At 39.4% G+C, this 72,089-nt stretch overlaps 3 protein-coding genes and 1 long non-coding RNA gene across 7 annotated transcripts; 3 read left to right on the top strand and 1 right to left on the bottom strand.

Annotated features, from left to right (window-relative positions):
- Window positions 1-429: 429 nt before the first annotated feature.
- LOC115929112 lies at window positions 430-1,678 on the bottom strand. The gene is made up of 2 exons (XM_030997314.1): window positions 1,140-1,678; window positions 430-901 (listed from the first exon to the last, which is right to left on the bottom strand). The coding sequence occupies exons 1-2, from the start codon at window positions 1,676-1,678 to the stop codon at window positions 430-432; spliced, it is 1,011 nt and encodes a 336-aa protein (XP_030853174.1).
- A 17,274-nt stretch (window positions 1,679-18,952) lies between these two features.
- LOC577233 (mediator of RNA polymerase II transcription subunit 12) lies at window positions 18,953-48,666 on the top strand. Of its 4 annotated transcripts, XM_030998239.1 has the most exons (12): window positions 18,953-19,431; window positions 24,332-24,746; window positions 25,461-25,516; window positions 33,545-35,002; window positions 35,407-35,496; window positions 36,192-36,742; window positions 37,622-37,624; window positions 42,965-43,059; window positions 44,351-44,472; window positions 45,696-45,756; window positions 46,577-47,814; window positions 47,875-48,666. In XM_030998239.1, exons 1-12 carry the CDS (start codon window positions 19,396-19,398, stop codon window positions 48,469-48,471), a joined length of 4,722 nt encoding a protein of 1,573 aa, XP_030854099.1. In that variant the 5' UTR covers window positions 18,953-19,395; the 3' UTR covers window positions 48,472-48,666. The 4 variants fall into 4 exon arrangements, with proteins under 4 accessions (XP_030854099.1, XP_030854096.1, XP_030854097.1 ...); XM_030998236.1 differs by having other exon boundaries at window positions 46,577-48,666; XM_030998237.1 differs by having other exon boundaries at window positions 33,548-35,002; window positions 46,577-48,666.
- LOC115929365 lies at window positions 20,444-23,849 on the top strand. The gene is made up of 2 exons (XR_004066444.1): window positions 20,444-20,652; window positions 23,212-23,849. It is a non-coding gene; the product is annotated as an uncharacterized LOC115929365 (long non-coding RNA).
- A 5,877-nt stretch (window positions 48,667-54,543) lies between the features above and the next one.
- LOC105446977 lies at window positions 54,544-64,002 on the top strand. The gene is made up of 5 exons (XM_030997870.1): window positions 54,544-54,820; window positions 60,297-60,439; window positions 60,720-60,850; window positions 61,809-62,003; window positions 62,561-64,002. The coding sequence occupies exons 1-5, from the start codon at window positions 54,662-54,664 to the stop codon at window positions 62,638-62,640; spliced, it is 708 nt and encodes a 235-aa protein (XP_030853730.1). The 5' UTR covers window positions 54,544-54,661; the 3' UTR covers window positions 62,641-64,002.
- The last annotated feature ends 8,087 nt before the right edge of the window (window positions 64,003-72,089 follow it).

Here is a 72,089-nt window from a genome sequence, read left to right on the forward strand (position 1 = left end):
ACAAACAATGTAGCAATGCAAGGTATGACAGAGAAAAAGTGAAAATCAGCAGGTCTTCCAATTATCTATCACTATTGCAAACATTATTTCTCAAAAGTCTTTACAGTTCGTAATCTTGAAACTTGGCGGGTACTTTAACCTGTCGACCAGATCTCGAACGTGCGGAAGAGGACGGCTGAGGTTGGGGTTGGTCAGCAGATGAGGACGGCTGATGTTGGGGTTGGTCAGCGGATGAGGACGGCTGATGTTGGGGTTGGTCAGCGGATGAGGACGGCTGATGTTGGGGTTGGTCAGCGGATGAGGACGGCTGATGTTGGGGTTGGTCAGCTGATGAGGATGGCTGAGGTTGAGGTTGGTCAGCGGATGAGGACGGCTTAGGTTGCTCAGCTGATGAGGATGGCCAAAGTTGGGATTGGTGAGTCGTCGACCTCAGTTGATATTGGGGTCTGAGTTGAAGTTGGCCAACCGGCGAGGACAGCTGATGTTGGGCTTGGGTAGTCGGCAGTGATGGCCTAGATTGTTGCTGAAGTGGGGCTGAGTCAACCAGCCTGGATTGGTGGCTAGAATTGGTTGGCTGGCTTGATGCTTGTTGCCGAACAGACAAACTTGACCGTGATGGTTGGTCATGGTCTGACTGTCGGTGATGGAGGAGGCGTTCTGTTGAACTGGTTGGCTGGTTTGAGGCTTGTTGCCGAACAGACAAACTTGACCGTGATGGTCGGTCATGGTTCGACTGCTCGTGATGGAGGATGCGATCTGGTGGTCGAGATGACCATGTGATATAGGCTGGTCCATGGCTAGTAGGTTGATTTGACTGCACCTTTCTCCTAGTCTCGTCGTCTGCTGGGGGACCTGGTGGGTACTGTGTCGTTGTCCTCTCAGTCCCATGTATTGACGTAGGCTGTGGGGTTGGTGGGGATGGTGGAGTTGACATAACTTGTGGGGCTCTGGCTCGATGTGGTTTCAAACGATTATGATGGACCCGTCGCTTGAACTTTTCATCATGCACATGAACTATGTCATAATTTAGTCCATCGTCTGATGAGGAAGATACTCTGAAAGGACCTTTCCAGTTTGGTTCGAGTTTGTTCCTGATTTTGGTAGGGTCATGTAACCAAACAAAGTCACCTGTGTCATACTTTGAAATGCGTTTCTTCACATCATACTGTCGTTTCTGTTGTTGCTGTTGCTGTCGTGTATTTTGTATGGTGTACTCCCATGCTTTTCTCAATCGCTCAGACAGGTTGGTTGTGTATTCGAGGAGTGTCTTGCCAGATGACGATGGAGGGGGGGTTGAACAGGTGATGTTCGCAGGTGTACGGGCTTCCCTGCCATGCATGATGTAGTATGGCGTCAAACCTGTTGAGGCATGAGTACTTGTGTTGTACGCTAACTGGACTTGATTGATGTGAGTGTCCCATTCTCCTCCTTGATGAGAAATGTACTTCGCAAGTTGATCTTTGATGGTGCGATTACAACGTTCGACTATGCCAGCTCCTTGGGGATGATAGGGTGTCGATCTAGACTTTTTGATGCCCAATTTGCTGCATAGTTCTTGCACTAATCTTGACTCGAACTGTCGACCTTGGTCGGTGTGCAAAGTCTCTGGAATACCATGTTCTTTCACATATTCTTCGAACAAATGTTTGGCGATGGTTGGAGCAGTCTGATCTTTCATTGGGAAGATATTGACATATTTGCTGAAATGATCAGTCACAACGAGTATATAGCGAAATCCTCGTCTTGAACTTGGAAGCTCAGCAATGTCGGCAAAAACCATCTCCAAAGGGCGAGTAGTGGTAATGGGACGTAAGGGTGCTTGATGCTTAGGGGTTGGTAACCGGAAAGACTCACAAGCTGTGCATGTGTTGCAGAAATCAGTGATTTCCTTGTTCATGAAGGGCCAATAGCACATTGACTCTGCTCTCTGTATTGTGCGATGAGCGCCGAAATGTCCGGATGATGGGTCACCGTGTAACTCTTGAAGTACCCTTGGAATGAGGGAGTTTGGTACGACAAGTTGGAATGAGAGATTACCAAGCTTGTCTTTCTTCTTCCTGTAGAGTATACCGTCTTGGAGGATGAATTTGGGATACTGCCACAAGAGACGTCTAACCCGGGGTTGTGTCTACGGATCTGTCGAATGGTTGGCCGCTCACCATTGTTGACGCATTCGATGACTGTACTGATGTCTTGATCTAGTTGCTGTTCATGTTGAACATCTACATCACTGTCAAGGATTACACCACGATAAGGATGAAGGACGTTTGGTGCAGACTGCCTCGTTGCATCTTTGGGAGTAGATGTGTTCATTGATGAACGAGTCTCGACTGCATTACACAGTGGATTGGTCACCATGTGCTTGAGTAGCTGATCCGTCAATCTTGGAGTGACTTGGCTCTCTTGACTCGGGCGTCTAGATAATGCATCTGCATTTCTGTGTGATTGTCCTTTCTTGTGAATAAGGCTGAACGTGTAGGAATTGAGTTCCAATATCCATCGTGTTCTCTTCCCAGTTGCATCGTCTTGAATTGGGAACTTCCTGAGAGCCAAAAGAGGTTTGTGGTCTGTCAGGATAGTGAAGTGTTGGTGTCTCAGATAATGACGAAAATGGCGAACAGCTGTAACAATTGCCCAGAGCTCTCGATCATAGGTAGACCATTTCTTCTGTGTAGCGCTGAGAGTTTGGCTGAAGTAGGAGATTACACGTTCTTTACCATCTTGAGTCTGTGAGAGGACAGCACCAACTGCATGAAGGGATGCATCCGAAGATAGGATGAACTCCTTTTCAAAGTCTGGATAGGCGAGGAGAGGTGGATTGGTTAGAGCTTCTTTCAGATGTTGAAAAGCATTTTCACACTCTGCTGTCCATACAAACTGTTGACCTTTTTGTGTAAGGGTCGACAAGGGAGTTGCAATCTTAGAGAAACTTGGCACAAAACGTCGGTAGAAAGATGCCAGGCCAAGGAAGGATCGGACATCAGTCGGTGTCCTCGGCTGAGGCCAGGACTTGACTTTCTCAACGTTGTTTGGGTCAGGTTTCACTCCGTCGGTGTTGATTATGTGGCCAAGATACGTAACTTCTTTCTTGAAAAAGCCACACTTGGAGGGTTTGAGTTTGAGTCCAGCGTCTCTGAATCGTTGCAATACTTCTTGGAGGTTCTTGCAATGATCATCGAAGTCCTTGCCCATGACTATGCAGTCATCAAGGTATACAAGGCATGTAGACCAGTGGAGGCCATGTAGAACGGCTTCCATGAGGCGCTGAAATGTCATGGGAGCGTTGACCAGTCCGAATGGCATGACAGTGAACTGGTAAAGCCCTGTGCCTGTGGTAAAAGCAGTCTTCTCTGTATCTTGGGGATCGAGCTTGACCTGCCAATATCCACTTGATAAGTCCATGACGCTGAAATATGCTGATGAAGAAAGGGAGTCAATTGAATCATCTTGACGTGGAATAGGGTGAGAATCTCGAACAGTTACTGCATTGAGTTTTCTGTAATCCACGCAAAATCTGTATGTGTTGTCCTTCTTCTTCACCATGACGATTGGGCTCGCCCATGGGCTGAAGCTCTCTTCAATGATGCCTCTTTGCAGAAGTTCATCCACTTGCTCCTGAATTTCCACTCTCATTGCTGGTGAAGTTCGATACGCCCTCTGTCGTATTGGAGTAGCTGTGGTGGTGTCAATGTGGTGATGAATAATGTCAGTCTGACCAATATCCTGAGACGTCGTGCTGAAAATATCACTGTAGGTCTGAAGAAGATGTTCAGCTTTCTCGTACTCTGTCCTCGTGAGTTCTGAAGAAGGGAGAACACCAGCAACTGGTGACTTGTCTGTCACTTGTGGATCAGCGTCAGTAGTTACGCTCATGATCTTGTATTCCTCTTCGGTATCCCCAGTAATGGAGAAGAATTGACCAAGGCAGGTGTCTGCAGGTAGATCGACTGCTTCGTCAGAGGGATTAATGAGGCGTACTAGAATAAGACCATCTTGAGGCTTGAACAGAGATCTGGCACCGATAACAGGAATGTGATCTTGCAATGTAGGTTCAAAGTAGCCATCATAGTCTCTTGGTACGATGTCGAACTGTGGCGACGACAATCTTCCCTGGACATGAGTTTCGCAGCTTGGGGGAATCCGAGCTTGTCCAACAAGAGAAACTTTACATTTCAGCGGGGCTTGGTATTGCTGACGATCGATGAAGGGAATAACATTTCCAGGCATGTTGAACGATGTTGGCGATATGCAGGCATTCTGGCTGTCAACAAAGTCCCATCCAAGGACAACTGAATGAGTGATGTTGCGTGCAACAACGAACTTGTGTTGTGTAGCCTTGTTCCCTAAGTGCAGAGATGGTACGATTGTCCCAATGTTGTCTACCAGCCCACCTGTGATAGTAGATGCCATGGATGTCAACTTTTCCAATGGGCTCCTTTGCGATGCTGGAATGGATGACAAAAATTTGGCACTCAACAGAGAGATGAATGATCCACTATCTACGAGTGCCAATACATAGACATTGTCGATAACGATAGGGATGTAGGGCGATTTCTTTGGCGAAATAGGTGCTATTCGAATTGGGGCCTTGGTGTGTGTAGTTGATGAATGGCCCTCTTCCTCAACTACCAGAAGTTTCCCTGCTGCTGGTCTTCAAAACGAACTTGACGATAGGGAGCCTGTCTATGGGAGTCAACTTGATAACCTGCAGTGGAAGGATGCTGCTGATTTCGGCTGCTAGACGATTCATAGGGCCGCCTAGATTGATATGCGTAGCTCCGATTAGGGCTTGGAGATATGCGTCTTGCATATTCAGGAGATCTGCGTCCTGCATATTCCGGAGATCTGTGTCTTGAATATCCTGGAGATCGGTGTCTTGCATATTCTGGAGATCTCTGTCTTGTATATTCTGGCGACCTGTGTCTTCGGTAGTCACGGCTTGGTGACGGAGACCCACGACGTTCCATGTGTCTTCCCTCATGGGCACGTCCTGAAGGGCTTCCACCACGTTGCTGAGATCTGCTAGGCCTTTCAACTGTCTCTAACTTTAAGGACATCCTGTCCAGCTTCTTTTCTAACTCGTTGAGTCTTGGCAGTAGTAGTCGTAAGACCGATGCTTCTGCAGGCGTCTTGTCCTGGACCCGATCATCTACAGCTGCTACTATACCAAAATCGTGTGCTTGTTGTGCTCTTTCTACACGAAGTGCAATCTTCAAGGCCTCGTCAAAATCAAAGCCTCCGAGCTCGTGAATCTTAACTTGAAGCGGTTTGTCTACCCCGGCAACAAATCGTCGAAATCTCTCACCACCTTTTGCATTGTCATCATAAGACGGGAAAGCCTCTTCTACTAAGGAAGCAATGGCTGATGCAAACACTTCTAAAGGCTCACCTGGTTGGCGAGTTCGGGCAGTAATACAAGACTTGAATGTGTCAATAAACTGTGTCTGGCCGAAAACCCAATGAAAGATGGGATATTTTGTCATCGACAGAAACAGGAAGAAGAATTGACCAAGGCAGGTGTCTGCAGGTAGATCGACTGCTTCGTCAGAGGGATTAATGAGGCGTACTAGAATAAGACCATCTTGAGGCTTGAACAGCGGTTTGTCTACCCCGGCAACAAATCGTCGAAATCTCTCACCACCTTTTGCATTGTCATCATAAGACGGGAAAGCCTCTTCTACTAAGGAAGCAATGGCTGATGCAAACACTTCTAAAGGCTCACCTGGTTGGCGAGTTCGGGCAGTAATACAAGACTTGAATGTGTCAATAAACTGTGTCTGGCCGAAAACCCAATGAAAGATGGGATATTTTGTCATCGACAGAAACAGGAAGAAGAATTGACCAAGGCAGGTGTCTGCAGGTAGATCGACTGCTTCGTCAGAGGGATTAATGAGGCGTACTAGAATAAGACCATCTTGAGGCTTGAACAGAGATCTGTCAATGAAAAAAATATAACTAAACAAAATAATAATAATGGACCTCTTTACCCAAGGCTGTGTGTCTTTGTCGAGCACAAAATGATTCTGCTCGGGTATGCAGGCCAGTTGTTAGCCCATATTGGGCTTGAATAGACTTGAATTGAAAGACCCTTTGTTTCACCTCGCGAAGTTTGGGCGTTTTCATATGAGGAGTAAAACCTTGCCCATCATTGAATTCATTTTGTAAAGTTGTTTACAGACTGGAAAAGGATAGCATGGGAGTGTACAAATTGAATAAATGGATGTAAGTAGTACTGAAAATGTAAAAAACTTGTTTAACCAGGCAATAAGGGACTCTTGAATGTAGTTTAAAAATTGGACATGGCTTTGGGGCTAACGCTACCGGCCACCGGCTACGCTGACGACCGCCAGCTAGCTGACGACCGCCGGCTACGCTGACGACCGCCGGCTACGCTGACGACCGCCGGCTACGCTGACGACCGCCGGCTACGCTGACGACCGCCGGCTACGCTGACGACCGCCGGCTACGCTGACGACCGCCGGCTACGCTGACGACCGCCGGCTAGCTGACGACCGCCGGCTAGCTGACGACCGCCAGCTAAAAAAAGACCCCCCCCCAAAAAAAAAAGACGCCCCCCAAAAAGACCCCCCCCCCCAAAAAAAAAGACCCCCCCCCCCCAAGGGGCTCCATTACAGTTTTTTCCTACACTCAGCTGCTCCCCCTCACCATAGGCCCTTTTTCAAGTTTTTTTTGAGGAATCCATTGACATATTGTGGTTTGGAACCCTTTCCCATACATCAACAACACCAACAATAATTATTTTATCACACCAAACTATGAGTGAGATGAAAATGGGTTCTAACATCAGTTTTTCTTTTTCAAAGATTTATAAAAAAAAATAAAAAAAAGCACTAGCTGGGAGTCGAACCCGATACCTTCCAGTTGCCAGGCGTTTGCCTATCCACTAGACTAATGTGTCACACTGGTAATCTTTATGTATTTTTTCATATTGATACTTATTTTTGTAGATGTAGCAAAAAACGTATTCTAACTAATTCAGAGAGTCGCTTGTTAAAAAAAGAGTATCAAATGTTATTTTCTCCTTTGTTGAGGAGGTGGGGGGGGGTGTCCCCTTTAAAAAAGGAGATGGACACGTCAATATCATGGGGTAAAGAAAAAAAATTAAAAAATAACATGAGGTATAAAGAAGAAGCTGGGAGTCGAACCCGAGTACATACATACATTGCGTTGTGAAGCGATCAGTCTTATCCGCAAGACCACTTTGCCTCACTGCTACTAAGTGGCTCACTTCTTGGTCTTATAGCACTTTCTGCATGTTAACGACTTTAATATGTTGATTTACTGATTTAACGATTTCGGGATGCATAATTATTCATATTTTTGCAGTCCGATGTTGTCAAGATTGCCCGTAAATGTTTTCTTTCAGTTACTGATATTTCTGATATAATAGTGAGGTTTTATGTTATTTTCATTTATTTTGCAATCTGCTGACTTAAACTTCAAGTGATATGACAATAGGCCACTGCCCTGACATAGCATAATGAACAGAACACGGATCTATTCAATTTAGGATATGCTACGAATTCTGTAACAGGGCACAAATGAATAGGGAAGCTTGGCTATTCGATTCTGTGTTCAATAGCTTGCACCTGCAGCATCAATTAATGAATTGAAGAAAAAAAACCGACCCTCCCTTCATTGACGGAATATTTTTGTCAGTTGCGAGGATTACATAAGAGGTAATAATAGCATTCATGACATTGCAACAATGACCGCATTATGTTGATGTATTGTCCATAAAGGTACTGAGAAAGTCTTTCTCCTTGTCTGCATGGAGGACACGCACTTTAAATATCCCAATAGAAAAAGGATAGAATGGGGCTGTAGTCTCATTTAAAAAAAGGAAAGCGATTTCGGGACAGTTCAAAATAATGCTGGGAAATGGAAATTAAAATGATACCGTTTTAAAAACCAGTTAGATATGGTTTAAGGACAAGAAGCATGAGATAATTCATTGCTCGGCAATCTGGACTGTATTTGAAACAGAGCATCCAATATTCCTGATATTTAATAGTATACTGTCAATGAAAAAAATAAACTAAACTAAATAATAATAATGGACCTCTTTACCCAAGGCTGTGTGTCTTTGTCGAGCACAAAATGATTCTGCTCGGGTATGCAGGCCAGTTGTTAGCCCATATTGGGCTTGAATAGACTTGAATTGAAAGACCCTTTGTTTCACCTCGCGAAGTTTGGGCGTTTTCATATGAGGAGTAAAACCTTGCCCATCATTGAATTCATTTTGTAAAGTTGTTTACAGACTGGAAAAGGATAGCATGGGAGTGTACAAATTGAATAAATGGATGTAAGTAGTACTGAAAATGTAAAAAACTTGTTTAACCTGGCAATAAGGGACTCTTGAATGTAGTTTAAAAATTGGACATGGCTTTGGGGCTAACGCTACCGGCCACCGGCTACGCTGACGACCGCCAGCTGGCTGACGACCGCCAGCTAAAAAAAGACCCCCCCCCCCAAAAAAGACGCCCCCCAAAAGACCCCCCCAAAAAAAAAAAAGACCCCCCCCCCCCCAAGGGGCTCCATTACAGTTTTTTCCTACACTCAGCTGCTCCCCCTCACCATAGGCCCTTTTTCAAGTTTTTTTTGAGGAATCCATTGACATATTGTGGTTTGGAACCCTTTCCCATACATCAACAACACCAACAATAATTATTTTATCACACCAAACTATGAGTGAGATGAAAATGGGTTCTAACATCAGTTTTTCTTTTTCAAAGATTTATAAAAAAAAATAAAAAAAGCACTAGCTGGGAGTCGAACCCGATACCTTCCAGTTGCCAGGCGTTTGCCTATCCACTAGACTAATGTGTCACACTGGTAATCTTTATGTATTTTTTCATATTGATACTTATTTTTGTAGATGTAGCAAAAAACGTATTCTAATTCAGAGAGTCGCTTGTTAAAAAAAGAGTATCAAATGTTATTTTCTCCTTTGTTGAGGAGGTGGGGGGGGGTGTCCCCTTTAAAAAAAGGAGATGGACACGTCAATATCATGGGGTAAAGAAAAAAAAATTAAAAAATAACATGAGGTATAAAGAAGAAGCTGGGAGTCGAACCCGAGTACATACATACATTGCGTTGTGAAGCGATCAGTCTTATCCGCAAGACCACTTTGCCTCACTGCTACTAAGTGGCTCACTTCTTGGTCTTATAGCACTTTCTGCATGTTAACGACTTTAATATGTTGATTTACTGATTTAACGATTTCGGGATGCATAATTATTCATATTTTTGCAGTCCGATGTTGTCAAGATTGCCCGTAAATGTTTTCTTTCAGTTACTGATATTTCTGATATAATAGTGAGGTTTTATGTTATTTTCATTTATTTTGCAATCTGCTGACTTAAACTTCAAGTGATATGACAATAGGCCACTGCCCTGACATAGCATAATGAACAGAACACGGATCTATTCAATTTAGGATATGCTACGAATTCTGTAACAGGGCACAAATGAATAGGGAAGCTTGGCTATTCGATTCTGTGTTCAATAGCTTGCACCTGCAGCATCAATTAATGAATTGAAGAAAAAAACCCGACCCTCCCTTCATTGACGGAATATTTTTGTCAGTTGCGAGGATTACATAAGAGGTAATAATAGCATTCATGACATTGCAACAATGACCGCATTATGTTGATGTATTGTCCATAAAGGTACTGAGAAAGTCTTTCTCCTTGTCTGCATGGAGGACACGCACTTTAAATATCCCAATAGAAAAAGGATAGAATGGGGCTGTAGTCTCATTTAAAAAAAGGAAAGCGATTTCGGGACAGTTCAAAATAATGCTGGGAAATGGAAATTAAAATGATACCGTTTTAAAAACCAGTTAGATATGGTTTAAGGACAAGAAGCATGAGATAATTCATTGCTCGGCAATCTGGACTGTATTTGAAACAGAGCATCCAATATTCCTGATATTTAATAGTATACTGTCAATGAAAAAATATAACTAAACAAAATAATAATAATGGACCTCTTTACCCAAGGCTGTGTGTCTTTGTCGAGCACAAAATGATTCTGCTCGGGTATGCAGGCCAGTTGTTAGCCCATATTGGGCTTGAATAGACTTGAATTGAAAGACCCTTTGTTTCACCTCGCGAAGTTTGGGCGTTTTCATATGAGGAGTAAAACCTTGCCCATCATTGAATTCATTTTGTAAAGTTGTTTACAGACTGGAAAAGGATAGCATGGGAGTGTACAAATTGAATAAATGGATGTAAGTAGTACTGAAAATGTAAAAAACTTGTTTAACCTGGCAATAAGGGACTCTTGAATGTAGTTTAAAAATTGGACATGGCTTTGGGGCTAACGCTACCGGCCGCCGGCTACGCTGACGACCGCCGGCTACGCTGACGACCGCCAGCTAGCTGACGACCGCCAGCTAGCTGACGACCGCCAGCTAAAAAAAGACCCCCCCCCAAAAAAAAAAAAGACCCCCCCAAAAAAAGACCCCCCCCCCCAATAAAAAGACTCCCCCCCCCCCAAAAAAAAAAAATAAAAAATAAAAGACCTCCCAAAGGGGCTCCCTAACAGCTTTTTCCTACACTCAGCTGCTCCCCCTTCACCATAGGCCCTTTTTCAAGTTTTTTTGAGGAATCCATTGACATATTGTGCATTGGAACCCTTTCCCATACATCAACAATCAACAACACCAACAATAATTATTTTATCACACCAAAATTGGAAAAATGATTAACTTTTAATATCTGGCTTTTGGGCTTTAAAACAAAATACACTAGCTGGGGATCGAACCCGATACCTTCCACTTACTAGGCGGTTGCCAGGCGTTTGCTTATCCACGAGACCACTTTGCCTCACTACGATTACCTGGTTCACTTTTAGTATTTAACACTGTGCTTTTAGTTGTTAACACTTTCAGCTAGCTGACGGCAGGCGCAGCTATACCCCCTAAAGGCAGACGCAGATCCAGGGCGCCGGGAGGGCCTTGCCCCCCCCCCCCGCAAAAAAAGAGAGAGAGAGAAGGAAAAGAAGGGAAAGGGAAAGAGGAGAGAAAGGGAAAGAAAGAAGAGAAAGAGGAAGAAGAAGGGAAAAAGGGGGGGAAGAAGCAGATCAAGGGCCGAAAGGGTCTTGGATCCCAGCTGTCACCCCCCCCCCCCCCCCCATTACAAAATAAGAGAGAATGATGAAAAGGGTAAGAAAAAGGAAAAGAAGAGATAAAGGGAGGTAAAAACGGAAGAAGAAAAGAAAAGAAGCGGGATATCAGTTTTTGCCGCCAACAAGTTGTAGTTCAGAGGGTTAAAGCCCTAGACCCTACGCCAATAAACGCTACGCTCTGCCTTATCGTAAATACCACTCCCCCAACCTACTTAGAGAAACGTTCAGCGAGGCCTGCATAAAAAGTGGTGGTGCGGTTTTTTTTTCTACCCCCCCCCCAAACGTTTTTGCTCATTTCGCCACTGCCGGTGTCACCATTACGTACCAATATTTGGCTAGCATAATTTCAAATACATTGACATATTGTGCATTGGAACCCCATTGGAACCCTTTCCCATACATCAACAATCAACAACACCAACAATAATTATTTTGTCACACCTAAATTGGAAAAAATGATTAACTTTTGATATCTGGCTTTTTTTGCTTTAAAGAAAAATTGTAACTGATCTCCCCTACCTTCATCAACTTTTAATATCTGGCTTTTTTGCTTTAAAGAAAAATTGTAACTGATCTCCCCTACCTTTCTTCTTCCTCTTCCCCCCCCCCCCATACTTCTCTCACCCTCTCTCATTTAAGTTTGGTGAGGGAGGCAGGGGCCTTTCGCCCCCTCCCCCGATCCACACGATGTTGATGGGATTAATCGCAACTGATCTCTGCTTCTTTTCACCCTTTTCTTTTTTCTACCTCTTTTGTGTTCCATTTTAGCTCTCCTCTTTCCCTTTCCTTTCTCTCTTTTTTTTTTTTGGCGAGAAGGGGGGGGGTTGGTCTGGGGGGGGGGCAGAGGCAAAGGCCTTTTTCCGCGATCTTGGGGGGGGGTAGTGAGCACCTTTTTTTTTTTGGGGGGCCCTCGAAATTTTAACAATTTGCACCCCCCCCCCCCCCCCCCCCCCCATCCCCCTACTAGATCCGCCACTGCCTGTAGTTTCATCCCTGGCTAGCTGGTTAAGCTGAATATGGGTTATCTAGTCGTTTCATTCATTAAGTATAATTATAATTATACTTAATATACTTGTATCAGGGATATGAGAGTACATCCCTGTTTGTTTTGACTATGTATACGTGTGGACTAGAGTACGGACATTCGGTGCGGCAGGAGGACTACAGGCGCGGATCCAGGATTTTCCGATAGGGGGGCCGGAAATTTGAAAATTGCGCAGACAGTTTTTCAACTCAACACACCAATACTGACAAGGTCATATTAGAAGCACCATACCGGTATTTTTTTTGACATTTTCATCGGGGGGGGGCTGAAGCCTCTTGCCCGAAAAAGTAATTTTCTGGTTTCACAATTCGGCTAGTGAGCGAAGCGAGCGAGCAAAAATTTGAGGATAATATGTATTTTGTGAAAGTGTTATTTATCACCAAAATATACGAGAAAAGATATAACAAATTCATATTCGGGCAGCTCGCTGTCACCTCCCCCCCCCCCCCCCCCAATTACGCGCGAAGCGCAGAAGCTTTAATGTTCATGAATTATTAGAGAAAGAAGACGATTCGTTGTACCGTTCTCGGTTGTTAATCATTGTCTGAATTCAGTTTCCATACCCCCTCCCGCGCGAAGCGCGGAAGCTTTGACGTTTCATTAAATCATTAGAGAAAGAGTACCGTTCTCGACTCTTAATCCTTGTCTGAATTAAGTCCCCCCCCCCCCCCCCTCCCTCTCCCGCGCGGAGCGCGGAAGCTTTGACATTTCATTAAATTATTAGAGAAAGAAGACGATTCATGTACCGTTCTCGATTCTTAATCATTGTCTGAATTCAGTTTCTATACCCCCTCCCAGTGGCGGATCCAGGGGGGGGGGCCAGGGGCCCGGGCCCCCCCCCCCCTTGAGAAAAAAATCATGTAAAATCACGTGATTTTTACCTTTTTTGGGGTTGGGCCCCCCCCCCCCCTGGCGCTCAAGGGGGGGGGTGCAAATTGAAAAAAATTTGAGGATCAAAAAAAAAAAAATGTGCGTTACGCTTGTTCACTATGCGATAAGACCTATAGTCGCAAGTTCGACATGAAGAGGCACGCACAGAATGTACATCCTGATATGAAAGATCATGGGTACGAGACTGAAAATTCCAACGCTGGTGAAGAAACTAGTGAAGATGATTACTCCGAACCACCCTCTAAAAAGCAAAGAGTTGTAGAATCTAGCGATGAATCTGAAACAAGTGATTCAGAAAGTGAAGGAGAGGATGAATCGTCAAAGTCAGAGACACCTGACATGAAAGAACCTGAGGACAACCCTGCTTATCAAGAATGGTTAGAACAGGCCATGACAAACACCGAGGACCTCAGGGACGAAAAATATCAAAAATATATCTCCGATGGTATGGATGAAGAAGAAGCTAAAGAAAAGGCTCACGTGAAAGTTCTATGGGCTGTCAAACGCAGCTTTTTCGATCTTTACTCCAACTTCTTGCAGCAGAATGTGTACCTTGGAAGCGCTGACATCAATGATGAAATTATGTCTGATCTCACGGAAAAAGTAGAAAATGGCATGAATCTTCGGAAAGCCGTGAAAAGAGTCTTAGCAAGACACGGTGCACAATTCGAGGGGTTATTCCAGTATCAGGATGAGAATGAAGATGATAGTGAAGAAGAGACGGAGACGGAGGGTGCAGATGGAAGCGACAACTAAGGCTTGACATCACCCTGAAAAGAACACTTCGTAGACAACCCTAATAATAGATGACAAATTTACTCTATTTCAACATGTTGTACATCAATCGACCTTTCTGAGAAAAAAAAACACTTTCTATTGTGTTTTATGTTTTTAAAGATATTTATTTATAAACACTAATTGTTTGTTGTACAATTGTGTTAACAGTTTTTACATATTCACGATGAAGTAATACAATAATCTGACTTGGGTCCTATTTCTCTAGTTAAAAATGTTTTGTATATTTTATCTCTGTTCCCTAGTAACATGACTAAATAGCAATTCTTATCTTTGTATTCAAATCTGGTTTTGCATAAAGTTGTCCACATTGAAACGGAAACAAATATAGTAAAATAAGTAAAATATAATTATGTACTACATAGTGTTTTATTTCATGGATGTGTGTATTCTACGTCACAATAGTCGTACAACATACAAAGTATGTCCAGAATGAATAGAGTCGAGATGTTGAAAGTATGAAATAGAGTCGAGATGGTGAAAGTATGAAATAGAGTCGAGGTGGTGAAAGTATGAAATAGAGTCGAGATGTTGAAAGTATGGAAATAGAGTCGAGATGGTGAAAGTATGGAAAGAGAGTCGAGATTAATGAAAGTATGGAATAAAGTCGAGATGGTGAACGTGTGATATAGAGTCGAAATGGTGAAAGTGTGAAATAGAGTCGAGATGTTGAAAGTATGGAAATAGAGTCGAGATTGAAATAGAGTCGAGATGGTGAACGTATGAAATAGATTTACGGAGTTCATAATAGAGTGTTAAACCTCAACAGGATAGTGGGTGCTCTAGAAAACTTGGTGATTTAGCATAGAGATGAATGATCCGTCAAATGCGTTGTGGATATAACGATACGGCGTTACGGCGTTATATACGGCGTTACGGCATGTTACGACGCTAAACTACGGATTTACGGCGTGTATGTTTGCTGTACAATTGTGTTAACTTTTTGTTTACCGATGAAAAAATACAATAATGTGACTTGGGTTCTATTTCTCTAGTTAAAAATGTTTTGTATATTTTATCTCTGTTCTCTGGTAACATGACTAAATTGCAATTGTTATCTGTGTATTCAAATCTGTTTTGATGATGTTTTGAGAGAGTCCAAACATAGCCCTGAACTATAAGTATCAAAGTGTTGTGTGAAAGTCCAAAGAACTCGACGGAACGAACAGGGCGGAATAAAACGAGCTTCATTTGTCGAAAAGCTGTTGAGAGGTTCATAAACTCAATACACGATCAATAAGAAACACCGGTTCTATTGTTGAAAAGAGGTAATTCAAATACAAAGAAACTAGACCTATACAAAGTCCAGGCGCGTACGCAGGGGGGGGGGGGGGTTTGGGGGGGGTTAAACCCCCCCCCCCCCCCTTTGGAAATTTTTTGTGTGTAAACCCCCCTAAAAAAAACCTAAAACCCCCCCCCCCCCTTTTGGATTTTTTTATTTTATTTTTATTTTTTTTTTTTTAATTATTAAAAAAAAATAAAAAATAAAAATTATTCCCATGGCCGACCTAAAAAAGGTGACCTTACCCCCCCCCCCCCCAACGGAGCAAAATGTCAAATTTCCAAATTTCGAGACCAAAAAAAAAAAAAAAAAGTGTCCTCTTACCCTAACCCCCCCCCCCCCCCCCCCCCCCCCCCCCCCCCCCCCCCGCTTATTCAGCGGCTGGCTGAGTCGTTGCGAAATTTTCGGACCGATTTATAAATGTTAAAACCCCCCCCTTGAAAAATCCTGCGTACGCGCCTGACAAAGTCAATACCTTTTATACACATAGACTGCAATACGCTTCCCCGTGTTGCCGAATACACGTTCCTTTATTTAGTTGATCGAACAATAGATATTGATCCAAACTACAACGGCGTTGTAAACGTTCCTTAAAGTAAACACAAATTATCCCGTAGAAAGAAAGTCAAAAAGTCAAAATTACACAGGCACTCGTGTTAAAAGTCAGTTCCACAAATAAATACCTATCCACTATTCAAAACGTCAATAATTCCTAAAGATCTTTAAGTAAAATTTAAAATGTCAAAATTCACATAGAAACACGTGTTGTAATTCACTTTTTGCTTGAAAAAAAACTAAGTCCAACAGAGAAAATCACTAAGTAAAATTCATAAAGTCACAATCCCATTGACACACGTGTTATAAGTCAGTTTTTATCGAAAAAATTTACAAGTCCAAAATGACAAATCCCTAATTAAATTCAAAAAGTCAGGACCTCGTCAAAACCCCAAAGACATGCGTGTTATAAGTCCGTTTTTTCTCGAAAATAGACTATGTCAAAGTTAATGTACACGAGTCAATTAGAAATAGTATAAGTACGAAAAAATTCGTGTACAAAACCTATGGCCGTCCCGGTACTCACTGCTATAACTACTCTCGATACTTAATCATTGTCTGAATTCAGTTTCCATACCCCCTCCAGCGCGAAGCGCGGAAGCTTTGACGTTTCATTAAATCATTAGAGAAAGAGTAACGTTCTCGACTCTTAAACCTTGTCTGAATTGAGTTCCCCCCTCTCTCTCGCGCGAAGCGCAGAAGCTTTGACGTTTCATTAAATTATTAGAGAAAGAAGACGATTCGTTGTTCTGTTCTCGGTTCTTTATCGTTGTCTGAATTTAGTTCCCCCCCTCCGCGCAAAGCGCGGAAGCTTTGACGTTTAATTGAATTATTAGAGAAAGAAGATGATTTGTTGTACCATTCTCGACTCTTATTCCTTGTCTGAATTCATTTTTCCCCCTCCCGCGCGAAGCGCGGAAGCTTTGACCTTTCATAGATTAATGAAATTATTAGAGAAAGAAGATAATTCGTTGTTCCATTCTCGACCCTCAATCCTTCTCTGAATTCAGATTACCCCCTCTAGCGCAAAGCGCAGAAGCTTAACGTTTCATTAAATTATTAGAGAAAGAAGACGATTCGTTGTACCGTTCTCGATTCTTATCATTCTTATCCTTGTCTGAATTGAGTCCCCCCCCCCCCTCTCCCTCGCGAAGCGCGGAAGCTTTGACGTTTCATTGAATTATTAGAGAAAGAAGATGATTCGTTGTTTCATTCTCGACTCTAAATCCTTGTCTGAATTCAGTTTTCCTCCCCCCGCGCGTAGCGCGTAAGCTTCTGACGCTTCATTAAATTATGAGAGAAAGAAGATGATTTGTTGTCCCGTTTTAGACTTGTCAAAAATGTTTCTTTGTCTGCTCCTTTTTTCGTCCTATGTCCTCTTACTGCCCCTACCGCCCCTAGCTACGCATGCTTTAAAGGGAAAATGAAACAATCGTGATTGTGATAGCATACAATTAGGTCAGTTCAACCATGAAATAATCGCGACCGGGAGCGTCATATCTTAGTTTTGTGTTATCGGGCGAGGGCCGGAGCGGAGCGACCAAGCGAGATTTTGCAATGTAGAATGCTGAAATTATGCATTCTAGAAAATCCTTTAGTCCAATATTTACGTTCTTTCCGCTACATGTATATTTATTTCTAGCTGTATATCTAAATTTCCGGGGGGACGTGTCTCTCTATCGGGCCCAGGATCGCCGCCGCTGTCCATTATCACTACCTACATGAGTTCAAATATAAGCACAAGCGAGTTGGTATGAGCTGAATCCAAATGAAGGGCAAAATAAGAGTTGTGAAGCGGCCCTACCGTTAATCTAAAAATTGACTGTTTAGTATATAGCTTCTATTTGAAAGACATCCAAAACATTGTGCCCTTTTCATTTTTTTCTTCAAAAGCAGGGGCTGTTTGTAACGTTTAACTTTGAATCCGTGGCTCGAGATTTTATGCGGCCGGCCCGGCCCCCTCTATTCAATAACGTTTCCTAAGCCTTCTGGAATGACCCCAAATCTCCCGATTACAGTTTTTCCCTTATTCGTCGTTACTGTCACTTAGCGCCATTTCCTTGTCTTTCCCCATTTCTCACCCGACTTTTCTTTTCCCCCACCCCCACCCCCCCCCCCCCCCCCCCCCCACCCCCCCCCACTCAGTATTATCTAGGGTATGCGCATGTATGTTCCCTCTCTTAGTTTAAAAGCAACCCTTTATCTTCGGTGTGTAGAGTCAGTGCGGGCCGGCTTTGTGTGTATTACGGGCCGGACTTTGTTGCGTGAAAAGTAACCCTTTATCGGAAATTTTGGGAACACAAAATCGGTCCCTCCGACCCCGGAGTGGGAGTGAGGTGGGGGGGGGATCTTCTTCTTTTTTTTTTCTTTCTCTCTCTCTCTTTTTCTTTCTTTTCTCTTCTCTTTTCTTTTCTCTTCTCCTTTTTTCTTCTCTTCTCCTTTCTTTTTTTTTTCTCTTTTTTTTTGCGCCGCCAATAGGGGGGGCCGCGGCCGTTTCGGCCCCCCCTGGATCCGCCACTGGGACTATTGGTGCGAGACCTCTTCAGCACAGATTGTCCGTCAGACATTTGAGGCGCGCACGGAATGTCCGACACGGACATTCTGCGCGGATAAAATCCGCACCTTTTTTGTTTTGTAATATTCTTTATTGTATTCACTCAATAAATAATATTAATTCATACAAATTGTAATATATAACATATTGAAACCAATTACAGAGTACAAAATACAGTAATCTCAATTATATTGAATGAATTCATATTGTTATAACCCCCCCCCCCCCCCCCCCCCCCCCCCTCTATATTGTTCTGTGTTACTAGTATCCCTATTACATATTATAATTTATAACATATTGGAACAAAGTACAGACTACAATCAACTTAGTTATATCGAATGAATAAAGTTTGTTAAATCCCCTACCCCCGTTAAAAACAAAACCAACAACAACAAACACAAAAAAAAAAAAAAAAAAAAAAACAAAAAACAAAAAAAAAAAAAAAAAAAAAAAAAAAAAAAAAAAAAAAAAAAAAAAAACAATCGATCTCTAATAGTCGGACGATCGGTGCGGGTGTTACATTCTACGCGGTCACAACGGCCCCTTCTCCAGAAAAGTAATCGAGGACAACACATATTTGTTTTAATTTTTTTTTGGGGGGGGGGGCCTTAGCTGGGGGCAAAAGGTCAGATATTTTTAGTTGTGTGTCACTGATTTTTTTCCGTAGAGATCAGTGTTGTGTGTGCATATGTTTCAAAGACACCGTAATTTAAATGGCAAACCACAAAAAACGGGCGCGAGATAGATCGAGAGCGCATGCAGGCTAGCTAGGCGCTAGGCGGCAGGCTTAGCTTATAGCTGCAGCACTGCACTCGGCTATTTGCATGCACTATGCACGTTCAGCTCAGTTCCGAAACAAAACGAAACAAAACCTGATGATCGCATTGTCTATTACCCAAATAAGCACAGACCGATTTGCATAATTAGCCTGTTTACTTCATACTGAATATATAGATTTCTACAGATAAATGTATCACTGAATGCAGCAATTTTCCCGTGCTGGGTCCGGCTAGGCGTCAACAAAAACCCATTCGATCGCTCTAACTGTTAGATCTGATTGGATCTGGAGTCGGTGTACAACTTTACAAGTTACAACAAGACTGCGGGAAGGACAACGCAATGCAACGGCCACCTCACCCTTCACAAATGCAGCCGGTATGTCAACTTCTACTTCTAGACCTTATTAATATTCATCGAAACTCGAAAGCCTTTTCAGCAACTAAAATGGAATCATGTAATTTTGTAGTCATTTCACGCATCAGATATATCATTATGAAAATGAAAATTTAAATGTGATGATGTGCACAGTGCAGTAGGGGCGCTGGTCCGAGAATGAGGATTGTCTTAAATTAATACTAGAGTCTAGACGACGATATCCTTGTAAACACTGAGAAATTGTGTCCTTAAAAACAAAGATCGTTCCCATTTTCGCAGACTGTTCTGCTGGGTTTTTTTTTTTTTTTGGGGGGGGGGTATACGGTACGGTTTGGCGGGACATTTTCATAAACCGGGAAAGCGGGAGGAAGGCGTGGTGGTGGGAATCTCCCGCGACAAGCTTTTGGGGCAGCGGGAGAATGAGCGTGGTGGCGTGAGACTCCCTCCAAATGAGGGAGCTAGGGTTGACAGCCCTGCTTATCCATTTTCCTCCAAGTCTAAAAAGAAATCCGGACATTTGGTCCCAGTTTCTGAGTTTTGAGTTGACAGTGATTTGGGCTGGGAAACATTTGTACTGACGGTACCATGCCGGTGGCCGCCGCTCTCCCTGGCACGGGTAAGCGTTGGCCTGGACAATGCCAGGCGCGGGCAAAAAACAAAAACCAAAACGGCCGATTATTCGAGTACGAGGAATTGTAATCGAGTAGACTTTCTAGGTGTCAACAGTGCGAGTACTCAAGTATTCGAGTACTCCTTAAACTCCTTAAAACAAACTTATTTCCTACTTGATACGCTATTATTTTGTTTGTTCAATGCTATGTTATGATATGTTAATTACAAGCCTTAAATTTCAATATTTTTAGGGCAAGGCCACTTTTCTGTAGGGCACATTCCTATAGTACAGCACAAATACGAAGAATTGGAAAGGGCACACAAAATCTCCTAGGCCAATGAGAGGGGCATTGAGGCCAATCAAAGGGGCAGCCAAGGCCTGACCTTGGATGACCTTAGATTAATGTAATGATATGGATATTCTCGTGTTTACGTTTTCCTCAAAGGTTCATTGACGTACATGTACAAGGCAAATTCCTGGTAGATTTCGCTAGAACTATGTTTACAAACATACATGGTGAATTCCTTGTATGCTATTTTTAACACCTGTTCCGAGACGTTGCGCTCTTAATTTTGGCTCTACTTTTTCGGCTTGGCCGATTGGATTAGGTGTAAACGAGAACAGTAGTGAAGGTGTGTTTTTTTCATATATACATATGGTAACTAAGAATATGGTTCTGGTTTCACTCTGGCTCGCCTACATGTAGTATACATCTCTTCCAAAAATTAAGGTAAGCAGTATTTAGGGGTTTTATACTATATATGGTAACCCGAGGTTGCACCCCTTGCCTTAATGTTCATATTAGACTAAGTATTTAATAATATTTACATTAGATAATAATTATGGCGGAAGAGTTGGTTAAAGATTTGGTAACGGGTTTTACCGAAGCTCTACAGGGTATCCGGATTACACCTACTGGTAGGACAACCGCTACGTTGGATAGATTTTCAGGGCAGGGTGGTATGTTATTAGAAGATTGGTTAGAAGAGGTGGACCTTTATTGTGAACAGTCACAAATTTCAGAGACCCAAAAGGTCAGTGTGATCAAGGCTCATTTGGAGGGGCCGGCACGTAAAGAGTTGCGATGTTATTCTGAAACACTAGATACAAATCAAATAGTTACTATTTTGCAGAACCACTTTGGTAAGAGACAGACTGTACAGTCTCTGCAACAGGCCTTTTACGATCGTAATAATATCAATCCTCATCTGTTAAAGTACAATTAAATATTTGTAGTTCCCCTGTACGTGTGCATAGTGACAATCCTGACCAACAGTCGTTTGCAGAGCCTAGCTCTTCTGGCATATTTCCATCTTACACAAAAGATCAGTTAATCCAAATGCAGAAAGAAGACCCCGAACTGAAGTTTGTATGGGAGCGGTGGTCCCAAAATTGGGCACCCGGTGATGAATACTTCAAACATCCTTCAGAACCTGATAATGTTAAATCATGGTTGACTCATTGGTCTCGCCTTTCATTGAAAGATGGTTTGTTAGTAAGAAGAGTGCTAGACCCTGTATTTGGGGAGATATTCCAAGTTTTACTTCCTCAATGTTTACGTAAGAATGTGTTGGTAGGATGTCATGATGAATGGGGACATCAAGGTAGAAATAGACCTATGAATTAATAAGATCTAGGGCCTTTTAGTATATATGTTGTATATGTTGGTTCCTAATTTTGATAAAGTAGGTATAGATCCAGTAGGGGAGAGTATATGTTGGTTCCTAATTTTGATAAAGTAGGTATAGATCCAGTAGGGGAGGATGTAGCAGGGCGAGCTGGAGATGATAATGTTAATGTTCCAGGGAATCAGGATGGTGCCATCCCAAGAAGGTCGCAAAGACAAACTAAGGGTAGACATTCTAACCCTTTTAATTTACCAAAATCAGTTTTGCGCTGATTATCTACAAATTTTGAGATATTCTATGAACAGTCGGATATTTCGTATTTTTATTGAAGGGACCGTAATATTGACGGTTAATTATCACGGTAATTAGTCGTTTACATCAAATTGGGGAGTTAATAATTTTAATTATCAAACTTTTACTGTTTTGGGGCTGGGCACCCGTCCTGATTTTATTTGGGGTCATTTATGGTTATGGTGATTTTTGCCTAATTACGTGTTGAGATTGGTTGTATATTCCATAGGTCTGCATATTACAAATTTTTATATTTTTCCGGTTACACGTATCGTTGTCTATTCCAGTGTTCGGAGAATGTGCATGTATTATCACTAGTATATTTCAATTTTTAAGTAATTTCTGATTACATATGGATGTTTACAAGTGGCAGGAGAAGTCCCAACAACCGGTTGGAGGAGGTCTGGGGTATCCGGCTCTGACCGCCGGGGTTGTGACACTTCCCTAAGCTTCGCAAACAGTTTCAGGCTATAATTACAAGTAGTTGGAGACATGATAGTGGTAGGTTTCATAGTCTGCTGTAGGGAAATTTGGGCGTTTTTGTTAACCATGCAGGAATAGGACACTCGAGGAATTTATAATAGGTTTTTGGATTAAAATTTTAATTTTGTTATTGCCTCTTTAGGCAGGACCACATAATTGGTTAATTATGTGGATGAAGAGAGGAGGGAAAAAAAAGGAAAATTTTGGAGTTTGAGGGTTTGTTTAATTGACTATTGCGTTAAGGTTGTGCATTTACTTGCAAAATATTGTCATGCTGTTTTAATATGCAAAGGGTGTCATTAATGGGAGGTGATATTTCTAAGTATGTTTGAACTAGTGGGTATTTTTGTGAGTTGGATTACCAGTTTGATATGTGTGTTTATATATTGTAATTTGGAAGCCATGTTGGCTTTATATGATGTATATGAAGTTATTGTAGATGTTTTAGGGCTGGGCAGCCATGTACGTGTGTGTAACTTGGAGGGGAACGTATATATGACGAGAATTTCTATTTTTTTTTGTTGCGATCTTATGGGACAGATCGTTTCAGTAGGGGAGTTTGTAATGATATGGATATTCTCGTGTTTACGTTTTCCTCAAAGGTTCATTGACGTACATGTACAAGGCAAATTCCTGGTAGATTTCGCTAGAACTATGTTTACAAACATACATGGTGAATTCCTTGTATGCTATTTTTAACACCTGTTCCGAGACGTTGCGCTCTTAATTTTGGCTCTACTTTTTCGGCTTGGCCGATTGGATTAGGTGTCGCTGGGCGTGTCGCCACAGTTGACTTAAATTTAATTAGGCAAATTTAGGAAATAGATTTGTATTACAATTGGAAGGGTTTTTCCTTGTTGCCGGGTCTGTTCACACTATCGAAATAGTATGAGAGGGGAAGTGAGGATTACAGGTGTGTAATAGCCAGAAGCATGTGGGCTCGCTAGTGTGGACGGACATAGCAACATTTATCCCTTGTTATATTCCAGGGTTGTTGGGTCTCCGGGTGATTTGCATCTCTTGTTTGAGAGATTAGAATGTAAGAGACACAGGTGGGTGCGTGAAAGAAGTATGTGAGGAATAGAGATGCGGATCATCCGGAGCGCCTTATATCCGAGGGGGGTAAATTCGCCAAGAAATATAGGACCTTTTAATACGGAAACTAATTATAAGTGGATTGATATTACGCAAAGCGTCTGTGTGACACGCCTCAATTTTTGGAAGGACGAGGCGTGTCAGTTCGGGGGATAAAAACCGAGTTGCGTCTCTGGAGCGGGACCTCTCTTCCGTTACGATCGACATGAGTTGCTAATCTGTTTCGATTGGGTTGCCCAGCCCCAAAACATGAACTTCGTGATTTATTAATTCTTCGTTTATTTTAATAAATCTTCAACTCCAATCAAGAATTTGTTTCAGTGACTTTGATTTATCTTCGTTTTCTACACTTCAAGAACTAAAGCTATACTTTAACATTTTCTGAGTCGGTACTAGGCGGGGCGGTTTTGGCCACCGGGCCGTCTCGCCGTGGATCGCTTCATTAATTTAAGCCCTGTAATTATATTGCACTAACACCAAGAATTTCTTATTTTCGCATCACTGATTTCAGAAGTAGGCCTACATGTACATTTGATTTGTGTGTGGATTATAACAAAATCTTACAAAAAGTAAATTAAATGGGGAAGTTTTGAAGTAGACAGTAACATTTAAAAAGGTGTATTTTTCATAAGAGCTCCACCATCACATTTTCAATTTGAGTTGAGGTAATCCCTTTGCAGCAAATGTAACAAATAAAACAAAATGTGTAGAAGTGAGAGACTGTTTTCCAAAGTTCCAAAGAAGCTACAAAAAAACTTAATTTTCTTTCATTTTCTCTTTTGATGAACAGGGTTTCATGCCTGGAGGTGGCAATGCTCCTATGCTACAGCAGTCACAGGGGTTTGCCATGCACGGTATGGGCATGCCTGCTCCCAACCAGGTCCCTCCGAATCAACCAATGCTGAACCACCACCAGCCCATGCCCAACCAACCAATGGGAGGGGGGCAACAACATAGGGAGTATGGAGCACCTCCGCTGCAGTACGGTCAGCAGCATCAGCAGCAGCAGCACATGCAGGTTCCGAATCAGCAGCAACCGCAACAAATGCATTATCCACAGCAGCAGCAGCAGCAGCAGCACCAGGGTGTTTATCCACCGTTTCACCAACAGCAGGGTCAGAATCAGTTTCCACCTCAACAGCAGGCACCGATGCAGCAACCACACCAGCAGCAGTTTCATCCACATGCTTCTAGTTCATCCAATGGTAAGCTCTCTTCCAGCCATCTCTAAAACTGGCTAGATATCTTTCAGCTTCCTTCAAAGTACTATTGGGGTGGGGGTGGAGCATACAGTAAGGGGCAAACTTGCACCCAAGAAATGATCCACAGTCTATGGAATAAAATTCAAGATCTGTTTGTAGGCCTCCAGAGCTTCAGGAGGTATTTGTCCTAGGAAGTGATGTCCGGGGGTAGGTGTCCAGGGACGGATTTTTAGAATTGCTTCCAAGTGGGGGGGGGGGGGGGGGGGGGGGTCACATTCCAGTACCCCCTTCCCCCCCCCCAGACAACTACCCCCTTACAACAACCGCCCTCTAGGACAAGTATCCCTGGGACAACTTTCCTAGGGAGTAGTTGTCCAGGGGGGTAGTCGTTCTAGGGGGTGGTTCCTCTAGGGGGTAGTTGACTGGGGATGGTTATCCGGGGGTAGGATGTCTGGATTTTCAGAATTGCTTCCGGGGGGGGGGGGGGGGGGGGGGGGGGGGGTCACACTCCAGTTTGTTTACGTGCTTGTGATTGTGTTGGTCATATACTTCATTCCCATGTTTTAAAACACATTTGTAGGGAAAAAGTATTTGCTGGAAATTGTTGTGCTAACACACGATATGTTTGTTTTCATAAAATTTAAGATTAATGCACAAATCCACCACTGTCATAGAATCTCTATTAATTAATCAATGTTTGGCCATTTCTTTATACAGCTAATGTTACACCTGGCTGGAAAGTGGGACTCTATGCAAGCGAGAAAGACAAGATGGTAAAAAAGAATCCCCATTCCTCTTTATTTACCTATTTATGACATTTAATCTATTATTAATTTCTTTAATATATTGTAATATTGTAAAAGTGCTTTTCATTGGGCTTATGATAGTTTCTTGCAACAGGCAGTTTCTTAATCATTAATGACACATGCATGCAAAATTGTATTGCTGATTACCTTTTACTAACTGATCGTTTTATCCATTTGAAGAATTTTTGCTGAAAGATTGAAAAGGACATAAAAGTTGAATTCTGAGAAAAAGGTGACAATGGGCAAAGGAAGAGGTGCAAAAATGATGAATGAAAGTAGGACTACATGTACTTACATTTGTTGTGTTTCATCTGCTGTTACTGCTGTATATCTGTATATTTTAGATGGAATGTATCAACGAGCTACATCTGCTATATATCTGTAGGTTGTATCTGTTGGTATATATCTGAAGGTTTTATCATCTGCTTTATATCTGTAGGTTTTCAGGTGACATGAACCGACGAGCTTCATCCTCGAATTGAAAAGTCTAGGATAGAATAAAGTGGATGATTTATTTATCCATTATTCATCCTTCCTTTTACGTTCAGTTCTTTGCATATACATGTATGCAGAGATGCCTACTGTTACGGTTTCGTCGTATCTGTTCTGGTTTTATTGCCTTGTTACAGCCTTACGTTAAACAACCAAAAGGTTACGGGAAACGATAAATAAGTACATTATAGCGTATGTCGCCTATTTACACATAGACTCCGTACACAGCTCTGTACATTGCTTCATGTCACATGCATTTACTCACAAGTTCACTAAATTTGACTACATTAGATGGGCTCTTTTGCTCGCTACACGCTAATGTGCACATGGTCTATGATCAGTATGATGCTACCAGCAGACCATCCGACGCCATCTCGTTTAATTCCGAAACAACGCGGTGCCGTCGTTGTTTTGATACTAGTATTCTATGCGCGGTTGTGCGTTTTTGGGGAGCGTGATGGTGGATGATCATGTGCGCGGCGTGAAGACTTCAGCAGGCGCATTTCAAGTGCGATACGGTATGTTGTGTTCATGAACGCCGGGCCTGGGCTTGTACTGGCGGTGTTTTATTTCTGGATATTATCATGGATTCACGCAAAAAAGGAGGAGATCCTATGACTGCAAACAGATTTGTTATAACGTTTTGATGCACATCTTTATTTGAAACTTAAAAATGGAAGATTCAAAATGCAGTTATAAGAGTGATTGGGTGTTCGTGTGCGTTTTTGCGCAAAAAAGATATGCTGCTTTGTCCTGTGTTCCGGAAAGACCCCCATTTGTAACAACATGTGGTAAATGTTCCTGACAACCATCCTATAGGGTTTGCATCTCTGTGTATGTATCAGGATGGACCACAAGAGTTAAACATGTACATGTAACAGCAACTCAAGCTTAGTATTCAATAGGTCAAGTACCGGTACTATAAGTTTGACATTTATTTGCATGACTCTTGACCAATCTTAAGATTGGTTTGAGAGTCAACCTTCAATATTTGTCTTTGGAAGTTGACGCCCATACCAGCTTTGCACTCTGTTTATTTTTTTTGTCTGTTTGTTTTTTTTCTGCTGACCTTTCAGATTTATATAAGTATGTTTGCCCCAAACTAAGCTTAAATAATTACCCATGAAATTCAAATTCCTTAAGAGTGGTTTTAAGGGTCCTTTTGTTCATTGGTCTATATGATTATACCCCCCCCCCCAAACAAAACAACAACAACAACAAAAAATCAGCATTTCACTCTTTACCAAAAGAACCCTGTTGAAGGTGACTTACTAAAGAAAGAAAAAAATTGAAGAAAGAAAGAAAGAATATGACACCTTGCAAGGCAAACCCTATGGCCCGAATTCACAAAGGAGGTTTGTCGACAAACCTTGGTTTTCGTACGTCATATGACGCGTTTTACGCGTTTTTTACAAACCTGGTTTGTAAAGAACAAAAGGAGGTTTGAGCTCAAACCTTGGTCTGAGCTCAAACCTTGCTTTGTGAATTCGGGCCTCTATGTGTAGCCAGTTTCTAGTCTACCATTTCAGACTCAAATTTGATGTACCGTACATTGTTCAAGATATGGCTGTATTTACATCATGGTTAATTAAATTTTTTGTTTAAGCATACCGTATTTGCCGGCAATAAGGCCGCATAGGCCGCACCCCCAACTTTGACATTTCGTAGAGGGAAAAAAAAAAAAAAACGGACCAAACAAAACAGTCGTAATTTTCTTGTAGAACGCTCTTTTTTTTTACAAACTGATACCAAATTCATCAATATTCTTATAAATTTACAAGAAGTTTACCTCGTTTCTTTCACAATGCAATCGCATGACCATAACTGGTCTTTATCTTTAACTATCGTTTAACCAAATCAATATAGCACTAGTTCATGCTACATTTTATTACAGTGTACATAGTACATTATAAATGTACCTTAGCCTAGCTAGAAGATTCATGCTGAAGACAATAGTCTACATCAGTCCAGACCCTATCTCACAAGTCCTGTTTGAACCAGGCCAACTTCAGTGGTACCGACCGATCATGAAATTGAATGGAATGCCTGGATGGTAATGACCTGCTGGGCCAGCATTGCAGGCATTCCTGCACTGTATCATCTCACAGGGATCCTACGGTCAAGGGGATGGACATTGTCCGTGGGGCAACAAGAATAGAATTCTCTCAAATTTTATATTTGATTGTGACCTGCACGTGGGAGAATAACATATTTTCATATTTTGGCAATAGAAATTTATTCACTTTGGTAGAACCTGGTTTTAAAAGTGTTTGATTCATGTATTTATTGAATTGTGATAATTCACATTTTCTGCGGAATAGAATGTATCAATTATTTTTAGCTCATATATATGAATGTAAGCTTCTGGTCTGTAAGTCCAAAACCGATTTGAGAATCTCAGTAAGTCTTCTGTGTGAACACCCCTCCTGTCTCTGTCTACTGGCTACAGTATTGTGAGCATGCTGAGCTGCCTGCAGTGTTAATAGTTCATTAGCGATAGACGTCATCTCAAACATTTATTTTGTCAGGATCTCTGAACGTCATTAGGAGGATGGTTACCGATTGACCCGTATCAGTTTCTTCTCTGACCAACGGTCTGCTTCTCAGCATCTCCGTGGCACATGTTATGGAGTGTAAAGTAAAGTAATGTACTTTCTAGTCTTCCTCTTTCAACATTTTTACCCAATGTGCCTGTGGATTTAAGGTACACATTGTTAATTTATTGATTTACTCGATTAGATCAACTTTTTTTTCTTCCTGATCACCTATCATGGATACATTTAGGTAATTGTTGGGATTTTTGTGCCGGGGGGGGGGGGGGGGAGGAGGGGGGCAGGGAGGGGTACATTTTCATTATCAACTTTGAGAAATTGTGGAAGAGACACCCCCCCCCCCCCCCTTCAAATCATTTAGAAAGTGAAAGCAAAATTTCACGAGTTAGCATTCAAAGCCTATGCAATTCAGTTAAGGTTTTGTTGTCGATGGCATTTTAATCCATTTATTGTCCTCTCACATGTTCAAGTCCATGTAAACATACTTGTACATCTACCCACACACACAACCCACACATTCTCAAAGGTACTGTATGTTAGTCTACAAGCACAGACTATAATTTGACAACTAAACAATGCATTGTGTCTGGAGTCTAGATTATGCTAGCTTGATAATCTATTGTGTAAGATACATGTAGACGAAGAACATATACCGTAGCTACAGCTTGGGGTCTATGTATGATAGTCTTTAGCTCAGATAGTCCAGACACTGATTTATAATGTATCATACTAGACAAAGGGTCTGAAATGGTAAACCACACATACACACAGAGCTGGGGTAAGTGAAGAGATGATGACTCTTGCAGATGCGATCCAAGAGGGTTAGAGATAGAGAACGTGAGGAGGGAGCTCTGGAAAAGATAAGAGGAGTATAATCTTAACTCTATATTTGGATATAATCATGTTAATTTTGGTAAGCCTCTTAATTCTTCTTTTCGCCTATTAATCTGCATCAATGAAAGATTTTATGTTTTAATTTAGAGTTGAATTTTCAAAAAATATTTATTTTTCTCTTTTTAATCACAAAAATGATGGCATTTCATTTTTTAAACACATATATCGCACATTGATAATATTATTTTCTTCTTCGTAGTAGTAGATGTAGTAGTAGTAATAGTAATAGTAGTAGTAGTAGTAGTAGTAGTACATGTAGAAGTAGTAGTAGTAATACATGTATTTTAAAATAATAAAAAGTATTACACCATGGAGATGGGGTTCAACACTAGTAGGGGTCCAAAGGCATGAAATGAATCCCCCCCCCCCCACCAAACAAAATGTTGAAAGGTGTTCAATCGAGTTGAGCCTTTCAAGTTGTTAAATTGTGCGATAGTGTGACACCATGATATTGGGTACTTCTTGTGACAATGTGACATCAATGTACATGTAAGGGTCTGAGAATATATCTTCTCAAGCAATTATGCATATCGCCGACACTACCTTTGATGGTCTACAGAGATGCCAACCCTCCCTGAAAATTTGTGTCTTTGATATGTCACTCCAAACAAAATTTTAGGCCTCCTTGGTTTCTTGAAAGATTATTCCTATTATGCTGTATGCAATTGATAGAAACTTCCCTGATTTCTGAATGAATCCTCTCTGATTTATGAATGAATCCTCTCTGAAAGCTGAATGTAAAGGTTGGCATATCTGTGTCTATCTGTGTCTTATGTGACCTGATGATAGGTTGAGGCGCCTTGTAATAGACACTGCTAATGATCATTTGGTCAAGTAATTATCCGGAGCATTGATACCACAAGTGATAATGGATTCATCGTTAATCTATCTCATGCCTGGCTGGCTGCATCCAGGTTGAATCACCGTTCATGGTCTTTCATCTTTCTTTCTTTGCATATATCCTCTCTCTCTCTCTATAACCCTTTCCCATCTTCTCACCATCTTTGGTTTATTCTCTGTACTCCATTCTTTCTCCCTCATTCCCTCTCTTGCACTATCCAAATCCCCCCCCCCCCCCCCCTACATTGCATTTTGTCTAATACCCTTTTCATATTTAGGGGTCGAATGGGGGGGGGGGGATCTGGATTCAATCCAGACTTTACTAGTTGGGAACCAAACATAAATCTGAATGTTATCATCTTCACTTCATCCCCACTTGATGCAGACATCTTTACCCGCTTTGGGTTCACTTTCGGCAGTGAATATACAAACAGTATTATTCTTTTTCTCTCCTTTTCCATACATGCCAACTGTTCAGATTAAAGAGGAACATTCCTCTTTTTGGGAGAAGATAATTATCATTTTAATGCAGGTGTTCCTCTTCCTGTACAAATTTGTCTGTAGTATTGAATAGGAGCGTTAGGATTGTTCCTCTTTTTTTTTAAATAGCATAATTTGTACAGATTTCTGATTTTCAAATGTTGGCATGTATGCTTTTCCCTATATCTGTAACATTTAATTTCCATCAATAGTAAATAGACCCTTAGCTGTGTAGTTGTATTACTGTCTGTAGACAGTTAATAAAAAAAATGGGCATTGAAAAGAGAGAACAAGTTATAAGATGCGATACAGAGCAAAAGGGGAAGGAAAAGTGAAAGGAGAAGAGAGGCAGACGATGGGATGGATAGATGACTGGCATCAATGAAAACTTGAATAGGTATACATATTCTAGTTATTTAATTTACCTGTAGATTTATGTGGAAAAGAGTATAACAAAGACAGACCCTCCCCCCTTCCTTCAAAAATTATGGTGATGAGAATGAATGAATACAGTCTAAACATTAATCAGTTATTATTGATGACACATTTTATGAAACGGCCCTGATGTGGTGAGTTTGCAAGTCAGATACCGTGGACTTTTATGTCTATGCTCTTCCAAATGCCTGCACTAGATGCTTTGTCTTAGTTCCGTTGTACCAGTCTTTCTATCACATCACCCTCGGTAATTAACTCCGATGACATTCTATGGCTGTCACATAAATTTGACTGCAAGACGATGATTTATCAAACAGCCAGAGACAAGGGACTGGATTAGTGCGCTGTATCATTTTTGTTATCTCTTAAAGCAATGTTTGAAAGTTCACTAACACTCCATGTGCATATATGTATATACAGCGTACATTCATATTCCTGTCTGGTGGCGACTTTTGAAGTACTGGTATAAATTATAATGGCCCCCATCTTATACAGAGTTGATATCAATCCCAATTGTTTGCGATTGATATCAATCGCAACTATGTACATAAGAGATAGGAGACGGCAAAGTTGCCATTAATTGGAGGACTTGCGATTGAGTTGATTTACATGTATAAGAAGAAGCCCAGTATGAGCAATAAGCTATTGTACCGATGCCCCACGTATACATGTACATCCCTCATTCTTGCTAAAGCATCACCAATCCTGAAACAAATTTTTAACCTAAATCGTAGAATTTTATAAAACTGCCTGACCTTTTTCTCCACATTAACATTTCCTTCATTTCAGGAAACAGCATTATTTCAAACTGTACAGCAAGGCTGTATTGTGTCTCTGAATGTACATTAACATGATCAAAGCATTGCCTTAATATTATGCTCAATTATTATTATTTTCATTTCAGTTCATTTCTGTGGCAGCAGTAGCTTCAAGATCCTTGAATTTATTCCTTTGTATTTACTAGCACAAGTAGCAGCATTACTTCAGGGATTCCAGTGGTGCAAGGATTGCACTGGTTTTACAATTTAGTATACAAATAATACATGTTTGTGAGTGCATTAGTGAATATGCACTGCACGCAGGTTAAAGTCACTGTACATGTAGGATAATGAACAAGACCTGTCAAGTTCATTGTCCGTCTCATTGTGACTAAAACAAGTTGCAGTTCATAATATCACTAATGAACGAGCTAAAAACATGTATTATTTGTTTTTTAAGATGTGTCTACAATACGAGTATAAAGTCGAGAAGTTGACGGTTGTCATCACCAAAATGTACTCCCTGTGCATGTGGTAAAAACTAATCCACGTAAATGTGATCCATTTCAACACTTCTCAATGGCTACATTCTTGAACCCATTTTATTGTAGATATTCAATGTTGGTGCAGTGCATAAGCGTTGGCGCACCGGCTTGTTTGTGAAAGCAGTGGCATTTACGAAAGAACAAAGACACACTAACCAGAGGATCATCTGACATGGAAAGTAGTGGTGGTTATTTTACCTGACTGCTAAGAAAGCATAAATGCTTGTTGGTAAGCAACCAGAGGACTGATGGCTCTAGGTCCTCTCCGAGAGACCTGGTAATGTGGATTAATGCCTTACCAAAGGGCACTAGCGCATCGCCTTGGTTTCGAACCCGGGTTGCCGGATTACGAGACCACTGCTCTACCAGACCCCTTAATAGCAAACTGAAGACCACACTCTGAGTGAGTGGATGGGCTTCAGTGGCGGTCGTGGGGGCCGCACTAAATTGTATTTCTTTATTTTCAGTACTTTTTAAGTACTGGAAAAAGCTTTTTGTTTACATATTTGTTTAATTCAGAAGAAAACAAAGCTGATGCAGGAGAAAATGCAACTAGAGGAGGAGGAGAACACATCAGACAAAAAATGGCCAAAAGCTTTGGATATTCCCATTTGTCAGCTGTCTACATGTATATCTGTAGAAAGAAATGTGTGTTTGAGAATTTGTCTACAATGGCTATTTTCTGATGTGGCTTCAATAGACAGGTTGACTTTGAAAGAATGATGAATTTGTTCTGAAGTTTTAATGCATGCACATGTTCTTTCATTGACTATTTTTAATCGGGATATATGTATGTGGTTTATATATATTTGTGTGCTCATTTTTACCATTTTTATCCACTGGTAATTTTATTTATTTTACATATAGAAGAGTTTTGTATAATGTCTGATGATAGCTGTCTTTAATTTGGATTCTGTCAGAAGCGTACATATGATACCAACATTTTGCCAAGAATAATGAAAAAACCTAACCCTTCAATTCTCCATGCTTGATCCACAGCAGCATAGTTCAGAGCCACGTCCTCCTGGAGAAGATGGAATAAATGATTCCCGTACGCCACGTTATAAGGATAGATCTGGTCCTAACGAGAGTGGGAGGCGAAAAGAGTCCAAGGACAGAAGGAGAGACAGGCGAAGGCGAGATTCTCCGGATAGTGATAATAAAGAATCTGCCTTATGGGATGTTGTATCATCCATCGTTAGTTTCCCTGATGCTAATGATAAACAGGGAGGGGACTCCTGGAATATGAAACGAGGATCAAATGAACGAGACTCGAGGGAGCAAAACTCAAAAGATCAAGATTCAAGAGAACGAGGTTCCAGAGACCAGGAGTCGAGAGAACGAGAATTGAGATTACGAGAATTGAGAGAACGAGAATTGAGGGAACATGTTTTGAGAGAGCATGCATTGAAGGAACGTAAATTGAGAGAAAAGAGAGACCAAGAAATTGTAAAACTTGACTTGAGGAAACTAGGCTCGAGAGAACAACAATTGATAGAACTTGACACGAAAAAACAAAGCCTGAGAGAACGAGAATTAAGAGAGCGAGCCTCAATAGCCTTAGGCGACAGGCCTCCAAGAGAAGAAACCCAGGGACATGGAAGAGGCAGAGACAGAGACAGAGAGGAACGTAGACCAGGAGGCTATCAAGACGATAAACAAAGAAGTGGTGGCAATGGTCGAAGAAGGGATGGTAACGATCGGAGAAGGGATGACGATGGTGATGATCGGAGGAGGGATGAAAGCAATCAAAAGAGGGATGAGGTAGACCAAAGGAGAGATGAGAGCAGAAGTAGAGGACAGAACGAGAGTATCCACAGTTCAAGAGAGAGTCGTCGTGGCGGCGCCAGAAGTCAGGAGAGGTATAAAGATGATCAGAAGGGTTCCCGTTCTAGCACAGGAGATCAAAAGAATTCAGATGCCGGTAAATACCCAGACAAAGGATCTTCACAGCAAGGCCCATCAAAAGATCGAGAGGGGGGAAGTGCACAGAATGCCTCACAGAGAAGTTCCGATGCCCAACATGGTAAACAGGCTTTCAAAGGCAGCGAGAGGTGGCAGGACAACCAAGCTCAACTGAGCTGGAACCGAGCAGTTGGGCAATCTCAAGAAGATCGGTCACACAACAAGAAGAAGGAGCAGTGGGGAAAAGGTCAAAACCTAGCTACGTCCAGAAATTCCACCGGTCAGAAGGATGATGTCACTGAACAACCCATGGATATTGAAGATGATGAATCTGCAGGTTCCTCTCTTCAGAATGCCTACATCCAACAGAAGGCTATGGAAGAGATGGCCAATAAGAATGCGCAGGAAGCTGTGGCAAGACTTCGTGGCCTCCTGCGGACAGTTGACCAGAAAGCGAGACAAAACAAAGGAGGAAACCAGAAGGGAGAAAACCAGAAGGGAGGAAACCAAAAGGGAGGAAACCAGAAGGGAGGAAACCAAAAGGGAGACAAGGTGAGTCACCACCTCCACCATTTGTCATTGCTTAGTTTTACAACAACAATAACAACAACAGAATGAAAAGATTAAGTAGCTTTTGGAGAGGGGGTATTCTGTACCAGTAAGAAAGTACATTTGACAACAGTTTCCTGGTTACTTATTGGCTCTTCCCCGTATTTGAATTGGAAAGTAGGAAAGAACCAAGCCGCTTATTTCATTGTAGGAAAAAAAATGTGTGACTTTAAACGTTGCTATTTTGATACACATGCTAAAATGTATCTGTTCCTTTAAACTGCATTTGTGTACCGATCTCTTTCAGTACCACTATTGACCACTTTTGAAAGGGGGTACTGGCAATCATTTTCTCCATTTATGACCTTTTGTTTACAAATTTATCATCTTTATATATGTCCTTTCAGAAGAACATTCCCTTTCAGTGGACCGACAATTCTAAAACAAAGGGTGAATTTAGGTGCACTATCTGCATGCTTAACTTCACGACCCAAGCGGTGAGTTTTTTTAATTTTTTCAAAATTCTCTCTGCAGCTGTTCTTTGTGGTAAAATGTTCTATGTATTTACAGCCAAGTCACCATATACATGTACAATCTCTTCAAGTTCAGTTTGAGCTTAACCTCATCATCTATCTCCTATATCTTACTCAAGCATATTCAAGGATAACAAACAAAAATCTACCATGTGTATCAAAGCAAATTTAGCACATTATAAAGTATGACACTCTTCAATTTTATGAGACCTTTTTTTGGAGTTTGAGTAAGGTATGTTGTTTTTTAATGAAGAGAATGTTATTACTATTCTAAGCATATTTCTGGAGCTGATGGTCCCCTTGAAGTTTGTCAGAGGCCTGCCAGACATGGCAATGATGAATATATGTAAAGTAGATTTCTTACATTACAATTGTGAATTTGATATTTGATAATTTGTGGCTGTGGGATGAATCATCTATATGTACATGTATAAGTAAAACTACGTTATCAAACAGATCTTTTGAAGGATAAGTTGTATATTGATTGTATTATTTCTTGCAGAGACTTCATGTTGGCTGAGACTTTGTGTAAATACTGTACAAGAACAAGATTTTTACCCCAAAATATTGATGTACCCTCTTTTATCTAATACATGTATGTACTCAGTGCTGCCCTTAAAAATTAAAATGTATTTGGTCTGTGTTTCACTTTTATTCAGCTTTTCATAAAACACTGCTTGACCAGTGATCATCTTGAGAGGTTGAAGGTTAGTAGGATGAAAGATGAAGCTTTGCTGGAAGGGTACAACCGCTCCAAAGATCCTCCCAAGGATAAGGCCATTGTAGAGACAAGGGGAAGAGGAGGCACTGAGAACTTCCCACCAGGAGGGAAAGATGGCTCAACCAATAGAGCGTCTGGAGAAGTAGGGGGTGGAGCCTATCAGGGGTCAGGTAGGAAAGAGAGAGGGTCCAATCAGCAAAGGGCTTCGACAGGAAGTGTGTCAAGTCCACAGGCGGGTGGACGAACAGGATCGGTTCAGCCGCCATCTGAAGCTCCGGAGACGTTGTCCAATCAAGAGCTGTCAATGATTGAGGCCATGGCCTATCATGAGAGAGAACAGGCTGATATGATGACCACTGAGCAATCCGGCACTGACTTTTGGATGAAGCAGCAAGAGGCATCACTGGGAAGCTTGGACAATGCACAGCTTTCTGCAATGGCAATAGCAAACATTCAGCAACAGGCAGAAACAAACGTATCGGCTGGCAGGTAAGTTCCGAAGGAGAGCTTTCAAGAGTAGCTAGATACTTGAGTATCTTCAGTTAACTTTGATTACTCCATAATGGCTGGAGTTTGAGTAAATAAAACAAATATATTTATTCAAGACATTTTCAAACTTTAACATTACTGATAGACTTCAATATTTAGATGCATGGACAATTCTAATTATCTTCCAAGCTGGAACAAAATATATAACACAATGAAGTTTAGAATGAATTTACTGTAAGATGAGGAAGATAAAGGTTTTCTGCCTTTTCTTACCTTGAGTGGCAATGCCATTGTGAGAGTTTTCTTTACAAGCTGAAGCAAGAAGATTTGACTATACCCATTTCCCCTGAACTAATACAGGGGCATTACCGTAGGTGTTTAGTTCTGGATGGACTGTTGACTGGACAAGGCCATAAGTGATATCAACAGATGGGTACACTTTACAGGTCATTATGGATGATTAAGGATGGATGCAGATATGTACTAGGATTAGTCTTGCTTGACAGTTATCATATAGCTTTGGTTACTATTGGACTTCAGAATTACAGAATTCATTGTCTTGCATTTTGAACAGCAGTGAGCAGTTGTTGAAAATTGCTGTTGGTGTTGTGTTACAGAAGTACAATAATCCAGTACTGCCATGGACATACATGAATGGGCTGGTACCACATGCTCTGCTCTTACTGTGTACATGTACTGTACATTTTGAATGCTTTTCCTAAAGCACATACATGTGAGTTCTGTGAGTTGCCAGACCTCACTTTAGCGAGCATCAAGGACTCATCAAATAGTTATTTTCCAGTTCTAGCCACTGTTACTCTGCAGCTCCTATACAGGACTGATCAGTTTTCCTTCACTTCTACAGTTATGGCAAATAAGTGGGTGTTGGTGAACAATCAAGGTCCAGAGAATGAGAGCTGACTGAAGTAAGAAGTAGTTCATCCAACAGATTGTCACCTAATATTTCCTGCCTTGTTCAGAAGAGAGTAAAGCTGAAGATGTATGTTCAAAAGAATTTGTACTGACATCATGATAATCAGTTAAACCAGATGTGAATGTGTTTTAAAAATCTAAAACTGAAATATTGTCTGTTGGCAAGACAATATACGTGCATGTTCCTTAACCTGGGGAGACTGTGTGTCCTCTTTCAAGGAGAGAGAGTGACCTTTCGAATGCATGGACTAATGATGGTGTCATGTTCGTCTTACTCTCAGTACACTCTTCGGGAAGCACAAGTAAAACCATCTTGAGATGCGTTTTCACATGTACCTGTAAACGCACCAGGCTCCAACTAATCAAACTAAAGAAAGTGAAAGTGTGGGGAATAATGTGAGAAAGCATTTTTTAATGCTTGGTTCACTCTCGATGTGGAGGTGTCGTATAGTGGGTCATTCACTTGAATCTCAAACCAAGGTTGAATCTTGAATCTCGGCCCACCACAAACATCCTTTTACAAGAGATCAATCAACATTTGCCACTCTCCACCCAGGTGTAAATAGGTACCTGGTAATCGCTGGGGCTGAAAATAATTACAGGGCTCTCGGAAAGAACAGCATTGTAGCTGATGAGGCTCCCCTGTGCAAACAAAAACATTATCAATCTTTAATCGACATGATAATCACTGGGTATATTTGCTGCTGATGAATGTTTGGTGAGCTTGAATGAATGTGATAGAACTGTGTTTTCCAGATTTGTAATCCTTCCAATTAAGAAGGTCTGTGCGCTGAAAACATGGCAGTGCTACTTGGTAGGAATAAAGAGTCATTCTTGCTGTCATTCTTGGCACCAATGCCAACGGTTTGGATAGTGGTCTGACAACTCTGTCAAAATATCTTGAAGGAACGTTTTATGAGGGCTCTGTCCTTTGCAGGAGCTGAAAATTTCGCAAAGAGTTCCTCTTTCAGGCTTTGTGTCTACTCTAGATATTGTACATCATGTCCATGAGCATGGTTACAGACACAAAAAAAGGTCAATGTCTTAAACTGAGGAAATCATTCACCTGTGCTCATGATGCACCGGTGTTGCTTACTGTATCCTTCTACGACAACAGGTGGGAAACTCTAAAGAATGGGCCATGATTGACAAGGACAAAACTCTACAACTTGGATCATTTCTGCTGATAGATAGTGCCAATACATCGGTACTTTCTACCTCAAGGGTGCTTATGGCTTGGATTAGGCAAAGCCACTTTTACATCGGATGGCTGAAGAATTGTACATGTAAAAATGCCCTCTTATTGCAGGATGAATATAGAAGTATTTTCTTGTGCATTGTAATCTGTTATCACAGGACGGAACAATGGACGGCAAATTTTAAAGCGAAAAACAAGAGCTAAATGTAGAAAAGGGTTTCACCAATTGCGTAAGTGGTCAACCATGGGACTGTCTGATTGATAGCACTTGCAGAAGAAAGTGATAAACACCAGCCAGCCAGTCAAGTATTGAATACGCATGGTTGATGTCTCTGTGCATCAGCCAACGTTACCTCTCTGTTGCCGAAGGGGACAATGAATGGTTTCCAGAAACCTATTAACAACTCAAGAATGTCATGAACTGGAGTGAACTAAAAGTGCAAGAGTGCACCAGAATGACAGAAGATAGAGTGAAATGGAGAGATGTTGCAATCAACCTCCGAACCGGGAGAAGATACTTAGATAGATAGATTGTTGCACCAGTGTCCTGAAAAGAAAGAAGCTCTTACATCTGGGTAGACACTGCAGAACACAGACCTATCCACTCAATGATACATAATCACTTATGGCTCAGAGAGATGTAGTGGACTTGGGCAGCATCGCTTCAATCACTTGGCTAATGATCTTCAAGTTTATTTGAACATTCATAAAAATTGCTGCAATGTAGGTGATGATCAAGGCAGAAATGCTTTGACTGAACTTGAGGATGATGATTAGGTATACATTGGAATGGACATCCTCCCTGTGTTTTGTTCCTGGCCAAGGTAATGTTCATGGACCTTTGTGAAGGAAAGGTGGCACGTGTAAACACATTTACTTACATGAACATGTTACTCATTGCAATCCTCTACGTACTTGGTAGAGCCGCAGAGCATCTGGTGATTAACCCAGTGACTACCGAATTGTTGCATCCCAAAGAGGCTTCTATTACAGGAGACACCTGCCTCCTTTAGCCAATAGGTCAAGTCCTTAAGAAATGGATGAGAATAATAGCACCAAAGATGTCCTCTTAATGTTTGAAAGATGACCTGTGAAGAATTTAGATACGAGACCCATTTTAATCCTGATGATGTGAAAGACATCTACTGCTAACATACATGTATGGAACTATTTGTAAAAGGAACGACCAGTCAGGACTGCAGGAGCTCTTTGAATCCTGGTGATGGCAAAGACTACTGAGGATACCATGAGCTGCTTGAAGGAGAAGCAACCAGTCAGTAGTGGGCAAGGGTGGAGTTTGAATTGTGATGATGACAAAGAACTCTGAGGATATAATGAAGAGCTACTTGAAGGAGGATCAACTATTTATGATAGAAGGAGCCCTTTGGATCCTGGTGATTGCAAAGAACTCATGAGGATACCATGAAGAGCTACTTGAAGGAGGATCAACCAGTTATTATGGAAGGAGCCCTTTAAATGCTGGTCAGAAGATACCAAAAGGAGCTACTCATAGGAGCAAAAACATTCAGGACTCAGGGACCTCTTTGAATCTTGATGACGGCAAAGACTGCTGAGGATACCATGAAGAGCTGCTTGAAGGAGAAACTTCCAGTCACTATTGGAGGAGCCCTTTGTATGCTGGCAACAAACGGCGAAGATTTACCAGCTTAGACAGCAGAAGATACCAAAAGGAGCTACTCAAGGGCAAGGAGGAAAAACCTGTCAGCACTAGGGGAGCTTTTTAATTATGGTAACAGCTAAGACTGATGAGGAGACCATGAGGAGCTACTTGAACGAGAAACAACCAGTCAGTGCCAGATGAGCCTGTTGAATTCTGGTTGTGTTAAAGATGGCTGGATATCGTTTGTGGAGGAGTAAGAACTAGTCGGTCCAGGAGATGCATCCCAATTGCTCCCTGGAAGCTGAGACTGGTCTACCTTAGTAATATGATGAGAGTGAAAGGATCATTCAAAGACATGATTGGTTTCTTCAAGAGCTTTATGAAGCAGCCAGATACAGGTTCCTTTACGATATATGTCAAGAAGATCCTGGAAATGTCAGTAACATTTCCATTTCTTCTCACTGCATTTCTTATTGCTACCTTGGCTTCTCCTCAAGGCTTCTGGTACAGTCAAACCTGTCTATAGCAACATCCCAAGGGAAACACAAAAAGGGGCCTTTGTAGACAGGTTCCTTAAGTACATGTTTCATTGAGAAACCATTTTCAAGGGAAACAAAAAATGTGGTCCTTGTAGACAGGTGGTCTTCGTAGACAGGTGGTAACTAAAGTAGGTTTGACTGTTTGACTTTTGAGTGGTTTATCCAAAAGGGTTCCCATGGTTTATCCATAACTCTTCTGGTGTTGTATCTACACATTTTTGGTACTGTATGCACAACATTTCAAGGTGTGTATCAATAACACTTCTCGTGCTGTATACTCAAGTCTTATGGTATATCCACTACATGTTCAGTATGCTTCCAAAGATGTTTCCTCAAAGGTCTTATGGTATATCCATGGTGCGTCAAAAAACGCTTTCGGTTTTGTACCCACAAGACCTGGCATATCAACCAGGAACCTGGGACCCGTTTCACTACGCCTTTTTTCAATGACAAATGACAAAAATCAGTGACAAACCTGCTGATCACCAATCAGAAGCAAGGATTTCAGTAGCTTATAACAAAAACTATCATTTGTCACTGATGACAAGTTTTGTGAAATGCCCCCCTGGTGATGTAACTCGAATGCTTCTGGAGGTGCTTCCATGAACTCCTGTTCATGTATCCACAAGGCTTCCATGTGTTGAACTGCAATGCTTGTGTTGGGAGTATGCACAATGCTACCAGAGGTTGCATCACCAATGCTTCCACAAGGGATCCGATGGTATATTCACACTTCCAGGGGTTTAAGGTATTCCACAAGGCTTCCAATGGTGTATCCACAGTGCTTCCTGAGCTTTAGCCAAAATGCTTCAGGTGGTGTATCCACTAGGCTTCCTGATGTGTACCCACGATGCTTCTTGGGATGTATCTGCAAGGCTTCGTGTGGTGCATCTGGTAGGCACCTTGTGGTGTAGGTTTCCAGGGATGTATCGCAACGCTACCGGATATGTATCCACAATGCTTCCACGTCATGTTACTTAATATGAAACAAACTCAGGACATAAAAACTTTGTCTCTTTCAAAGGAACAACCCTCTACTGACAAGAATTAACTTTAATAATATCTCTTCTATCCTCTAAAATATCTTAAAGAGGTTTTTTCCCCCATAATTTTAGCAAATTTTAATATTGTTTATTGAAAATCATTCCTCATAATTCTGACAGATTCAACTGGGACAAACTAGATCAATCTCCAATATGATAATGTAATCTTTCTGCATTTTTTTCCCCTCAATTGCCAACTTCTTTTTTGCTCCCATTGTGCAATCACTAACGTCTTTTTGCAGGAACACACATCATCAATCACGGTCCTTGTGATCTACTATACTGAAGATTTTGACCCGGAAGTGATGCTGATGTCTCTTGACCTTACCTTGTGACATGCTTTACTTAAATACCCGCATCAATATTTTACTTGCTTTTCAAAATTATATAGCATAATATGTCATATTATAACTTCATCATTATTCTGAATTCATGTTGAGCTGAGCTTTAGTAATATTTTATGAAAATATCAATTGAAATTGTAATCGAATCCTTTTTTATTTACACTCATTGTTGGTGCATGGTGGATAAGTATGCACATAGATCACCAGGGCATCTGCAGGAATTGCTGTCTTTGCTTACTCGTATGAAAAGTGCCCATTCTTACGTGATTATGTTTGTTGCTGCAACTTTAGTCAACTAATATGCTCTCTCAAAAACAACAAAAAACACATAAAACTTGGAACAGCAACAACAGACAACAGCCCCATGCCTTTAAATGTTTTATTGCAATTTAACTGAATATTTGTCCGTCGATTTAGCTTCCCTTGATCCATACATCTTATTCCTCTGCATATTTATTCTACAATTTATCTAATCTTTACATTTGCCCATCTTTCTATTCCTTTTCACCTCCTCCTCCTCCCCTTCCCCAATCACTCTCTGCAGTGCTGGATCCCTAGCCAGTGAAAGCAACACGTTGACAGACGATGACTTGGTTCAGCACTCTAATATTCCAGGGCAGGCAGAAAATGAGATGATCGGTAGGTTTGCTATAGAGTACTGTAAACACTGTTATTTTCGCGTGATTAATTCTTCGTGCTGAGCGACCCCAAAACATATTCGCTGGTTCTTAAATTCGCGCTGCCCGCAATTCAGCCTATTCAAAACATGCGTAAGAAGTCATGCTTATATTTTTGCGAGTTCTAAAATTCGCGCTTGCCATTTTTAGTCTATTAGAATATTTCTACTTTTAGAGTAGGAGCAAATGAGACTTTGGTATGTCTCAAATGGTGACCCCACATTTGCTCCTGGGACAATTTCTCTGGGCTTTATTTTGGCAAAGGTTATAGGATCAGGGTTTCAGTTGAGTTTTAGTATTGGTTTGTGTTAAGGTTCAAGGGTGGATAAAGTGTTGAGTCCAGGTTCAAGTTCAGAATTTGGTTAGTGTAGGAAATCGACACAGGGTGATTGTCGCAGGAGCAAGTGTCCAACTGCCCTCACAAAACAGAAGCATTTTGGCTCTTTAGGAAGAGCCTCCTGTCTTTCCAAAGAGCATGGGTTTCTATCCAAGCTAGGTGATGAATGGAACTTTCACTGTATTAAGAACCCACTGGATTGTTTGTACAGTAGGGTGAAACTCTGGTGCAGTGGACCACCTGCACATCCAGTGGTCCACTGCATACCTGTAGGAGAGATCCAAGGGTTAAAGTGATTACCTGAGGCTAAGGGTGACAAGTAACCATTAGTTTGGACCTTCAACTGGGAAAGCTTATATAGTCGCATGGCAAAGTTAACCCTGTTACTTCCACCATGCAGTTATTTTCCTAATTTCGCATGCTGTAAATACTATCCTGAAACAAAGTATAGTTGGTCTTCTTTACAACATCAACATGTTAAAAATCAACCTGATTTAACAAATTGTTGAATTTGACATACTGAAATGGAATTTATGAAGATGAATTATGAGGAAAGACACTGTACTGGGTGTAATTGAAAATTTGTGTCTGAGATGGAATTTGTAATTATGTTTGTGAACATTGTTGCATCATAAGGATGGGCCAACATTTATTCCAGTGGCAATTGCTTTGGGCTTTCAATCCCTCAAAGATGTAAGTTTAGGACAGGTAGCACTTTGCTTCCAGGTTAGGTTAGATAAGGTCATCTTCAGGGGAACGTAGATACAGCATTTGACCTAGGGTTGAATTGAGGATGTGCCTAGTGTAGGAAATTTACCACTGGGCTATTGTCACTGGAGCTATGGCATAGCACCACAACTTGAGTTTAAAAAAAAATTATCTAACATCGGTGTTCCCGTCATTTTAATATTTTCAGGCCAGAACTACATCATTCCAGTGACAGGCTTCTTCTGCAAGGTCTGTTCAAAGTTCTTTAACACCAAGAGACTGGCCTTTGAAGTGCACTGTAGAAGCAACAAACATCATACCAGGTCCATTGTAAGTAGTCAGCTCTTGATTGCGTAAAGACTTTGGTTGCTTTCTTCACCTCTTTGCGGCACAGGAAATTTTGCACAAAACCACGTTCCAACAATTGACAGAAGGATTATTTTGTGCAACACAGTGGTTTAGCAGAAGTACCCAATCCCGGTCATGATTAGCTCCATGACAACCCGTTAAAGGACTTGGTAACAATGTTCAGATGAGAGAAAATGGTGCTTATGTGTACAATTAAAGATAATCTGAAAGTTTGAGTGGAAACAGACCTTGGGAAAAAGTGATCTGATTGATTCTTATTTCTCCCAACTATATTAGAAAAATTTAATAACATTTTAGGTGCATGTAAATTTTCACAAAGCAATGAATTGGCTCTATAAACCATTCCAGACATATTAAAGGGTGAAAGATTTTCAAAAGCCTGTCATATGTCTTATTTTCATGGAAAAACAATTGTGAAAATTCAAAATGGTTGGGAGAATTTACTGTTAGAGGGTGTTGCACAGTGACGCCTTCAAAGAAAACCATATAAATATTTGTGGTTTGAGAATTTTTCAGGATTTTTTGCCTTTTAGAGGGTTAGTATAGTAGAAGGAACATAAAAAGTAACATTTCATTAACAAATTACACAGTTTTATCATCAACCTTCAACAATGTTACTGATTTACTTTAAAACATTGGGATGGATTAGCCTTGCACTGAAAACGGTTAAATAAACTCAAAGCCTATTGTATCTATCCCATGGTAAATACCATGTGGTATAGGGAGATTAATTTTGTGGCATATAAAGAGTTGGACTGTAATAAGGCTCATTACCATATGCCTTGGTAAACCGCTGCAGATTGTTTTTATGTGTGTGTTTAAAAAATGAATGGCAAATGGGGATAACAAAGGTAGCTACAGTTAACAACTAAGTTATTCATACCCTTACCAAGTTGTGTAATTTGTTAAGTATGTAACAAATTGATTTGCCCCAATCTATGTTTCTTGAGAACGTGAGGTGTTGAAGCTTGCATCTATAAGTATTCAATATCGGCCCTAATTCAACCAGTCCATCTTTCATACTTGAGTTACAAAAAAACAACAACAGAAACATGAAATTTACAAGGTGTATGAAAGTTGTTATTGTGTTATAATAACATCTTATTAAAATTTAGATTACGTTTACCACTTGTACTCATCATATTATTTGACTTCTTGCCCTTTTATTCATTTCTCATTTTCAGACTCGTAATCGCCATGAGAATCTCCAAATGCAAAATGAGGCAGCCAAAGCGAACAGAACAGGTGACTGAGCCAACTATTATACAAATGTCCATGCACATGGGTTTATTATACAATATTATCCGCAGTTGGGTTAAGGCGGTCAGGCAGAATACAAAAGATGCATAAGCAGCTTCAACAAGAGCGGATAGATCCTGTAATGAACGAAACAAACCATGCATCATTGGTTTTTATACAATGAATCTAAGATCTGTATTATTTGATGTAAAAAGAATTTATTTCAAGATTGTTTTGTGTCATTATCGGAAGGAATGAATCCAAAGTTTGATATCCCTTGTTTAGCGCACACACAGAGATAAACACACTTGCCTCTATAGAGATCAACGCACAGTCATACTCGTGTATAAACCCATGCAGAGTGTATGCAGAGTGTAAGAGCTCTAACTTCTACATACACTACATATATACGCAACTTCCGCATAGAACAATCTTGTGTGGTGCGCCGCAATTCAGCGGCCCTCGTACTCATTGCCTTAGCGTTATATTTTCAAATTTTCTAAAACTCTGCGATGTCTTTAAATAATTGAATCTTCTGATAAAATAGGTACCGGGTAAATAAATATAACAAATTATTTTTATTTTTTTAATGACAGGTCGGCAGCTGTCAATGATTGAACGCGTTTTTATTCAAAGAAATATAATTGCAATAGCATTTTGTATGGAAAATAATGAAAACCGTAAAACCAGGAAAATCATGTTTTTTCACCTAAAAATATGTTTTTTTAAGCTGAATAATATGTATTTTGAAAGTGACAGGGTTGGCAGCTCTGGTTACATGTTATCGATCAAAACCAGTGACACTTTATCTTTTTCTTTGTTGTAGCAATGATGGAAAAAATGAACAGAGGCATTTTGGGACTCCCAAATCCAGGACAAGAGAATGAAAAAATGCAGCCTGGATGGGGTGACAACAAACAAAGTTCTTCCAACTCCATGGCACCAAGTGGAGGCAGTCAGGTGACCCTCGGTGGAACTCAGATAACGATCCCTGAACGACCAAGAGATAATCACTTGATGGAGGTCTTGATGAAAGAAGAGTTGATAAAGAAGATCACCACCTGCCAGGAAGAGGCGCAGCAGATGGGGGTGACACCGGCGCGGCTACTGGAGATTGAGCAGATGAAGGACGAGCTTAGGAAGCACCAGGTCCATGAAGAGCAAGACCGGCAAGACAGAGAGATCAAGCTTCAGCAGAGGCTGCTGGAAGAGAAACAGAAGAGCGAGAAGAAAGGTAGAGAGATGCAAATCTTGGAGATGAGGATGAGAGAGGAGCAGCGGAAGATTGAACAGCTTAAAGCGGAGGAGATGCAGCTTGAAGCGCTGGCAGTGAGGGAACGTCAGAGGGAAGCACTGATGCAACAGAAGTTGCATCAGGAGAGACTACTTCAAGAGCAATTGCAGATAGAGCTGCAGCATGAGGAGCAACTAAGAGTAGAGCTCCTTCTTCAGGATGAGTTGAGGGCAGGGGAGGCATTGTTCAGGGAAAGGTTTGCAGAACAGCAGAGGCTCCACGATGAAGCGCTTTTGGCAAAGCAAAAGCAGGCGCAGAAGGTGATGGAAGCTCAAGCACAACAGGAGAGAATACGTATACAGTTAGCGAAGGAGGAAGAGCTTAACCGTCATAAGGCAAGGAAGATAGCCATTGAAACCAGACTGGCTAATGAACAGAGAATCAAAAAAGAGCAAGAAAAAAGAGCTGAAGAAGAAAAGAAAGAAAGAGAGAGGAAACTTGCTCTTCAGAACAAAATAAAAGAACAAGAAAGAATTCGAGCTGAAGCAGAGAAGAAAGATGCAGAGGAGAAGAGACTAGCTCATGAAAAGAAAATGAAGGAACAAGCACAGAAGAAAGCGGAACATGAAAAGAGACTAGCTCATGAAAAGAAAATGAAAGAACAAGCACAGAAGAAAGCTGAACAGGAAAAGAGACTTGCTCAAGAAAAGAAAATGAAGGAGCAAGCGCAGAAGAAAGCTGAACAGGAAAGGAAAATGAAAGAACAAGCACAGAAGAAAGCTGAAGAGGCAAAGAGACTAGCTCATGAAAAGAAAATGAAAGAACAAGCACAGAAGAAAGCTGAACAGGAAAAGAGACTAGCTCTTGAAAAGGAAATGAAGGAACAAGCGCAGAAGAAAGCTGAACAGGAAAGGAAAATGAAGGAACAAGCACAGAAGAAAGCTGAACAGGCTAAGAGACTAGCTCATGAAAAGAAAATGAAAGAACAAGCACAGAAGAAAGCTGAACAGGAAAAGAGACTCGCTCAAGAAAAGAAAATGAAGGAACAAGCGCAGAAGAAAGCTGAACAGGAAAAGAGGGACAGAGAGTTAAGGGAACAGGCTAAAGCAGCCAGTCAAAAGAGCCGGGAGATCAATTCATCCAGAAACACAAGGGAATCCTCCAACAAAGCTAGAGGAGAATCTAGTCGACACACCCAGAGCAGGGAGTCAAGGAGCAGCAGCAGCAAGGAATCACGTTTAAGGGAACGTAGCAGGAGCAGAGAGCCAAGGAAAAGCTCTCGGATGAGCCCTTCTTCAAAGTCCTCCAGCTCGTCCAAGCGTAGCACTCCGACTCCTACCCGAAGCAGCTCAACTGAACAGTCGTCAACTCAACAAAAATCTTCACTAGAGAGTGAGATAGGTGATGATTTCGAGGGGGACATAGGAGAAGAAGATTTCTTTGATTTGGGTGAGGGGTTTGACGTCATTGATGAAATCATCTGCTGATTTTATTCCATGTTGCTACCTTGATAATGCAAGTATCATTACTTTTATACACATATGATAAACAAATCAAAATACAGTAGACTTTAGATGCTGTTGTAAATGATATCAAACTAGACAAACAAATTGGTACCTAGAAAAAAAATTAGTCTTTATATAAGATGCTTAAACAATGTAAATTCCTTGCAGTTCAATTGATACTAATTGTTCATGCTTAAAAATGTGAACAGGTGTCTTTACATGCGTAGGACATTATTCTGTACATTGATAAGTGCTTTGTCCACACACTAATTTAGCACTTCATGGCACTCCTTGCAGTACTCTCACCTACCATCCCAGTATAACTTCCTGGGTGAGCTGCTGACGGATTACTCCATTAAGTACATGCCCAGAACAAATATTTACACTTTTAGTTGTTAATTGGACAAGTGTTCATATATGTGTATTTTTCAAGTTACTTCCATATCTACAGAGGTGTTGTGGTCTAGTGGATAAGTCGTTGGACTGTGGATCACAGGGTCTGCGGTTTGAGTCCTGTCACGACACTAATGTCCTTTGGCAAGATATTAATCTACATTTGGCACTCTCCACTCAGGTGTTAAATGGGTACAGGTAGGAAGGAATTCCTTGAATGCTGTGAGCGCTGTAATCGGCTGCCTAGCAGACCCGGGGTAAAAGTTGAAGCGCCTTGAACACCATACATGGTGGATATGTACGCTATATAAAAAAATATAAATCATTATTACATGTTCACACAATTTTGTATCCACAAACGTGCATGGTTATTATCAGGTCTCCTTCAGATATGAAGAGATATTTAAACCATGGTGGTTATTTATAAAACTGTACACGAATGGCAAATGGGCCCAAAATGGTCCTACACGCATTCACTTAGCCTGTGTTTAGATACAGAAATGTGATTTGTATTACAATAAGGGAGTTTCCAGATAGCACATGGTACAAATGACCTCAAATATCCACAGATCTTTTACACATGGAGAAGTTCCACTTTGAGCATCTTAGAATAATAACTGCCAAAGTCCTAGATGTGCTTCATGAATACCTTTTGTTTGACCTCTTGAAAAGAATACTTCCACCTGCGTATCATAGAATGTACCGTTGGTGCATAAATGAATAATGTTACATAACTTTCATGATCGCATATCTAGTATTCATCTCTGTGGGTTTTACCATTTTGGTACAAATGACCTTCATCTGCCCATGCACAGATTGTATCTGTGAACTGGCTTATTGGATCATCGTTTAAAAAAACAAATGCTGGGGTTTACCGTGTCATATCTGAACGAGTTTGAGAGCGATACTTTCCGAGGAAGTCTAGAGAAAGCCAAAGCTACTTATTCTCTATATCTTGAACCTGACATTCATCATAAGGAAAGAAAAATCTATTTGACCCCCTTTCAACTCTGTGACCTTTGCATGACCTTTGACATTGGACATTTCCATTTTGTTAATTTGTTTCCACATGTAGTATTTGCACTACTCTATGACAGGTGAATGCATTGTTGTGTTGATATCTGTTACCTTTAATGACTATCATGTACATTACAAAGATGAAGATGTTCCGCTGTAGGTGGTATGTTGGGAATGCATATATTGTAAATATTCATTTGTGTACTAGCTATTTGATATAGAATGCTTAGAGCATATTACGTGCTTAATTTTGTTTGGGGGAATTTGGTTTCAAAATCGCTTTAATTTATGTTCTTGTTAAAGCAGTTTACTATCATGCTTTAAAAATACCTGTAGAAGAACATGCAGCAACTTGCAGGTAATTATGTTTCGTAATAAATTGACGTCATTTATCTCTTTGTTTCATGTGTAGGGCTCTAGGGATTTTTTTATTTTTTATTTTCGATAGTTTTGTAAATATTTTGTAAAGACTGTTTTTATGATCACAACCGACTAATCATTTCCCTGTATTTTATGGTAAAATATGTAAATATAATGAATAAGTAATCAGTGTTGCTGATGAAATGACAATCCCAAAACAGTATTATGTTCAGTATATTAGGTGTTTTTTTAGGGTCAGTATGGTCGTTATACTGTACTCAAAATATGAGTTTCAAAATATCACATCCATAAGTAGATATTGCATGTTTCAATGCACAATACGAATGCAACTACTTTTGACGAATCAACACAAGGCTATTGTGCCTCACCTATTGAAATTTGCGAACATGACAATGATGTATTACATAATCCAAAAATGGTATATAATCTGGTATTGAAATCGCCCTTGAGTTGCGATCTTGTTACTCTCCTTTTTTTCCCCTTCCGCCATTATGCATTAGCGCATAGAATGCTGGGTAAAGTTTTTTGAGGTTGATTTTACACCTCTTGCTTTACGGTACTCAAATTGATATTTTAGATGATTGGTACACGTTAAGACTACGGTATGTTTCCACTAGGTTATACTAGTGTTTTTAATTGCTGCAATCTAAGAGGGTTCTTTTTTCTGTGTTGTTTAATTAATTGGTCTGAAATGACACAACCACAGTTCATTTTTTAGAACTCCAGAACATTCAATTTTAATTAGAACGCAGTTTGTTACTCCAGGAGGACTTCAGGACTTATTCTTCCTCTTTATGCAAAATATCACAAACCTTCTAATACTGGTATGTGAAACTGATTTTATTTTGTGGATGAAAATGAAGTTATTTCAAGATGGGGGTCCTCCAAGTAAGCTTGTCAAAGAAAGGCAGGTGTAAAATAATAAGGTACAGGAAAACGGCAAATCCCCTCTCGGCCCAATGGATGTTGATCTCTTACTGCTAACTTGCTAATTTGTTTTTGCAACTTTACTTGGCCTACACATATATCAAATTTATCTAGATTTGCAGTAGATAATACCTGTAAACATGCTTTATATATACATGTACTTGATCAAAGTTTTAAAAAATCTCTTTGGAAGTACTCTTGCCCAGGATTTTCATACCGAGCCACATGCAAGTTGAAATACCTCCCTCTGTGTGTGCTTGTAATGTTTTTTTTTAATATTTACTGTTTTTTTTTTTATCATTGGTTCTTAGATAGCCCCCAAGTCCTGTAAACTCATATGTGGTCATATTTATGAAACGAAATGTACGTGTATATACGTTGTATTTTATGAAAAGGGTAGATTTACCCATCTACTTGTTCCTTATATTTTTACATTGACATACTGTTCTAAGTACGAGTTTGAATGGTATGGTGTTCCTTCATGTGAGGATCTGATTATTTTTAATCAAATGTTTTCCTTGTCTGTACTAAGTAGAAGATATAGGAGCATTGTTTCAGGGGGGGGGGGGGGGGGTCAGGGGCATCCTTGCGTAGTTGATCTCACTTATGGAGTGTTTTACGTCCATCATATGAAGATGGATTGATGCCCCTGGTTGCCGGAAACTTCATTGTCTTCCATGATATAAAGGGCTCTGATGTAACGAGGTAGCTGTTATAACAAGGTTATTTTGCAGGTCCTAGCTCTTTATATTCTGTTGTTTTTTAAACCCTGATATTATAAGATTCCTGATATAACAAGGTAATTTCCTTGGTCCCAAGGACCTCGTTATAATGAGTTTCAACTGTAGAACAAAACTAGATGATGTTAATTCTTGTTTCCTAAACTGCCTATTTTATTGGACGGGGTATTGTGTTCCATAGACACTGAATGTGTGATAAAAGTTAACTAAAGCACTGCGTTGCATGTTCCAAATTTTAACCAAAACGGGCAAGGAGTCCAATGTTAAAATTTAAAAAAATAATATCTCTATAATGCACATACAAAGAAATGCCACACTTTGTGCGTTTTATTTTACCCAAGGTTGCAAGCACTATCATATGAATAACAGGCAGCTGTGTTTTAGTAAACCTGTCCAAAATTATGTGATTTAATGTACATTGTATATAGCGTACAAACTTGAAATGTGTATTATGACTGTACAATGTATACAGCATATAAGCATTGTGTGTCTGTTGAATTCATGGAAATGTAATAAACACTACCCCACATGCACAATAAATGAAATTTTGTGTGTTGCATTTGTCATAGATAACTTTTCAAGTGTGCTTGCAAGTTGCTCATTATAATTCAGGCCTGATAAAAACCTGATTTTTTTTTCAACCCAATTTTATCCAGATTTCCCCCTTATTTTCTCTATTCTTCCCTATTATTTCCCAATTTTTTTCACTCAAAAGGGGGGGGGGGGACTTGTTAGATGCCATTCCCCCCCCCCCTGAATCCTCTTCTGTCTTTTTTATTACTCAAGAGGGGGGTGGGGGGAGTGCTCGCTATCACACCTGATAATTATATCACAACCCCCCCCCCCCCCCCATAAAAAAGGAACAAATCAGAACAAAAAAGAAAAGTCTGTTAGATATGTTTGATCGTAGTGACGCAATTCAACTACATGTACATGTCCTCTTTTTTTTTTAATCGTAAAATCAATTTAATGTAATTTTAACAGCCCAATCTGAACATGAATTCTAAAATATATTCGCCTTCTAAATTGGTTTTGCGAAGGCAGCGAATGATCTATGCCAATGGGTGAAATTTAAAAAAAATTGCTCTTAGTCGCTGTAAATTAAAAGCACACTTTATGGTGAAAATAAAAAGGGGCACTTATCCAAGGGGAAAAGGACACTTATTGGTAAACAAAGGGAACATGTGTCAATGTAAAAAAAAAAAAAAGTGAATTATCAGAGGTGAAAATGAGGCACTTTTAGCACCTGATAAGATGGCACTCGCTAGAGATGAAAAGGCAATTGTGAGAACGGAGAAGGGGCACTTATTACTAAGGAAAAGGAGCAGTTGTCAGAAGGAAAGTGGCACTAATGGTCACTTATTAGAGATGCATGACAAGGGGTTCTCACTACAAAGTTAAAGGGGGCATCACTCACATTTGAATAAGAGCACTCACCGGAGATAAAAAGGAGCACTTATAATTATGAAAAGAGGGCATACAAAGGAAAAGAGACACTTGTCAAAATAAAAGGGACACCTCTGAGATTTGAAAAGAGGCAATTATAAGGCGTGAAGGGGCAATTATCAGAGGTGGTAAGGGGCACTTCTTGTACCTGAAAAGGGGCACTCACCTGATATGAATAGGGGCCCTTGTGAGAATGGAAAGGGGCACTTATTACAAAATAATTGGGCTCTTGTCGAAGGAAAATGGGCACTAGATTTTAATAGCGGCAAAGGGGGCACGTATAAAATAAAAGTGGGCACTTATCAAGGTGAAAAGGGGAACTTGTCAGAAGGAGAAGCGGTACTTATTACAAAAGAACAGTGCACTTGTCTAAGTTAAATGGGTTCCTCTCTAAAAGGGGCAATTATCATAGGTGAAGGAGGCACTTATCAGAGTCGGTAAGAGGCGATAATAAGCATTTGTAAACGTGATCGTGAACCTATTAGAAATTAAAAAGGGGCACTAAGTGAAAAGGAGGTAGGCCTACCTTTCCTATGTTAAAAAGCGCCACGTTAGGGGTACTTTAAAATGTCGGGGGTGCACTGTGCCGCCCCCCCCCCCCCCCCCCACCCCCCGGCTTCGGCGCCTCTGATGAGTAGGTACTCGACTCGCAGGCGAGACTAGACAAGGGGAAGTCCCCTCATTATCGGCGAAAACACCCTTTGTGCTCACCTGGTAGCCGATGTATTTCGTATTCTTGTGTATTCAGAGCCTATCGAAAGTCTAAAGTCCTAACATTTGAGGTAACGAAAGTATAAACGTGATTGTAGAACAATGTAAGTCATACAATGTTTCGAAATTAATGAACTTAGTGAGTATATGACGATATGTTCTCGTAACTAGAAGATATCATTAGCTTTCTGACGTATTTTACCGCTTTATGAGGGGGCCTTAACTTAACAAGCTGTGCTTCAACCAAGGTCTCCTCGTCTTCCTTTGTTCTACATTGTACTGTTATGATTATACTCTATTATATTTTGTCACATGTGTTTTCTGGAAGACAAATAAACTTGAAACTTGAAAACTTGAACTTGAAACTTTAGCCAAAATACGAGCTGCATCAGAGACTAGGTACGCACCATTTAGCGGGTTAGCACAGTGACACTACTAACTTTATTATGACGTCAGGCCCTGTGCTTCAAAGGCGGAAGTTAAAAAGGCTGCCAAATTAACTGCAGTATCACAAGTACGACTCTGTTTATCTACCAGCTGCCAACTAACTCAAGCAAATGAGTACCTTGTCGTCAGGCCAGTATCCCCCTGTTAGAAGAAACACTGGGGACTCGAACCGGGGACATGACAATCGGAACAGAGCGGAAAACACAGGAAGAATGCCGAGAAATCTGCGCCAACTGACGCCCGTACAGAGAGAGCAGGTTTATAAACAGGTACAGATATTGATATACATAGACTAGACTAGATATGGTTTGGTGGAATTCACCATACACCAGTCACTTTTGTCTGGTATGTACGTGTGTATGTGCGTTGAATAGTCTAATATTCATGGCGATCTACTTAGTACATATTTTTTGAACCATTCACACATGCTCCGGGCTACTTCTCCTCCGTACTACAGGCTTTATACTTAGGTCTTAAAATCTTTCCACATGAGTCTGGAAGCATTAATAATTACCCACAATATAATTCGCACGGTTTATAATGCATGAAATAGACTATAAATATATTAATAAATGTATTTTAATGTATTTTTCAAGGGGGGGGGGGGTTTAAAATTTGAAAATCGCGCCGACAGATATTTCGCTCAGCTGGTCAGTGAATAGGGGGGGGGGTAAGAGCACATATATTTTGTTTTTGTTTTTGTCCCGGAAATTATGCCGACAGATATTTCATTCAGTGGAGGAGGGGGGGGGGGGGGGGGGGAGGTAAGGTTTTTTTTTTTTTTTTACCCTTCAGTAACAACAAAAAAGAGGCTTTTTTAATTTAATTTTTTTTTTAACACTTAAAACAAATTTGAGGGGGGGGGGGGGTTAACCCCCGAAAACTCCCCCCTGGGTATGCGTCTGAAAACAACTATACCTTGAATATTAAAGCAGTCATAACTTTTATATACCGAAAAGGGTCATAGAATACATGTACGATTTACCAATCATGGTATTTAAGTTTGTTAACACTATCGAGAGTCTTAATAGGGTCTCTGGACGCGCACCACTCGAGTTTGTGCGCTAAAATCCTTTGACATCCATTAACACGTAAACCAAAGGAACTGAATAAATAAAATTTCTCTGATAATATAACAATTAAAACAGGAATCTTTATGTATCGTTATTAAAAATTTTTGTTACCACCCATGTTTGAAAATTACTTTGTTACAGTTGACAAGAAACATAAAGTTAACACAAGACAAAAAAATTAAATTTTCTTGCCATATGCACGTTTAAAATTACGAAAGGTAAATTCTATTCAACAAAAAGGAGGGGAATCATGGAATAATATTGACAACTCAATCAAACATGTGACCACTCTAAGTTCTTTCTAGTCGAAACTCAAGTTGCGTCTTCTTGCCACATATAAATGACTTCCCTGATGCATACAATTACCATATAAATTATGTCGTTCTGTATTATTGTTGTGTTTTAGTTTGTAATGTTCTGTATACGTCTTGCATTTTTTTTTATTGTGAATTTTAATGTTTTGTATTTTCCACATTTGTCATTTATGTTATGGGTCCACCCACTTCTCTCAAGCCATCGGCTTTATCAGGTGCTAATGGTCGAGTACAATTCTCAATGTATATAATAATGTAAGTGATTTTGTATGAAATATTGCAGTACTCATACCCGCCTACCATGTCAAGTCAGTAGTCTTTTGAAAAGTCCCCCAGGGCGCTTTTCAAAAGACTATTGACTCAGTGTAGGCAGGGCATGGCTAAAATCACCACTCCAATTTCGACCAATCAGATGGCTATATTTATAAATAATATAAAGCGAGGTATATAAATATATATATATATATGAAGAGCTTGATTCCAAAAGGAGCTAAATCCATATTTTATCAAAATGGAGTTATTTGTCTTAAAATAATGATTTCCTACATGGGGACAAAATAAACTATATCACATTTGAAAATTTCACCAGGAAGTATGAAAAAATTTAGGTACAATATCATGTTTCATTCCAAGAGGAGCTAAATCCAAATCGGTTTCATTCCAAAAGGAGCTAAATCCACTTTGGGTACTTCTGAGTAAATCAACTTTTTTATTTCTCCACTTTCCCTTAAGAAATGTACCTTCATGTTGTTGTATATGTTAAAGGTGTCGCCCTGGACCAATAATATGATAAGAAGAAAAAAAATCTACCACTTATTTCTGATTTTTACTAAATTGTTAGATTTTGTGGATTTAGCTCCTTTTGGAATGAAACATGGATTTAGCTCCTTTTGGAATGAAACGGATTTAGCTCCTTTTGGAATGAAAATGTGATATGTTGTTTACTTTCTTTTCAAAAGGTTTTTTTTAGTTGTGATTTCACTATTATTATTTAAAAGGAAAGGTTTGCTACTAAATTTGAATAAATTTCAGTGACTTTATTGAGAAAATATGAAATTTTCCAGGTACAATATCATGTTTCATTCCAAAAGGAGCTAAATCCATGAAAACAAATATTCTAAAAATTTAGTAAAAATCAGGAAAAACTGGTAGATTTCTTCTTATCATATATTATTGGTCCAGGGTGACACCTTTAAAATATATAACAACACTAAGGTCCATGACTAAAGGGAAAGTGGAGAAATAAAAAAGGTGATTTACTCAGAAGTACCCAAAGTGGATTTAGCTCCTTTTGGAATGAAACTCTTCATATATAATAATGTAATAATATGTTCCGCGCCTAGAAACGTAGTATTAGGCGCATTATAAATGTGAGCTATTATTATTATTATTATATGTGTAAGTGGATTTGAAGTAGAACTAGAGGCAGTATATAGAAGTAGTAGTAGTAGTTGGTGTAATAGTAGTAGCAGTACTGGTAGAATAGAAATAGTAGTAGAAGTAGCACCGTCTAGTAGAGAAGTACTAGTATTAATAGTAGTAGTAGTAGTAGTAGTAGTAGTAGTAGTAGTAGTAGTAGTAGTAGTAGTAGTAGGAGTTGGATTAGTAATATAATAATAATGATAATAATAATTATTATTATTAATATAATTTTTATCATTATCATCATATCATCATTATTTTATAAATATTATTATTATATAGGCCTATCTTTATTGCATTTTTTCTTGATGTTGTTATTGTTCTTGTTGCTCTCATCATAGTCATCTTCATCAATATCTTTTCAATTGAAGGTCTATTCATTGATTGATGATCAAGGTACCAACAACTACTGTATGTCAAAAACAGACTATTATAGTTTCAACACAATGTAACCAATACTATTGATTATCTATTATTCTTGGTAATCAGCATCAGTGTACAGAAGAGAGAGGTGATCCTGTTAAAACTTCTGGTCGTTTCATGGTGCTTGGTTTTAACCTGAATTATTATGTGGGCTACTAAAATAAGTACCGGTAACGTACTCGCTATGATTCTGAAACTATGTTTCCTTATTTATTTTGATATGACCGCACGTATTGATATAAGGAACAATTTCTATATTCATACTGCTCATTGCCATTGGGGATATTAATATCCGTCTCCTGGTTTCAGTAGTATTCACTTCCTTCGAGGAAATATTTAATTTATTTATTTTTTCCCTTCCTTTCTTTTTATTTTTTATTTATTTCTTTCATTTCTTCTGTCTGTATGTCTGTCTGTCGTTCGTTCTTTCTTTCTTCCTTATGTACAAAACAGGAAATAGTTTAGTCTGTTTCCCCTTTTATGGGGTCATAATAAACATTTTTAATGCCAACTGTGAGAAAATATGAATATAATTGTTTTTTCTTCACTGAAATGACAATTAATACACGAGTATAGTTCTTGTTTCCTTCGTGTCGATCTCTGTATTGCCATACATGTAAAAACATGTATAAAGAAAATGTACACATTATTGGGGCCTACATTTCCTCGATAATTTTGATTGGTACCATAAGTTCCACTATTTTTTCTCAATCACATGGCTTTTGCGTAATTTGTAGACTATTTTATGTGTACTTTTTAAGAAAACTATAAGATTTCTAGAATATTTGCCTAACAACATTCAGTAGTTGAATATTTTGGTACATTATCATGGTTCGTAACTTCTCATGCCGTTTCTTTGCTGGTGTAAATGTCGTTAGAAATGCATTAATCCGGTTTGTATAATTATCTGCCGAGTATGTAAACAGTGTCATCAATTTTATGCAATTATGAAGGTTGGTATGTTGTTACTTTGTTAGTGTGAAGGTCATTAGAAAGGCATCCGGTTTGTCTATTTGTCTGCCGAGTATGTAAACAGTTGTGTAATGCTCTAGCATTCTGTGAGGAAAGTTCCTTGACCGAAGATAGTGAACTATTTGAGACTTATTTAGGTGGGTTTTTTTTTAATGTCAATGTTTGTTAAAGAAATTCTCTGTTGTCTTTAAAGGGATAACATGTACATTACAAATGGGTAACAAAGATTTGTTTTCCCCCTTTGGTAAAACCATGGACCTTCTTATAGTAGGTCCATGGTTAAACTATGATTTCTATTTTTAACAGTATGCCTACTTTTCCACTTCAGTATAATAGTTTTTCTGCAACATGCAGATCTTATATCTTGCATTATTTAATTGAGAGCGCATTGTATGTTATAATTCTATGTAAAAAATGCTATGTTTACAGACAATGTAGTTAAAAATATGAATAGTATTAACACTGATTTTTTTATAAATTATCCCTCTGACGCGATATGGGATACTGCTTTGTCGGAGTAAAATCCAGAACCAGAACCAGAACCAGAACCAGATTAGTATCTGGTATCTGGTATCTGCAGAACCAAAGCGGGGAGTTGTCCAAGAATGATTGCCCCCGGGGTAGTTCCAAGGGAACAGTATTGTCCTAGGAGATGGTTGTCTGATAGTTTATGTCCTTGGGATGTATAGGTGTCCAGGACGATATTCCAGGATATAGTCGTGGTTGTACACTTTAAAAAGTTGTATAATATTTCAACAACATGAATTTCTTAATTTCTGCAGGTTCTTGAATCGCATCTGCCCTTCCTATGCGGGCATAATGATCCTAGCCATCATTATGCATACCTTAGGTGTAACATTTTCGTTGATAGAACCAAGGGGATAGGTTTTTTTCCAGGGGAAAATAAGTGTCCTGGGCGATAACTTAGTCTGAGGTTTAGTTGTCCAATGTTCATTGCCCGGTGGGGTCACTCCCCTGCAAAGAGTGACACGTATGACCGTTACTACCAATGCATATAACCCCCTTTTGCGGTCAATTTCAAGGACATTTTGTGAAACTTAACCCCCTTTTTTACGTCAAAACAAGGACAAAATCGTACTTTGGAATACCCCTATTTATAAGATTGTAAGGACACTTTCGCAAATTTACCCCTATTTTACCATATTTCAAGGACAAGACTCGGCTCTGAGAATTTTTCTTCCCGGTTTTCTCTTTTCCCTTTTCCTGACCCCTATTTATCAATTACGGGGACACCTGTGCACCCCTATTTTCTTTATTTCGAGGAATATTTTGTCCGCGGACATTGCTTGATTCTGCGATTTTGGTAACGGTCATGCGGTCCGGAAGTCACATTGAGTGACCCCACCGGGGTTCATTGTCCTACAAATTAGTTGCCGCAGTGGTATAGTTATCCAGGATATTGTTCATGGGAGGTAGTTTATGTATGTGTGATACTAGTACAGGGGTATAGGTTTTCTGGAATGGCCAATATATTAAAGGTTCATCAACAAACTCATTAACGGTTAATTTCATTTCTGCAGGTTCTTAATTCGAGCCTCCCGTTCTTATGTGGACATCTTGACCCCAGCCGCCATTACGCGTACCTTAGGAGTAAAGGTTTCTTTGACAGAACAACGGTACAAGTCATCGATAGTCATGTGACCACAGATGAGAAAGTAACACGGTGAGTAAATCTGATTTAAGATAGGGGAGGGTTTAACAATCCCTCCATTTTGTAGGGGAAATGAAAAAATATGCTTTTAAGGGGTTTAAAGAGGCGGTCTATTTTAATTTTTCTGTATTTCAAAAAAAACTACTGGGTGAATTAATGTCTAAACCCCCCCCCCCCCCTTTCCACCCTCTTGAAACAATTCTGAATCCGCCCCTCAAGGTACAAGTGAAGCATAATTATACAAAATTTACAAAATTCACTCATTCATTTGATTCGCTTCTTTTTTTCGCAGCTTCATCGATGAGCTTCTGAGATTAGGTGCCAACGCTGTTTCTGCTTTTCTAGAATCGTTGGAACAGAACAGAGTTGAGCAATTCGTCTTCAGTACACTCGCTGATAAGTTACAATCATTCAGAATTGAAGGTAGGTGACAAAAGTGATATGCTCATTTTAAACAAAAAAACATTATATATATAACACACCTTGAGAAAAAAGAAAAAAGAAATCTGACATACTGAGGGAAGGTCTGTGACTAAATTTTGACCCGACAATTTTGATGAGATCAGTTATCTTGGTAGATTCGTCTCTTGACAGATTTTGATGACAGTCACTCTTTATTACATCAAAAGATCAAAGTTTACCAGGCGCATTTTTAATTTTTTATTTTAATCGTTGCTTATTGATTTGATATATCAACTAGACCATCAGTGACAACATAAAAAACGTCAACATGCTATTTAGTTCATACAAAGATATGATAGATGATAAAAAACATATTTACTTGCTAAACATCCTGATATTCACAGAAATTTAAAGATGATAATGAGCAACATAAGTAAAACCTTTACTAGTTTATTCTAGTCTAGTCCCGTTTATGTTTCCCGCTTTGAACAAGTGGAATAGGTGAGTTGTTATGCAGTCTCTTTTGTGTGATATTCACCAACAAATATTTCTACACTCTAGTAAAAACTTGCAAGTTGTATTCATCGATCAGCAGTTGCACAAAATGTCTGTCCTTTATTGAATGGAACCAGTTCATGGTTAGCACATTACTGCAATGACCCCCAATATCCACAGATCTTTAAAACATAAAGAGGTCCCACTTTGTACAATTTGAAATAATCACTCCTACAGCGATGGAGGTGCTACATAAATAGCCTTTGTTTCCCCTTTTCAAAGAATACTTCCACCTGTGTATCATGGAGTGCACTGCTTGTGCATGAATGAATAATGATTACATAACTTTCATGAGCACGTATTAAGTTTTTCGTCTCTGTGTATTTCAATATTTGTTCTGCAATGACCTTTATCTGCTCATGCTCAGACTGCAACCGTGAACTGGCTTATTCCTATAAACCATTTCATTCTCTTCAATATCCAGATCTTCATGTCCCGTCAAACAATCACAACCATGACAATAGTAATGAACACTTCGATATCAACGATGATGCCACATGTGACGACGAGCGACGATTTCACTCGTCCGCCAGCGACAATACAAGCACCACCGACGGGCACCGATCTGCTCTTCCTCCCATCGATATCAACCTGCTTCGCCAGGCCGAAGGATTACATTGTGAGTCAGTGACATAGCTTAAGGGGTCATGGGGGCATGTGCCACCATCCCCCACTCCCTCCCCCCCCCCAAAAAAAAAAAAAAATAATAATAATAATAATAATAATAATAATTAAAAAATAAATAAATACAAAAATAATAATATATATATATTTGTTAACTATGTGCAACTTCTAACAACTCTCTCGATTTTACCAACGTTGTCATACTTCCTTTAATTATCATGTAACCATCTTTTTTTTAAATCAAATCAAAGCAACAAAGTTTCTGTTATCTATCTGTGTTATCGAAGAAACAGCAAACGTACATATTTTAGGATCAGTAATTGTGTATGTGTATGATGTGGATTTTATTTGTATTTTTCTCATGTACGTATCTCATGACCACAATTATTTCGAATTAATGTTAGCACACTTCTAATATACATGTTTATATATACAGTAGGCTGTATTATATGTTATATATATATATATATATTATTATGTTATTATGTTATTATATATATATATATATATATGTTATATATGTTTAATAACTGTATTTTGGTTTATTTTCAGTACCAGAAGATGAGCATGGTGACGGAGAAGAAGGCTCTGACATCAGTAGTCTAACGAGCCACGCCCCTTATCAACAATGATCCGACTGTTGCTGAGGTTCTGTGTTGTGAAGAATTAGCATATGGATGCTGAAAAATTTGATCCCAAATGAGGGTTTCAAATCAAACACAGATGACAGATCTATACCTGAGCTACATTTCTGTGTACTAACTTTGCCCTTTAGATCAGTAGGAATGTAGTTGTTATTGGGTTGAATATGTAAAGATCTGTACTGTATTAGACAACGGGATTCCTTGACTATAATGTTTACGAACCTGGGATCTTGGAACCCTTATGAGTGTATGCTCTTTGCAAAACTGCATCATTTGTTGATCGCGTCAGCGAATGGCGCAATCTTTTACGTGCCTCATGACAGTTTTATCACACAAACAAATGATTGCAAAGTGAGTGAATACTGTGTTAAAGCCCATCAATACTAATGAACATGACGGATTAGACTACTCTGCAAGGTCACTGGACAGGTGGCTATCTCATCAAATCAGCTCTCAATTAACATAAGAAAAAAAAGGATCATGGGGGACCAATGGTCACCGATTATGCATTGTTTGTTATATAGAGGGAGCAAGTAGCTATAAGTAGTGCACTGTGGCTTTAAATTATTGGCGAGTGCACTATCTTCAATTGATAGGCTGGATTAGCGTAAGTAAAATCGCAATCGAAATGACATGTTCTCACCTATAAGTAGATTAAAGTATATATTCCTCAAGTTACAGAAGTCTGAACATTCCATTTTTGTTTTCAAGGAAAAAACTATGCTCATTTCATAATCACTTTTATGTTGTTGTCTCAAATGTCCCTCGGGGTTGACAATGATTTTGACTCTAAGAAATAAACTCTAATGCATACGTTAAAGCAGGTCGTATTTGAGACAATGAATATGAACAAATAACTGTATTATATAATACATGTTTATTGTCACCTATATAGTTGGAGATCTACCGACAAAAGGAGGGGTCGTCCTTATAGCTACACGTACGTTTATTTTTGCTATGCATACATCATTTCTTAGCACGCTGACACGTCCAACATCACCTATCCAAGGTTGGGACGGTGCATTTAAATGACACTTTGATGTCTGTATGGTAGGAGATCTACCGACGTTATGAGGAATGCATTGTGGGATATCGCATTGTATGACGGTTAACCTTTTATTATAACTCATCCTGTCGAGTCCCATAATTCTTTGCTTTCCGTGCGACGTGAAATGTCTCTGCGTTCTAAAGCATATGATGTGGATCGAGTCCTATCATGGATTGTAATTCAAATGATATGTCTGTGTTTATTGAAGTCCAGGGGGTTGTTTCACAAAGATCCTATGTCAAACTTAACTCTAAGTTGGACTTGAACATTATGGAGAGCCATTTGTAGCCTTAAAATTAAAGGCAAAAATTATAGTATATATTTTATAAATTCCACATCAAGAACATGAAATGTCCTTGAAAATAGAAAATATTATTGGTTTGATTAAACTTTTTATGCCTTTTAAAGTAACTTTTACAAAATATTTTCAAAGCTGCTAATGGCTTTCAATAATTTTTAAGTCCAACTTAGAGATAAGTTCAACTTTATAGGATCTTTGTAAAAGACCCCCCAGGCTGCAAAGTTAAATTCTTACCTCCTCCATGCTTGATGTATTCACATAATTTGTTTGTAGTACAAATATTTTCCGTACAATAGATGGTTTCCAAACAGACCATATTGAGATTCTGTGGTTGTGCTGTTTGGAGCAATATATAGACGGGCTTACTAACGTAATCAAATGTATGGATGTTCCTTTCCTAGGGACCTAGTGACAAGTTATTCCATGAAACTGTTATTAATGAATGAACTACAATACTTGGAATCCAGTCTGCATATTTTACCTGTTGTTATGTCGGGCAAGCCTCTGGCAAGATCATGGGTCGTCAGGAACAATCTTTCTTTAAACAGTATGCATAAAACACTATTTTAGTAAACCGATCTATTGAGCAGTTTCTTTTGTTAAGCACTATTTGGTATGAATGCTCTTGCTGCCTAGTGTTTAAAAGAGTAACACAGTGAACATAGAACTGCTCAGATAAAATCACATGTTTGAGATGCAAGAGTAGTTCAATGGATAAAATGTTGCATCGATGGGTCTGGTTTTCTGTCCCTCACTCTCTGTGACCCTCGACTCTCTGTCCCTCTTTCTTACACACGTTTCCCGCTACTCTCCTCTGTAGGAATATTTCTGGCCATTGCCACAATATTGTTATATTTTTTAAAACATGAGTGAACAATATTTCAATAATAGTTTATACTCATTTTCTTTCCTGTTATACATGCATATTTACGTTGTTGAAACTGAGATCAAATCTAAGTGAACGATAATTTTTTTAAATAATGTTATGGATTACCATTTTATCGTTAAATATTTGTGTTATCATGGCTTGTAGCTGTGTATCTATGTGTTTTAGATTTCAGTCTTTCAGTCCTTTGTTAATTCATTTTGTAATAATACAATAATATCTTTTTTATATCTTTTTTATATCTTCTTTATATCTTCTTTATATCTTCTTACTTTGGGTAATGCAAACCTGACTATACGCTCCATGTCTAATAATTTTGCTATTTCAGTACAAAAATTCTTATTTTTCAATTGTAATGATGTATTGTTTTTCATTCTTTAATGGGCGATCCAACTTCACAGGTTTTTGCAACCTTCATGGAAAGCCCCGCATATAACCTTTGGAAACACAGTTCAAATTTACTGTTACTTTGAATATATTGTTGATTTTTATATTGCGAAATAAAATTGAATTGAATTGAATTGAATTGAATTGAATTGATATAAATATAGATCACAGAAATTAATATTTAGTTTCTATTTGCCAGTATTAGTTATATAGAAGAAGGAAAAAAATTATTGTCATAATTTGGTTTGTATATTTGTTGTTTTGTATTGACATGGAATTGGACTGTCTTGTACATATTTTGCTTTCAAATTTGAGAGAAATAAATCTACGAACCTTGCAGGATTTTCCTATGGTCACTTTAATACTTGTTAATATTTGTTATTGTGTGAATATTGGCATTGTAAGAAACTTTGAGCTTGCTTTTTGGAAAGCGTTGTTTTGAACTGATCAGTATAATTATATTTATAGGCTGTGCAAATTCATTTGAATTGTCAAATATCTATACCAAAAAAAAGAACAGCTCTAATACGACCATTTCATGCCAAACCGTGTCGATATCTCAAATATGATTATAGAGAAATAACACATCATACAATGTATGTCGTTATAAAGTTGTACGCTGCCCTCTTGTGTTTCAGATCTGTTAACCTTTTTTGCCTTATCCCTGCAGCAAGCCAAGAGCTCAATAAAAAGATTCTCAATGAACTTGTAATATCTGTTTGGAGGGTCTCGTTATTGGCACAAAACCAACACCAATTATATTGGCTGATCGAAATATAACCTTCGGTGTAGCTAAAGGGGTAATGTGTCCTCTCAATCGATTTGTGAAGGAAAAAAGACAATGAGCGAGAGAGAGAGAAAAGGAGAGAGAGAGAGAAAGAGAGAGAGAGAGAGAGAGAGAGAGAGAGAGAGAGAGAGAGAGAGAGAGAGAGAAATAGCTTTGGGGAATCGTGTTTCAAGCAGCTGCCGTTTTCTAAGGTTGCACAATAGAATCTACAGGTGTGCTGTTACCTTTGATGTCCGAGGTTTGATGCCGCCAACATCATTAGAAAGCTTAAGTGGTGTCTCACCCCCCCACACACACACACTCAGTGTTATTTAGGGTACGCATATTCCCTCCCTTTTCAGCACCCCCCATAAGTCCGGTTCATGTAAAGTCAATATAAAGGGGAGATCTTTTTCTTTGTTATGAGCCGGAGATTTTGGGAACATGAATGCAGTCCCTCCGTACCTGGAGTGGGGGGGGGGGGGGGGGGGGGGGTTCACAAAGAAATTGCGTTAATATTTCACTTTTTATCTGAGCTAACAAGGGAAAATTCGAACAGATGATAAAATATGAATACAAAAGCCTTATTGTGTCAAGAAATTGACATACATTAATAGAAGTTTCAATTTGTGAAAAATAGTGAGACTTTACCATCCTAAAACTTGCATTTCGACACTTTTCCGAATACTGCCGGCTCACGAAAATTAAAAGTGAATTTGTTCTTGTACAGTTTTTAATAATGTTTTATGTCAGATAAGTGCCTACACCATGCCCAGTCGGGTAATTTTGATTAATATTTCAGGAAATGTTGCTCCATTTCCTTTCGTTTGCCTCTAAAGGTAATCACTGTGTACTGCTCGTATTATCAGACGAGTGGTAGCGAAAGGGAATTATCATTACAAAAGTATATTTCCCTTTGAAAGTGGCCCGTTAATTCGCAGCTATAGTATAGGCAGGAATATTTTGTATATCTGCAAGAACCAGTTAAGCAGAGAACAGTACTGACAGAGAACTTGTCTTGAAAATGCAAAGGCACTAATCACACAGGACCAGCCAATAGGCTATTTTTGTAATGTAACCAAATTTAATGCATATATGTCTTTGCGAAGTGCCTCGATACAAACTATTTCATTCAGGTAGGAAAACATAATGGATTGACCTACCTAGCAACACGTAGTATATGCGTGTGTTTGTGTGTATTGTTTTTTTTTTTACAGACGTGTATCAATCAGATATGATTATTTATGTCTGGGGACCGACCTTTAAACGTCACCATCCGAAAGACGTGACTCAGTTTCGAACCTGCGTCCTCGGCTGAATCAGTTTGTAACTGCCATTGTTAGCTGGATTACAGGCGCATGCCACAGCGCCTATAGTTTGCATTCTGACTATTGAATTTTAAATACTATTATTCTTATCAGGTGAATGAAATAATTTGTATTGAAGCACTTCACAAAGTCAAAGACGTATGCATTAAATTTGGTTGCATTACAAAAATGGCCTATTCGAACGCGCCAACAGAAAAAAAATGGAAACACTAAAAGAAGTAAGGATTGCTTTACGTTCATATAAAGTACTCCTACCTATAAAAACAGGCAGGGTTCATCGCAAAATGCCGAAGATCAGGACGAGACAAGCGGTCTGATAGCACACTACATCCCGGAGCAACCAAGGAATTATTCCAAGGAGCGACCAACGTAAGAAGTCACAGAAAGGCAGACGAAGGGATGGAAGTATACATGCAGAGGGAGAATAGCCAGTTTAACCATTAAGATAGGTATAATCTATCATTCATAATTACTTGAGCAACCATTTTGATCTGAAGGGGGATGAAAGAGAGAAACAGTGGGAGAAGAGACGTTATCGACGATTAATAAAATCTGCTTAAAGATTTAAACAGCCAACTTTCTGAAACTGCAATGAAATTGAGAAATCAGCTCGGACAAGAAGCAGAAAGATACGAAGTATTGGGAGTATTATTCAGGGAAAAGAAAAGAAAAAAACTAAAGGGATGGAAAAGAAGAAGAAATGTAGCTGAGAACTTTAATAATGCTTTAAAAAAGAAAAAAAAAATGATTTGGTATTTATAAAGAAGAGAAAAGAGAGAATATGAAGACTTCAGTGAGATGTTCAAATAATACTTTCTGGTTGACCTGTATAATGATGTGTAAGATTGTACCTTGGTCCATTTTACTCCAGCATAGCATAAAGAGTCAATGCTAATGCGTATTGACCTTTAGCGCTGCACTACGTGCTAATAGGCAGCAATTGCACATGTGAATAATCAATACACAAATAACACACAAATGCACACAATGATGCCGATGTGGCTGTAAGCAAGTTTGACAGTAGACTCACGATTTTAATTTTTTAATTATTCTTTCTTACATCAGTGAGTTGAAAAAAAAAATTGTATTTTATTGCTATTTCACTAAAGTACCGATTTTGAGTGAAGTCAGTTGAGATTTGTACAGTGGTGTTTGAAATGTTGAGAAGCAATAGAACATGTTTTAATACACAGCCAGGATAGTAATGCAGCTATGTGTGCATGGTTCATTTATATGTTGCATTTAAACTGAAAAACAGTTAAGTTACGTCATGCGAAAATAATATGAATCATCTATTAAGGATCTAGATATTGGTTTGAGACAGATGAAATAAGCTCATTTGGTTTTTCTTGCGCACCGTAGATTGACAACAAAGTAATTCTTTGAAGGAAATTCTTCGATGCAAAATAGATTGGATTATTGGGTTATTTCGGAGAGCTTAGAAGATATGGCATTTAATTACAAATATTTCCTTCAATATCACCTGACCACTCAGCAATAGAACTGAATATCAAACTCCATTCTTTTACTAATCCGGTAATAAAGGCAGGATATTGGAAATTTAATAACAGTTTATGTAACGATGCAGATTATGTTAAAAGTATGAAAAAAGAAATAAAAAAAAGTTAAAACTTGGCATCCAAAGAGATAACAGATAATAGAAGATTATGGGATTATGTAAAAATGGAGATACGTAGTTTTACGAGGAAATATTATAAGAAAGAAGCAAAAGAAAGAAAGGGCAAAATTTCCGGTTTGGAAGGGAAAAAAATCTAAATTAGAGAAAGAACTACATATACCAACACAAGTTAGTGATACTATTTTAATTCACAATTTGAAAAAGAAAAGAAGGGAATTGAAAAATCTTTACGTTTATATAAATGAAGGTGTAAAAATAAGATCGCATATTTTAAGCAACTAATAAATTTCAAGGAGACAAAGAGAATGATATTAGAGAATTACAAGTGGATGGAAATATAACTGACGATCAAAAATATATCGTACGAGAAATCAGAAAATGTTATTCTATTTTGTATGGTGAATCAGAAGTTGGATCATGCGAACATGTTAACTTTTCCCCTTAAAAATTACCAAAATTACCAGAATATCGGAGAAATCTTTGTGAAGGAAAAGTAATTACAGAGATTGTATTGACATTTTAAAAGAAATGCAGTTAAATGAATCCCCGGGAAATGACGGATTAAAATGTAAAAGTTTACATTACATTCTGGCAGGTAGTTGGTGATTTAGTTCTTAATGCACTTAATGATTCCATGAAACTCAAGGAATTATCTCCTTCTCAAAAACAAGCAATCATTACATTTATACATACGGATGGTAAAGACCCCACTTGTATTAGTAGTTATAGACATATCTCCTTACTCAATGTAGATTATAAGTTTCTCACCAAGATACTTTCCAAAAGAATGAAAAAAGTTTTGAATAAAATTGTGTCGATCGATCAAGTTAATCAAGTAGGATATTTAAATGATAGAAACATTGGTGATTTAATCATATTAATCAATGATATGATTTTCCATACTTCTTGTTCTAAAAAAACAGGCTACATATTGGCAATAGACTATGAAAAGCCTTCGATTCTATTCCGCAGTTTTCTACAGAAAGTCCTTAATTATTTTGGGTTTGGACCAATGTTTTATGAATGGGTTACAATTTAACTTACCAACGTTGTTGGTTTTTATGGCGTTTTCCATCGTCGTTGGATGATTTTCGCCAGGCAATGTGAGAGGGCGTTTTTTTGTTTTTTGGTCTCGATTTTTGGAAATTTGACATTTTGCTCCGTTGGGGGGGGGGGGGGGGGGGGGGGGGGGGGGGGTAAGGTCAGCTTTTTTAGGTCAGCCATGGGAATATTTTTTTTTTTTTTTTTTTTAATTAAAAAAACTATTAAAAAAATCCAAAGGGGGGGGGGGTTTAGGGGGGGTTATGGGGGGGGGGGGATTACACACAAAAAAATACCAAAGGGGGGTTTAACCCCCCCCCCCCCCCCCCCTCTGTGTACGCGCCTGGTTCATTATGTTAAGACGTTAGTTTGAAGCTTCTCTTCGTATAATGAATCCAGCGATTTATAATGATGCTCAAAGTTGTGCTTTTAATGTAAGACAAGGAGATCCGCTGTCTCCATATTTGTTTATATTATGTATTGAATTGAATGCTTAACTCACTGCATTAGGAATGATAAGTTGGTAAAGGGTAGTTGTTTTGGTGAAACAGAAATAAAACAAATCCTATATGCAGATGATATGACAATTTTCGTGCGAGATATAAACTCAATTTATAGACTGGAGGTAATTTGAGAAAGTTTCAGGAAAATGTCAGAATTAAAGATGAATGGAAACAAAACATTCATTTTGTCCTTAGGGTCTTCTGTCGGCTTTGCGACTACGTTTCAATTTGGAAAGAAGGTAAACATGTACAAAATGTTGGGTATATATTTCATATTAGATCTCATCGTTGCTGAAGATATGAATTATAAAGAAATATTGAGCAAAATAAAGAAATTGTTAAATTGGTGGAAACAAAGAGATCTTATACTTTAATCGGAAAATTCACTTATTGAAAACATACGCCTATTGAAAACTACTTTATGTAAGCTCTTTGACTCCTGTACTTAAATGGATTTTAAAAGAAATTGATGAGATTTCTATGGCGAGGTAAAGGCAAAATAAACAGAAGCACGTTGTATCTTGATTACAAGCAGCCATGGAGGATTAATAATGCTTAACTTTCAACTTTTTGTGAATGTACAAAAGGTGATGTGGATTAAAAGATTTGTTACTGGAGACCTGAAAGTAAAATGGAAAAAATATTTCAAATATTTGATAAGACCATTTTGGAGAAATCTATTTATTTATTGTAACTATTTACCTAACATAATCGATGTAAAAATACTATCAGGAGTTGTTAAACATTTGGCTCGATATGAACCAGTTTACAAATAATAAAGGACATAAATTATTTTTTGAATAATAGGTTTATTCATAATAAGAAAAGAAAAACATAGTTAAACAAATAATACTTTCAGGTTGTATCATATAGATGGAAAAGGGTTAATAAAGTCGGACACTGATTTCAGATGTATGGGCCTTGGAAGTATCAATTCTCAAAGAAATCTACGCTAATAAGGGAGTTTACAGATAGCACATGGTATAGTACAAATGACCCCACATATCCACAGATCTTTTACACGTGGATAATTTCCATTTTGAGCATATTAGAATAATAACTGCCAAAGTCCTAGATGTGCTTCATGAATACCTTTTGTTTGCCCTCTTGAAATAAATACTTCCACCTGCGTATCATAGAATGTACCGTTGGTGCATAAATGAATAATGTTACATAACTTTCATGAGCTCATATTCAGTATTCATCTCTGTTGGTTTTACCTTTTTGGTACTAATGACCTTTATCTGCCCATGCGCAGATTGTATCTGTAAACACCCTTATTCACCTGAAGAATGGAAAATCTAATTAACGAAGAGACAAATTTCATTTGATAGTCTAAAAATAGAATTTATTTTTACAAAGAAAACTATCCAATTTGAATCAGTCTGTTCACAGAATTTGTACAAGGTGTGCTTACAAAAAATGCCGACCTCCCAGTTAGTTTTCATAATTTACATTCATCAAATAATCTGTCGGTTAAAGAAATTGAAAATGTTTTTGTCCTTCCGAGAATTAGCACATTAGATAATAAACTGCTT

Source organism: Strongylocentrotus purpuratus, unplaced genomic scaffold (assembly GCF_000002235.5).
Source record: "Strongylocentrotus purpuratus isolate Spur 01 unplaced genomic scaffold, Spur_5.0 spur5_scaffold_4, whole genome shotgun sequence".
In the NCBI taxonomy this organism is placed as follows: Eukaryota; Metazoa; Echinodermata; class Echinoidea; order Camarodonta; family Strongylocentrotidae; genus Strongylocentrotus; species Strongylocentrotus purpuratus.

Coding starts and splice junctions, on each gene's coding strand:
- LOC115929112 (XM_030997314.1), bottom strand. CDS start 1,678: ATGAAAGATCAGACTGCTCCAACCATCGCCAAACATTTGTTCGAAGAA. Junction 902..1,139: donor GTGAAGAAACGCATTTCAAA/GTATGACACAGG, acceptor CCAACCCCACAG/CCTACGTCAATACATGGGAC.
- LOC577233 (XM_030998236.1), top strand. CDS start 19,396: ATGCAACGGCCACCTCACCCTTCACAAATGCAGCCG. Junction 19,432..24,331: donor ACCCTTCACAAATGCAGCCG/GTATGTCAACTT, acceptor TTTGATGAACAG/GGTTTCATGCCTGGAGGTGG. Junction 35,497..36,191: donor TTAACTTCACGACCCAAGCG/GTGAGTTTTTTT, acceptor ACTTTTATTCAG/CTTTTCATAAAACACTGCTT.
- LOC105446977 (XM_030997870.1), top strand. CDS start 54,662: ATGAGTACCTTGTCGTCAGGCCAGTATCCCCCTGTTAGAAGAAACACT. Junction 54,821..60,296: donor GAGAGCAGGTTTATAAACAG/GTACAGATATTG, acceptor TCATTTCTGCAG/GTTCTTAATTCGAGCCTCCC. Junction 60,440..60,719: donor ACAGATGAGAAAGTAACACG/GTGAGTAAATCT, acceptor TTTTTTTCGCAG/CTTCATCGATGAGCTTCTGA.